The sequence below is a fragment of the Chiloscyllium plagiosum genome, unplaced genomic scaffold (genome assembly GCF_037043375.1).
Source record: "Chiloscyllium plagiosum isolate Xiang-an unplaced genomic scaffold, Cpla_swu_hap1 HiC_scaffold_39, whole genome shotgun sequence".
NCBI classification, from domain to species: domain Eukaryota; kingdom Metazoa; phylum Chordata; class Chondrichthyes; order Orectolobiformes; family Hemiscylliidae; genus Chiloscyllium; species Chiloscyllium plagiosum.
Genome location: NW_028270177.1, coordinates 11,353,713 through 11,425,801, shown reverse-complemented (window position 1 = coordinate 11,425,801; position 72,089 = coordinate 11,353,713). Strand labels below are relative to the sequence as shown.

Below are 72,089 nucleotides of genomic sequence, written 5' to 3'. Positions count from 1 at the left end.
GGAGCAGGAAAATCGACGTTTCGGGCAGGGTACCATGCTTAGCCAAGTCCAACCTATTTCTCACACTTCTCTTCCCTCACACCTTCCCTTCCTTCCCACAGCAACAATACAGTATTCCTGATCCTTACTTTCCACCCGATCAGCTTCCACATCCAAAGGGTTATTATCTGATACTTCCACCACCTTCAGAGGGGATTCCAGCACCAGAAACATATTCCCCTCCTTTCCATTGTCTGTATTCCACAGGGACTATTCCCTCAGGTCCATACTGGTCCATTCCTCCTCTATTCCCAATACCTCCCCACACCCACAGAGCACCTTCCCGTGAAATCGTAAAAGGTGCAATACTTGCCCACTTACCTCTTCCCTCTTCACTCAGGCCCTTTTCACAACTTCTAGATGAGGCAGTGGTGTACCTGCACTTCACTTAATCAAGTTTACTGTATTCCCTGCTTACAGTGTGGTCATCTATACACTGCGGAGACAAAACGCAGACTAGGAGGCCACTTTGCAGAATGTCTCTGCTCTGTCTGCGAAAATGACCCTGAGCTTCCAGCTGCCTGCCACTTCAATACACCACTGAGTTCCAATGCCAACATTTCTGTCTCAGGCCTGCTGCAGTGATCCAGTGAAGCACAAGGTGAACTAAAGGAACAGCACACATTATCTTCCACCCAGATGCCTTACAGTGTTCAGCATTCAACATTGAATTTAACAATTTCAGAATGTGAACACCTTCCTCTATGTTTCTAACTTACCCCCGCACCCTAGGTCCTGTTTCGTGTGGATTGCTATCAGCACAGCCAACCCATTTTCTACCATTTACTCTTCCCTACTCACCAGTTTCCCCGACTCAACTTATCATCAGCAATCCTTTGGTTGTTTCTGTCTCTCTCTCTCTCTCTCTCTCTCTCTCACGGGACCATCTCCATGTGCACTATTCACTCTTTCCCCTGCAAACCCCACTCTCTCCATCCATCATCAGTATAAATACCAGTTCTGACAAAGGATTTCTGTACTCAAAAGTTAAATCTGCTTTTCTTTTGTTTCCAGATGCTGCTAGACCTACTGAGTTTCTCCAGTACTATCTGTTTTTGTTCCAGATTTCCAGCATCTGCTGTTTTTTTTTATTTTAGTTGCTTGAAAGCTTGATTTACTGAGGCAGCTTCTCAAAACCACAGGTGTACTTGCCATGGTAGAAAGCCACGTGGAGCACATAAAATAACTCTGTATTTGTCCTTCCGGCCAACAAGTATCATCTGAACTCAGAGTGTGCAATATTGAAGATACCACACTTGACTGCACAAGTCTAATAGTGGCTGAGTCATTGGCTGGTGTAAGTTGGTCATACCTCTGTCCTCTGGTGCTCTACAGTCCTAAGATCTGTACAGAAGTGAAGAGAAACCATGAACAATTTTCCATGCATCTCATTTCCTTCCCACACAAGTCCTTATAGCAATATCTGAAGCTGGATAGAACAGGTTGTTGACACCACCCTTCTTGTATACCCCACCCTTATCCACTTGTCTTAATAACACAAGCCCGAAGCAAATTTCTATCCCATGATCTGTCATTTGCATAGTGGAGCGAGGAAGAGCCAATTACACTGAAGTTAGTTTTAAAGCTGAGGTACCCATTGGCTTTGAGTGTGATTAATGTATTTATTTTCCGAAGGTGCTATAACTTCTGCTACTTCTTGGGGTGCCTGCACTCATTAGAGTTTGCTTAAGTGATTATTTTTTAAAATATCAATAGCCGATATCAGTTTTCAGTTAGTAGGACACTTAGAAGTAAAGTCTTGCCCTCTTCTAGTCTTAACACACAACTCATTCAACTCAACATTCTGCCAGGTAATGTGGAGAGCCTTTGAGGTGATCTTTCTTTCCACCTTCATTCTGGGCATTAAGGTTTATGGACCCTTGAGCTCTGCTTTGAACTTGACCAACCATCTCAGCGCAAGTTAGAATTTTGTCCTTCCTTGAACCTTCTAGACCCAAATAGGGAAGTTGCAATCATGACCGTGAATGTAATCACCAAGTCACACAGCAGAAAGGAATGTGGAAATTCAAGGCAACTCTTTTCTACAGTATTTGCAATGTCACAATCAAAATAATTCCACAGAAGTCAGTATCCCATCACCAAGTCACCTTTTATTTGCATGTGGAAATTCTTTGACACTGATCCAGCTCCCACAGAGCCAGCTCTCAGAGTGTTTATATCTGTCAACCAGGGCTGCTGATTGCACCAGACTAACAGCCCAAATCAGGAAACAAACTCTTGCAGTCTTCTTTGATATTACTAGTTTGCTTACCCTTATATTTCATCTTCTCCCCTCCTTATTGCTTTTTTAGTTATCCTCTACTGGTTTTGAAAGGCTTCTCAATCCTCTGGCTTCCTACTAAGCTTCCCCACACTGTATGTTTTCTCTTTTACTTTTATCCTGTCCCTGACTTGCCTTGTCAGTCATGGTTACCTCATCCTCCCCTTAGAATGCTCCTTCTTCCTTGGGATGAGTTTCTCCTGTACCTCCCAAATTATCTCCAGAAACTCCTGAAATTGCTGATCCACCATTTTCCCTGCTAAGCTTCCCCTCCAATCAATTCTGGTCATGTCCTCCCTCATGTCATTCTAGTGACCTTTATCAATTATAATACCATTATATCTGATTCTACCTTCTCCCTCTCAAACTGCAGGGTGAATTCAATCATATTATGGTTAATCGCCCCTTTGGGTTCCATCATCTTAAGCTCCCTAATCAAGTCTGCCTCATTACACATCAAATCCACATAGCATAAAAATTAGTTTTAAAAATTTCAGAACTAATGTCTTGCTTCATTTTACTCAATACATCACTGTTTTCTAGCTTTCTTTCTGTTTATATCTGAAAATGCTTACATTCCTGAAGCCACACTAAAAGAATGAGAATGCCTGATGGGTTAATAAATTTCACAAACCATTAAATTAGTAATAATTATCAGCATCTTTTTTGATGAGTAAGTCAATATCGCTCTTGTAATCAGATGATGATGGTGAGCCAGAGATTCTCTGCACTGGTATCCCCCTGGAGACCAGGATTTGAAACACAGAAGCAGGAGGTACATCTGAAGGTTGCAGTAAACTTTTCCCTTCCCCCGCTCCTTCCTCCCCTCAAGAGAACACAACACAGCTAAAGGACGATACTCCAGGTCAGATCAATAGATGGGCGGCAATCATATATTAATTATTAGCAGATTAACCTCCTTGAGAGGTGACAGCTAGCAATAATGGCTTAACCTTTGTTACAGAACAGCTTCACCACATACAGGAAAACTGGGCTTCTGAAAACTGCTAGTCCCTGTCGTATTTAATGAAGACTTTATTGTACAGCTAGTAAACATTTTGGATAAAAAGAGTTGGGAAAAGAATGGCTAATAGGGATATCTAGTACCGATATGAACTTTAATGTAACGTAGGTGCAGTATTAGATGTCAATAAAGATTCGCTGGTGCCAATTAATCTTAGATAATACATTATAAGTATGGTCATTTATTTTGGTGTCTGGTTGAGTTGAAGGATGTTGGCAGTGGGTAATTGAAGGTGTTCCCACAAGATCAAGTCTAGTATGGTATTAGAGAAACGAAAGGAAATTAAAATGAAATTAAATTAAATCCAATAAAAGAACTGAATATATTCTTGCTAAGGAAATATTGGGAAGGTTTGTAGGGAAGAACGGATTAGTGGGACTAATTGATAGCCAGCACAGGGCATGATCCCCCTGTGATGTGTGATTCCATGACTCTATAAATTTATTGCAATTACTGACTATAGCCTCATGGTTTATCAACTGGTACCTGGGAGATTTCCACCATCAGTGGCACTCTTGCTTATATATTAGATTTTGTGAAACCTATTTCCCAGTTATACAGTCCCTTGTTAAAAATAAATGTTTGGACGAGTGTACTGGGCAGCTTGCTATTATTATGTGACCTTTACTGGTACTATACGTGCTTTAATTGCTATTTGTGGCAGTCATTAGCACATTTACTGGAAACATGGCATCAGAATTGCAAAGCTAAGATTGAGTGAATTTTCAAAGGTGTAGGCATACAGTAAAAAATAAGCAAACAAGAACTAAAACCATCTCTGAGGTGGTGGGTCAGGTATCAGGTAGCTCTGAATTTATCATTCCCCAATGCTATGGAAATGAAAGGAAGCATGAGACAATTTGGGGCAGCACGGTGGCTCAGTGGTTAGACTGCAGCCTCAAAGCACCAGGGACCCGGGTTCGATTCCAGCCTTGGGCGACTGTCTGTGTGGAGTTTGCACGTTCTCCCCGTGTCTGAGTGGGTTTCTTCCGTGTGCTCTGGTTTCGTCCCACAGTCCAAAGATGTGCAGGCCAGGTGGATTGACCTTGCTTTAAATTACCCATAGTGTGAGGTGTATTAGTCAGAGGGAAATGAATCTAGGTGGGTTACACCTGGAAGGGTCAGTGTGGACTTGTTGAGTTGATGGGCCTGTTTCCACACTGTATGGAATCAAATCTAATCTAAAAGTGGTTACTCTCAGTGACAGAACTATGAAATAGCTGCAGAATTAAATAAAATTTTAAGCATATAAAAGCAGCAACTCTGTTGTTTGTGCTGGGGATAGAGTGCTAGCAACTGTACTATACCCTAGATCTCACTGGGGAGTTGCAAACTCAGAGATTTCAAAGGCATAAAGACATTGAATCCCAACATCAGGGTTCCAGGGGAGTGCAATACTATTAATTTTTTCTACTCATGGTCAAAAGTGGTATATTGCAGTGTTTACTTATTGGTTACACAAGGTCTGTAGAGTAACTTGTGAACAAGTTAGATTTGATAGTTTTGGAAGACATGCAGGCACCAGGTGCCTTTGGATTGAAAAGCTGCCTTCAAACAGACTTTGGAATTTACATTGCAGTTTGAGTCAGGACAGAGAGAATAGTTGTACTTAGGCTTCCAAAAAGCCTGCAAGTGAACAAGCTCTACCTCTTTCAACCTCTGTCAGTAACAAAATAAAACAGAGGTACACAAAAACTCTGAAAAGAAGCAATTGTAATTCAAGTAAAGACCTAGATCCAACTGACTGGCTATTGAATTGAGGTTCTCCAAGATAATAACAATGTGACCTCACGGCATTGGTTGGATTCTTGATCCACAGAATCTTTCTTTTTGCCTATGATTTTCCCTCATGATATTTCAATAGAACTCCCTGTCTGGTCTGTCCTTTTTGTGAATAAATGTGTGTGGGTTGGTATTTAAAGGGGATTTGGTTAAAATTGTATGTCAGAAGTTAATCATTCATTTTGCTGCTTGCTAATTGCTAAGTTTATTATAATAAATACTGTTTTGTATTCTCATTCATTGATGAAACCTGGGGTGCGATTCTTTTACCTTAGGTGGTAGTCACAGTCTATCAACCATCTTAGTAACTTGAATGGTGATTTGTATGATTATGATGGCTTGCAGAATATCAGGGCTTGACAACTAGTCCTATCAAAGTCTTGCCGTAGAACACATTGTTAATGAATTACAGTTGATAAATAATTTTTTTTGTCATGTGTATTGGGTAACTTTAACAACTTGCAATTGTTAATGATGGTATGGAGACTTTTTGATGTTTCTTTGTGAAAAGGGAGATGTTTGGGGAAATGCATTTTTATATAGTGTGCTGGCTAGCTTGGTGCAAACATGTGACCTTTAGCTCTGCTATAGGAGCTTCAGTTTTGTTTGTAGCAGGCTTTAAGTATATTACTTGAAACAATAGCCACAGTTGTGAGTTTTCACATACCAACTTCCCTACATGTGCCCAATTTATCTTGGAACAAAGATGTGAGATGTGTCGAGAATATTGTGATATTCCTCATTCTCATCCTCCTCCCTCCAATTCCTTTTTCTGGTATGGGTAAAGCATATCTTTCTGAGGTTGCAACTGAGGCATGCTGCTGTGGCAAAATAGCTTTACTCTGTATCAAACCTTTTACTGTAGGGCATTCCACAGTTAGGACTGGATCTCCAAATGGTTCTTGAGCTGAGATTTTGGTGTCCATAGCTTTGAGACATCAATGGCTGCCATGGAGCACTTACCAAGTTATAAGAGCTGTCCTCACATTCCAGTAGGGACCCAGTTTCCCTACCAAACCCGCTCTCTCAGTTCTTACTCAGGAGTCATGACGATTGTCAAACACTGAAATAGAATGCCAGTTGGAAAATTTTTGGGAAGCACAGTTTTTAAACCTTACTTCATTTGAGAAAGTTTGTTGCTGTCACTGGACAGTGAGCATGAGAAAATATCACACTCTCCAGCAATAACCCCTTCTTGACAATTGTTAAAAGAATCAGAATGATGACTGCCTATTGAGTAATGACTGTCACAGCAAAAACAGAAGACTTTCCAAATTGCAACATATTTCAGTGTATTTAACAGAGGAGAACTTCCATAAAAGTATCCAGTGAAAAATCTTCAGTATAGCCGAAGCCCACCTCTGCTTTGCTCTTACTACACCACAGTGGCCATCATTTATTCTGTGATGTTGCCATGGGAGACAATAGCAATAACAATCATTGTTTCTAGGGTTACCAGTGTGAGGTGCATACAGAACACCCAATCTGCTGGTGTTGCCAGTTGCTGAATATTGATACCCGACCAATACTGCATTGGATTCAATGCTGGCTCTACCTCCCTAAGGTTTGTGTCAATGTGTTTGCGAAATAAGGAGTGGCACTTTGCAGAAGTGAGGCAGCATTTGTCATGAGATGGTTTTCTAGAAAGAACAAGTTTCGAATGCTCTTTGTGCAAAATCCTTAAACTGGGGAGGCTCAATAAGCTTAAAGAGACAGGTGGATGTTTCATTGAGAGGAACAGATGGAAAGCTGTTCAAAGAAGTAGGCATCATTAATTCACCGTAAGGTTGCACTGAAATACCCTACTGGGGACTGTGGTTGTGCAATTGACCTTCACCTCTGGGACCTGGGTTCACACCAAGCCCAGGTGGATGGGTTAGACGAGTCTTCAAGGGTAATGTGCAAAGTAGTTTTGAACAGGTTCAGTTAAGTATCCAGTACTGCAGAGCAAAATTGCCCCAAATTCCAAATTACTTGACAGCTCTAGCACTGAGACCACAGAATGGGAACTGAAGATTGCTGCAGGGCAAAAAGGGTTTCTTTCCCAATATCAGGCTGTACTGTATCTCTCCTTGGAGCACACAACAGGGCAGCACACCCTCATACAAAAGCATCTTCCCGATGATGACTTACAGGTGTTTTGACATGGCAAATGCAATTTCTATTTTCTTAATTCATTGAAACTTGTATTTCAACATTGAAACTTGTCTTTCCTTGTATTTCAACTGAGAGGCCAGGCAAACTCTTTGAGTACAATATACAATTGTGGGTGGGCTAATATTGGGAAAGCTAAGATAAGTGAAGGACTCACCAGGAAAAGCAGCTGATTCTCAGTGGAGTATTGGTATTGATAGGCATTCATTCTCAAGGTCACCAATCTGAATCATAGAATCCCAACAGCATGGAATCAGGCCATTCAGTCCACACCAATTCTCCGAAAACCATCCCACCCAGATCCACCTCCTACCGTCTCCCTAAAATCCTGCATTTCTCATGCCTAATCCACCTTGCCTGCACATCCATGGACGCTATGGGCAATTTAACATGTCCATACACCTAACCTTCACATCTTTGGACTGTGGGAGGAAACTTTAGCACGAGAGGATACCCACACAGACACAGGGAGAATGTGCAAACAACACACAGACAGTAGCCTAAGGGTGGAACCAAACCCAGGTCCCTGACACTGTGAGGCAGTAGTGCTAACCATTGAGCTATTGTGCTGCCCATATGACCATATGAAAGGGTCATTCTACCTAAGCTGATAGGACAATTATAAAGACTGATTTCTGTCAAATTGGTGTGTCTTGTTTAGGTTCTAGGAGAGGAAAACAATGATGAATGTAGTCAGAAGTTTGACCTTCAGTAAATTAACTAAAGTAAGACCATTATAGGCCCTGACAAGCATCTGCCTAACTGAATAACACCTTAAAACAGCTCCAAGTGACACAGTGAATCATCTTGCTTGGTCACAAATAATCTTCTCTCCAGAGAAAGGATTTGTTTTGCTAAAGTAGATATGTAAAAAGGTCACCTATTTTACACCCAAGTTGGAATGTCTTAGAAAAGGTAAGAATGCTATAAGAAAATTCGTATGAGCTTTGGATAGAAGGTTAAGATAGCTGAAGCTTTTCAATTTAACACCTATGAATTGCATCATTATCGGTAACAACTCAAATCTCTTGAGTGCACATGGGAACCGCTATGACCCCATATCAATTGGCAGACGTCTGGGGTTAGCCAAACTCAGGCTTGGAGATGACTAAAGAAAACAATGACTGGCAGAAAATAGCTAACGTGGACAAGCAAGAGGCTGGAAGAACCCAGCAAGCCAGGCAGCATCAGGAGATAGAGAAATTGAAGTTTTGGGTGTAACCCTTCTTCAGGACTGACCAGATTCATTCTTCCCATTGACCAACCAGGTTGTACTGTCTACCTGTCATCACCTCTCCTCACTTCACTACCCTGTCCCTGCCACCCCCTTTATCTGCAGCTCCCCCTACACCCAACTCCCAGTCCTGAAGAAGGTTACACCTGAAACATTGACTTCTCTACCTCCTGATACTGCCTGGATTGCTGTGTTATTCCAACTTCTTGCCTGTCTACCTTGGATTCCAGCACCTGCCGTTTTTTAAATCTCTAATCAAGTTTGTTCCACCTCGAAGTCTCTTCAAAGGATGACCACTTTGAGGGAGTTCTCTGCCTCCCTCAGACATGCACTCAGTGAGTCCCTTTCTCACTGCCTCAATGCCGTGACCTACTCAGCCCTCCTCCAGCTCTTTGGCCACATGATGAAACAAACTCGCAGCTACAGCCACGTGACATTCCTCAGCTGCTGCCTTCGCAATCATCTCATCCATCAAGACCTAAAGGTACATTACAAATCCTCCAAATTTGGACTCACCTTTGATGCTTCATACTGACAATAACTAATCACACACAACCTCAGAAGTGAAGCTGAGGACACCAGCTGAAGTTACATATGGAATGCCAATCTACTTAACAAATAAGGTTGTGTGTCGGCATGTAGAACACAGAGAACAGCCTGAATGACCCCAGGTGCAAGCTTATTAATGATACATTGAATAACTATCTACACATGGAACCTTGCTAAGCAATTATAACATTGAACCTGTAATCAGGGAGATTCTAGCTTCTGCTTTAATACAGCAGGAGGTTTAAACTGATTTGCCTGCAATGTAGACTATCAATTAATCATATTTACCCAAGTATTTTATGAATGTGTAACATTCTAACTATGTTAATTGTGTTATTATGAATGTGTCAAATAAAACTGTTAGGTAATGCACCTCTCCCCGCCACTTTGTCTTTGCCTAAAAATGAACAGATAATTACTTCATTCAATGTTGCAGTACATCCTTACTGTAATAGTCCAGGACAAGGGGATGCTGCATTGCTGTACGTGCAATACTATTCTTCAACCAACATGGTAAAGCAAATTTCTCTCCACTTGTTTAAGTGTCTTCATAGAATCCTCACCATTATGTGAAGATGTGCAAAGAACTCCTTCAGGGTTTAGGCCAATATTTAACTCTCAAACATAACATAAAACCAGGCTGTATCATACACCAATGAACTGCTACCTCAGCTTAGATAACCTCAGTGATGTTCTGTGAACAACTCTGAGGAGCCCAAAAGAATGGAAGGGCACTTTGTAAATGTAAAATATTTTTTGCTGCCTTAACACTTGCAGGCCAGTCCTCCTAAATCCCCCACATAATCTTTTCCAGACTCAATTGTTCATTTCTATCATCGTAGCTATATTCCCTCTTCCAATACAGTGCTCCTACCCGGGTCATGGTTTCAGCCATTGTTGTCATGAAAAAAATGAAATAAACAGACAATTGAGATGCTTGGTGGCTGCCAACATGCATGTGGTTGATTTGACTGCTGTCAATTTCAGTGCTGGGAAATGAATGCATTTATATCTTTTGGGTCATTTGTCAAACTAAATACATGCTTGTCCTCCAGTGCATGGCAAAGAAAGAACTCCTCACCTTGTCTTCCCAATACCATGTTGAATAATCCATTCCAAACAGCTGAGCAAAAACTCATTGCAAAACTAAAAACAAGGTAGGTTTGGGAAGGTGGTGCTTTCAGAGAAGAGACTTGCCCAAGATGTCAATGAAAGTTGAAATTTGTGCTGTACCACAATGGCTTAATAGTCCATTGATAGAATCAGTGGCTGGTACAATTATTGCATTTAAAAGGCATCTTGATGGGTACATGAATAGGAAGGGTTTAGAGGGATATGGGCCAAATGCTGGCAAATGGGACTAGATTAATTTAGGATATCTGGTCAGCATGGACAAGTTGGGCTGAAGGGTCTGTTTCCGTGCAGTACATCTCTATGACTCTATGACTCTATGTTGTAGCCTGACCCTCAGCAAGAATCAGGGTTACAATCTTTGCAGCCCATTTTGAAAATGAAGAATCAGTTATACTCCAAAGGTCTGGTGAACATTGGAGTTATAGTGTTATAGTCCCAGTTACTAACAGTGGTAGAGTCTCTGGTTTGTAATTTTAGCTTCAATCCTGATAAACAGGGATCAGGTACTATAGCCATAAATTCTGACAGAATTCTGAGTCAGTTCCTCTTGTGAGATAATCTCAAGTCAAGTGTGTGTGGTAGTTACAGAGCAGGGATTTCCCTTGCGACTTGCTAAATTATGATTGAACCAGTTTCATTTTCTGGTGTGTGCAATGTACAAAGTGAGCAACACATGATAGTGAGGTACACATGATAGTGACCAACACATGATAGTGAGGTACACATGATAGTGAGCAACACATGATAGTGAGCAACACAAGATAGTGACCAACACATGATAGTGAGGTACACATGATAGTGAGCAACACATGATAGTGAGCAACACAAGATAGTGACCAACACATGATAGTGACCAACACAAGATAGTGAGCAACACATGATAGTGAGCAACACATGCTAGTGAGGAACACATGATAATGACCAACACAAGATAGTGAGCAACACATGATGTGACTAACACATGATAGTGAGCAACATATGCTAGTGAGGAACACATGAGAGTGACCAACACAAGAATGTGAGGAACACATGATAGTGAGGAACACATGATAATGACCAACACAAGATAGTGAGCAACACATGATAGCGACCAACACATGATAGTGAGGAACACATGATAGTAAGGAACACATGATATGGACCAACACAAGATAGTGAGCAACACATGATGCGACCACCACATGATAGTGAGCAACACATGATAGTGAGGAACACATGATAGTGACCAACACAAGATTGTAAGGAACACATGATAGTGAGGAACACATGATAGTGAGCAACACAAGATAGTGAGGTACACATGATAGTGACCAACACAAGATAGTGAGCAACACATGATGCGACCACCACATAATAGTGAGCAACACATGATAGTGACCAACACAAGATAGTGAGCAACACAAGATTGTAAGGAACACATGATAGTGAGCAACACATGATAGTGAGCAACACATGATAGCGACAAACACAAGATAGTGACAAAACACATGATAGTGACCAACACAAGATAGTGAGCAACACATGATAGTGAGGTACACATGATAGTGACCAATACATGATAGTGAGCAACACATGATAGTGAGGTACACATGATAGTGAGCAACACATGATAGTGAGCAACACAAGATAGTGACCAACACATGATAGTGGCCAACACAAGATAGTGGCCAACACAAGATAGTGAGCAACACATGATAGTGAGTAATACATGTTAGTGAGGAACACAGGATAGTGAGGAACACATGATAGTGAGGAACACATGATAGTGAGCAACACAAGATAGTGAGGAACACATGATAGTGAGGAACACATGATAGTGAGCAACACATGATAGTGAGGAACACAACATAGTGAGCAACACATGATAGTGAGTAACACAAGATAATGACCAACACATGTTCGTGAGCAACACAAGATCGTGAGCAACACAAGATAGTGAGCAACACATGAAAGCGACCAACACATGATAGCAACCAACACATGATAGTGAGCAACACATGATAGCGACCAGCACAAGATAGTGAGCAACACGTGATGCATCCAACACATGACAATGACCAACACAAGATAGTGAGCAACACATGAGAGTGACCAACACAAGATTGTGAGGAACACATGATAGTGAGGAACACATGATAATGACCAACACAAGATAGTGAGCAACACATGATGCGACCAACACATGATAGTGAGCAACACATGATAGTGAGCAACACATGATAGCGACCAGCACAAGATAGTGAGCAACACATGATGCATCCAACACATGATAATGACCAACACAAGATAGTGAGCAACACATGATAGTGAGCAACACATGCTAGTGAGGAACACATAATAATGACCAACACAAGATAGTGAGCAACACATGATGCAACCAACACATGATAGTAAGCAACACATGCTAGTGAGGAACACATGATAGTGACAAACAAAAGATAGTGAGGAACACAAGATAGTGAGGAACACATGATAGTGACCAACACATGATAGTGAGGAACACATGATAGTGAGCAACACATGATAATGAGGTACACATGATAGTGACCAACACGTGATAGTGAGCAACACATGATAGTGAGGTACACATGATAGTGAGGAACACAAGATAGTGACCAACACAAGCTGGTGAGCAACACATGATAGTGAGGAACACATGATAGTGAGGAACACATGATAGTGAGCAGCACAAGATAGTGAGGTACACATGATAGTGACCAACACATGATAGTGAGCAACACATGATAGTGAGGTACACATGATAGTGAGGTACACATGATAGTGACCAACACAAGATAGTGAGCAACACATGATAGTGAGGTACACATGATAGTGACCAACACATGATAGTGAGCAACACATGATAGTGAGGTACACATGATAGTGACCAACACATGATAGTGAGCAACACATGATAGTGAGGTACACATGATAGTGACCAACACAAGATAGTGACCAACACATGATAGTGAGCAACACAAGATAGTGAGCAACACATGATAGTGAGGAACACATGATAGTGAGCAGCACAAGATAGTGAGGTACACATGATAGTGACCAACACATGATAGTGAGCAACACATGATAGTGAGGTACACATGATAGTGACCAACACATGATAGTGAGCAACACATGATAGTGAGCAACACATGATAGTGAGGTACACATGATAGTGACCAACACAAGATAGTGAGCAACACATGATAGTGACCAACACATGATAGTGAGCAACACATGATAGTGAGGAACACATGATAGTGAGCAACACATGATAGCGACCAACACATGATAGTGAGGAACACATGATAGTAAGGAACACATGATATGGACCAACACAAGATAGTGAGCAACACATGATGCGACCACCACATGATAGTGAGCAACACATGATAGTGAGGAACACATGATAGTGACCAACACAAGATTGTAAGGAACACATGATAGTGAGGAACACATGATAGTGAGCAACACAAGATAGTGAGGTACACATGATAGTGACCAACACAAGATAGTGAGCAACACATGATGCGACCACCACATAATAGTGAGCAACACATGATAGTGACCAACACAAGATAGTGAGCAACACAAGATTGTAAGGAACACATGATAGTGAGCAACACATGATAGTGAGCAACACATGATAGCGACAAACACAAGATAGTGACAAAACACATGATAGTGACCGACACAAGATAGTGAGCAACACATGATAGTGAGGTACACATGATAGTGACCAATACATGATAGTGAGCAACACATGATAGCGAGGTACACATGATAGTGAGCAACACATGATAGTGAGCAACACAAGATAGTGACCAACACATGATAGTGGCCAACACAAGATAGTGGCCAACACAAGATAGTGAGCAACACATGATAGTGAGTAACACATGTTAGTGAGGAACACAAGATAGTGAGGAACACATGATAGTGAGGAACACATGATAGTGAGCAACACAAGATAGTGAGGAACACATGATAGTGAGGAACACATGATAGTGAGCAACACATGATAGTGAGGAACACAACATAGTGAGCAACACATGATAGTGAGTAACACAAGATAATGACCAACACATGTTCGTGAGCAACACAAGATCGTGAGCAACACAAGATAGTGAGCAACACATGAAAGCGACCAACACATGATAGCGACCAACACATGATAGTGAGCAACACATGATAGCGACCAGCACAAGATAGTGAGCAACACGTGATGCATCCAACACATGATAATGACCAACACAAGATAGTGAGCAACACATGATAGTGAGCAACACATGCTAGTGAGGAACACATGATAATGACCAACACAAGATAGTGAGCAACACATGATGCAACCAACACATGATAGTAAGCAACACATGCTAGTGAGGAACACATGAGAGTGACCAACACAAGATTGTGAGGAACACATGATAGTGAGGAACACATGATAATGACCAACACAAGATAGTGAGCAACACAGGATAGTGACCAACACATGATAGTGAGGAACACATGATAATGACCAACACAAGATAGTGAGCAACACATGATGTGACCAACACATGATAGTGAGCAACACATGATAGTGAGCAACACATGATAGCGACCAGCACAAGATAGTGAGCAACACATGATGCATCCAACACATGATAATGACCAACACAAGATAGTGAGCAACACATGATAGTGAGCAACACATGCTAGTGAGGAACACATAATAATGACTAACACAAGATAGTGAGCAACACATGATGCAACCAACACATGATAGTAAGCAACACATGCTAGTGAGGAACACATGAGAGTGACCAACACAAGATTGTGAGGAACACATGATAGTGAGGAACACATGATAATGACCAACACAAGATAGTGAGCAACACAGGATAGTGACCAACACATGATAGTGAGGAACACATGATAATGACCAACACAAGATAGTGAGCAACACATGATGCGACCAACAAATGATAGTGAGCAACACATGATAGTGAGCAACACATGATAGCGACCAACACAAGATAGTGAGCAACACATGATAGTGACCAACACATGATAGTGAGCAACACATGATAATGACCAACACAAGATAGTGAGCAACACATGATGCGACCACCACATGATAACGACAAACACAAGATAGTGAGCAACACATGATAGTGACCAACAAAAGATAGTGAGGAACACAAGATAGTGAGGAACACATGATAGTGACCAACACATGATAGTGAGCAACACATGATAGTGAGCAACACATGATAATGAGGTACACATGATAGTGACCAACACATGATAGTGAACAACACATGATAGTGAGGTACACATGATAGTGAGGAACACAAGATAGTGACCAACACATGATAGTGAGCAACACATGATAGTGAGCAACACATGATAATGAGGTACACATGATAGTGACCAACACAAGATAGTGAGCAACACATGATAGTGAGGAACACATGATAGTGAGGAACACATGATAGTGAGCAGCACAAGATAGTGAGGTACACATGATAGTGACCAACACATGATAGTGAGCAACACATGATAGTGAGGTACACATGATAGTGAGGTACACATGATAGTGACCAACACATGATAGTGAGCAACACATGATAGTGAGGTACACATGATAGTGACCAACACATGATAGTGACCAACACATGATAGTGAGCAACACAAGATAGTGAGCAACACATGATAGTGAGGAACACATGATAGTGAGCAACACATGATAGTGACCAACACATGATAGTGACCAACACAAGATAGTGAGCAACACATGATAGTGAGCAACACATGATAATGAGGTACACATGATAGTGACCAACACAAGATAGTGACCAACACATGATAGTGAGCAACACATGATAGTGAGCAACACATGATAGTGAGGTACACATGATAGTGACCAACACAAGATAGTGACCAACACATGATAGTGAGCAACACAAGATAGTGAGCAACACATGATAGTGAGGAACACATGATAGTGAGCAGCACAAGATAGTGAGGTACACATGATAGTGACCAACACATGATAGTGAGCAACACATGATAGTGAGGTACACATGATAGTGACCAACACATGATAGTGAGCAACACATGATAGTGAGCAACACATGATAGTGAGGTACACATGATAGTGACCAACACAAGATAGTGACCAACACATGATAGTGACCAACACATGATAGTGAGCAACACATGATAGTGAGGAACACATGATAGTGAGCAACACATGATAGTGACCAACACATGATAGTGACCAACACAAGATAGTGAGCAACACATGATAGTGAGTAACACATGTTAGTGAGGAACACAAGATAGTGAGGAACACATGATAGTGAGCAACACAAGATAGTGAGGAACACATGATAGTGACCAACACAAGATAGTGAGCAACACAAGATAGTGAGGAACACATGATAGTGAGTAACACAAGATAATGACCAACACATGATCGTGAGCAACACAAGATCGTGAGCAACACATGATAATGAGCAACACATGATAGTGAGGTACACATGATAGTGACCAACACAAGATAGTGACCAACACAAGATAGTGAGCAACACATGATAGTGAGGAACACATGATAGTGAGGAACACATGATAGTGAGCAGCACAAGATAGTGAGGTACACATGATAGTGACCAACACATGATAGTGAGCAACACATGATAGTGAGGTACACATGATAGTGACCAACACATGATAGTGAGCAACACATGATAGTGAGGTACACATGATAGTGAGCAACACATGATAGTGAGCAACACATGATAGTGAGGTACACATGATAGTGACCAACACATGATTGTGAGCAACACATGATAGTGAGCAACACAAGATAGTGAGCAACACATGATAGTGACCAACACATGATAGTGACCAACACAAGATAGTGAGGAACACATGATAGTGACCAACACATGGTGGTGTCCAACACAAGATTGTGAGCAACACAAGATAGTGACCAACACATGATAGTGACAAACACATGATAGTGACCAACACATGATAGTGAGCAACACAAGATAGTGAGCAGCGCAAGATAGTGAGTAACACATGATAGTGACCAACACAAGATAGTGACCAACACATGATAGTGACCAACACATGATAGTGACCAACACAAGATAGTGAGCAGCACAAGAGAGTGAGTAACACATGATAGTGAGCAACACATGTTAGCAAACTAACATGAAATAGTGGCCTCCTCAGAAACAGACCTTTTGGTCCAACTTGTCCAAGCCAACCAAATGAGATAGTGACTAACACGCGATAATAATCAAATACAAAACTGAGACACAACATGAGATAATGATCCAGTACAAAGTAGTGAGCAACGTGTGATAGTAATCTACATGAGACAGTGATCTAACACAAAATGGTGACAGAGTTTAATAAATATCAGGATGAGCCTCTGAGGTAAGCTATAATGTCATCAATACTTTCGTGGTTCCTGTGTTAGTGTTGCACTAAGAGGTTGAATACTGTACAGTATGAAACATGTAGCTCAGTAGCAATGCCAATGTACAGTGTATTAATAAACATACACTTCAAAAATGCTTTGCCTGTGAAGTACTTTAATTGGGGCTAGCTGAGGTTGTGAAATCTGCTATATAAAGGCAAGACTTTTCTTGTAGAGTGAATGTTTCCCTCTGTGAAATGGGACATGTTCCAGAGGTTGATTTTATTTTTAAAAATAATTTATGGCACATCAGCACCATTGGCTGGGCCATCTCCGATTTGATCTGGAGAAGGTGACAGCGAGCTGCCTTCTTGAACCACTGCAGTCATTGGGGGGGTAGAAGGGACACCCATAAGGGAGATCCAGGATTTTGATCCAGTACTTCAGAAGTCAGGATCATGTGTGACTTGCAGGGCTGTACTCTAATACCTATATTCCTGACATGCCAACAGACACATTCAAAATAAAATGTATGATATTAAGAAATGTCACAATTCTGGACTAACCGGCTCAGCAGACACCAACACCCAGTCGCCAGAATTAACTATCTCATTTGCAAAATTCATTAATTGATAATGTGATTTGTTAATCAAGGAACTGATATCAATATGTAGATGTTTCTTTCATAATAACTCATTTATTAACTTCCTCAAAAGCAGCTCCTTCAAAAAAAAGTTTTCCCCTTTAATAAAGATTTGATGCTATTGTCAAATTTAACAAGAGGTGGAAAATCGGCTACATCAACGCGGGAATTTTGTCAATGCCACTAGATGTCTGCGTTCGAATCCCATCTGAGTGAATAGAAATTATAATTCCCCTCTGCTGTGTGTTGTCAGGCTGTTCTTTATAATTATTTCCTATCTCCCTCTCGCCCGTTCGTGTTTCTCTCTCTCTCTCACACACACACTGTTCATGGATCAAGTGAATTACTCTCCCAGTATGTGTTGTAGCTGTCTCCACTCTCACTCTCTCTCCCACTTTGCATTTTAACAAAGCTCTTAACACGTGGATACCGATGAAAGTCTCCCTCCATCGCCCTCTCCTTCATCTCACTGCCGCTTCTGTATCACAGGTTGTGTGCAAACCATCCCTCTCCTCCCTCCCCTTCCCACAGCCAGGATCCGATGGGGTCAACATTGGCCAGAAAAGGGATGATCTTGGAGCTGGAAGCATTTTAGCACAGACGCATACTCACACACACACACACACACACACACATGAAAAGGACGCAATCAACAAAAATCTCACACAAGCCAAGTTTCCCTTTCCTGCAGCTCAGGGGTTTTGAGTGAAGTGGAGGAAGAACTGGGAGCTGTCATCATATCAGCCGGACAAGTTACATGCAGCGGCCGAGGTAAGCGAAGGAGCAGCGGGGTTGCAAGTTCACTCTCACCCGGAGTAAGGAAATAACACGAGGGGCTCGCAGCTTGGGTTTTAATTTCTGTAAATACAGCAGACTGGCATTACTGATAACTCAACCGGTCTGACTGCTGTCCAGGATAACATAGATTTCGGTATCTTCCCGTGAATTTTAACGCAATCTCTCAGTCTCTGTGTGTGTGTGTGTGTCATTATATATAATTATCTCCAGGCTTTTTAAAGATCGCGGTTTCCAGTTTAATCTACTGTGTGCATGCATTTGGCAGTGTCCATTTCTCCCTTTTTTTTGTTCCTTCCCCGCTGTATTAATTTCTTGCAGCTTTTCCCCCCACCGCCGTCAAGTCCCCACCCCGGTTTGCAAACGATTTTCTTTTCAATTAATCGGAACGTGGCCTTGTCGGAAATCATTGGAACGGGAGATATGTCAGTCTTTGCAGCGCGTTCAGTGAAACTGATGCAAATGTTGCATTTTTTTTTGCAACTTGTTGGAACGAGGGAGGGTGTGCAATGTGCTGGCGCGTTTTCAATTTGTAGCAAGGCCTCTAAAGGTTACATTTCACATATTTTTCTTTCCTTATTTGCAAAACTAAACGTTAAAGCACCAATTGCCCCCCCCCCCCCTATTAAGAGTGAGACACATCAAACTTTGAATCTGATGTGGACTGGCTGAAATGATATTCGTAAATCAGCCCGCGGTTGCATGGTTATCAACATCAGAATATGCCTTTAGTGTTGTGTTGTGTTGGGAGGAATATTAGTGGTTTGCTGGTTATGTATTAAAGGGGTGGTGATATTTTGATTGCCTCCTGTGTGTTATAATTGCTGGAGTGATCTGATTTAAATTGCTCTGCGTACAGTTCCTGCTCTCTTTTTTTCTCTCTGTGTGTTTCTCTCTCTCTCTCTCTCTCTCCTCCACTTGTTTCTCATTTCTAAGGACAGAAATGTAACCAGCAGATTGACAATTTTCAGTGGAAACTGTATCCAAACCAGACGTCCCTCCCAGTGTTGAACAGCGACACCTTACGGGATGGACAAGAATGGCGAGACGGGGCCCGGGGCATATCGCTCTCTCCCCTCAGAAGGAGCACCCCAAATCATTTTCAGCCGCTTTATCTGGACAGTTTCTTTCTGTCACAGCAAGACTTCGAAACAATAGAGACTCGTTGCTATTTATGATAGGATTAAATGCAGTAGGCACTTTCCCTTTTGGTGGGCTAATTGGGAGGTAGGGGTGTTTGAGAGGCATTAATGTGTAAAGAATTTAAATCCCAGATCATTCAAAGTTCTTTGCAGTTCCATCCTGGATGTCTTTAATTTCAGCTGGCTATCACTCTTGGACTACTGTAGGGTACTTACAGTGCACCCAAGTCTTCACTGTTAATCAAGATCTTTGAGCGATCAATCAACCATTTGGAGATTAATCAAACATTTTCGAAAGGGAGAGGAGTCAACAAAATTGAAACAGCTGAGTCTGGGGAATCAACACAATGGCTGGAGCTTTCCTGGGCAGTCTTTAGACCTTAATTAAAGCAAAGAATTGCAGATGCTGGAAATCTGAAACAAAAGTAGAAATTGCTGGAGAAACTCAGCAGGTCTGGAAGCATCCCTGAGGAGAAGTGTTGTTGGACTCAAAACTTTAACTCTGTTTTCTCTCCGCAGATGCTGCTAGACCTGCTGAATTTCTTTGGCAATTTCTGTCTTAATTCTGTCTTTAGACCTTGTTAGATGGATTATTTTGTCCTGTTAAAATATTTTTATACATTAGTTCGTGTGTTGAACAAATTCTCCAAACAGAAATATACACTCATAGGAAAAAAAACATTAGAATTTGATATAAAAATCAGATTAATCCTTCTTCAAATAACAAGTCTCTTATTTAACTTATACCACATCAGATTATGATTTATTTTAACATGTAGGAAGACTTTGATGAAGAAACTACAGGTACCAAAATTGCTATTGCATTCCAGTGTTTTTTGGGACATTATTTTTGAGTTTAGGATTTGGTCCTCATTGACTGATGAAATAGATCCAACTAACGTGTGAACCATTGAGGGAAAAATATTTACATTGATCAAAATTTTCCTTATTCAAACTAAGCATTATGAGTGTATGACTGTAACTAACTGATACAGTAAGGAATTTAGAAGAAACGTCTTTATCCAGAGGGTAATTAGATTGTAGAATGTCTGACCACACGGAGTAATGGGGGTGAAAAGCTATGATCCAGGGGACACCAGGTTAGTATGTGAGGGTGTGTGAAATATTTCAAAGGATTAGATAGGGAGGGAGCAAAGAGAAAGTTTATAAGGAACGTCAACAGGGACCTGTTTCTGTGCTGGAAATTCTATGTGAACGTCCACTACATGTCTTTGTGCAGTGGCTACGCTGAAAAAAAATCCTCAATGGCTATAATATGCTTTGGCATAACATAAAATTGTGAAAAGTGTTATATAAATGCAAGTCCCAAACTGCTCTAGAAAGTGAAGTGACAGCACACATTTCTCCAGCTCATTAATCTCATGCCATAAATTATGACATTTTCCAGTCGGCAAAATTTAGTGCCCATGTCGCAGTAATGTTGTGATGCAGTTGTAACATTGCGTGGGACTGGTTACAATGTCAGCACATTGACAGCTGGGTGGACAGAGTTAGGATACAAATTAACTGTGACTTCTTTGAATACCAGAGCAGGCTCATACTCTAGATTTCTTTTCACATTCACTTTAAATCATTTTAATTTGTGAACTCCAGCTTGCAATATAATTTTGAGTGTCCTCATGACCCTTCACGTTTCAGGTAAACTCTCGGTAGTGGAAGGATAATAAACAGAATAAATCCACGAATGGTTTTCGATAGTGTAATTACCCGAGGTCTTCACACGATTTATCTGCTTTCCTCAATAAACTGTTGATGCAATTTTAGGTTAAAGTTATTAAATACATTGTTTTAACAAAAATTGAACCAGCAACTGCTTAACAGTAATGCTATACATTCCATCTACCTTCTTGAAAAGCATAAACTCAGTGTTAACTATTCTTTATAGATTATTTTTATACAAGTAACTTTTTTCTCTTGTATTTCATCCCACTGAAAAGTTAAGATAAAGGCTAAAACCTCCTATAAGTTCCAAGCTGATTTAATAACTACATCTCCTTAAATATTCCCAAAGACTCACTAAATTTGAGTATCTGTCAACCACACTGAAAAACAACAACTATACAAACGACACAGTCAGTTCGCATTCGAAGCTAGCTTGTCTCTCCGTCACAGTTTGCAGACTGTTTATGAAATCTTTCAACATCAGTGTTCAGTTGAACCAGATGCAAAATTCAGATTACCAGAGCTTTACTTTCCAAATTCCAAATGTTCCAAATTCAAATTTTCCAAAAATGAAAGAAGATGGATTTGTTTTAATTTACTTTGTCAAATTTCAGGCAGTGAAAGCATGATCCTGCCATTAATGATTGTGGCTGATGCCCACACAATGGTTACAACCAGTTCGCTGTATAAGACTAGAAGCCTCTGGTCTACTGGGCTTCTAAATGAGGCGTGGGTGGAGGTAACAGTTTAAAGTGACTTGTGACTTCTGAACCAACCTGCATCAAGGCCCGTTCACCTATCACTTCTGCGTTATCTGAACAACATTGGTTCCCGGACCGGCAATGCCTCGATTGTAAAACTACCATCCTTGTTTTCAAAGTTCCTTTGTGATTAATATCCTCTCCACCACTGTACCTTCCTTCAACCCTACACCACTTCAAGACCCCTGTACTCTTACAATTCTGTCCTCTTGCACATCCTCAATTTTTGTAACTTCACAACTAGAATCAATGCTTTCAGTCGGCCAAACACTGAAATTTCCTCCTTAACTTTTTAGCCTCTTCTTTCTTCATCATGCTCCTTAAAACAAACCTCTTGATCAAGTTTTTGCCTTGTCCTAATATCTCCTTATGTAGTTCAGTGTCAACTTTTTGATTTGGAGCATGTTTTGTTATTTTAAAGGCACTGTCTAAATACAGGTTGTTGTTGTTGTTGGGAGTATTTCCCAGTCTTTGTATCTATATGTACTTGAACATTGGCAAGAATAAATTCTGTTCAGTTTTCAGAAAATGGCCCATCCTTATCCAACAATGATACACTGCTAACAACAAGCAGATATCTCTTGTTTGGATGCTCCAAGCCTGAGTTTTTAGATAACAAATATAGACCAGTTCTCTAATTCTCATGTTAATTCCCCAACATCTGGAATAAATGCCCAAGGCAGGAAGTGAACACCATGACTGTAACCTTTGGATAACTGATCGTATGCTATTTTTCTTGATGCAGCTTTAATGTAACATTATTCAATCCCAGATTTAATAAGGCCAAATTCAGATAATCGACACCTTTAACCATTTTAAGGAACTGTTTCCAACTTTAGCACATGATAACCGACATGCCCCAACTACTCTGCATAGTGCCTTGATCACAGGAGCCAGTTCTATAAGAAAATGTAGAAGGAATGTGTGCTAAACGCATCAATCAAAAACTATAAACTTATTAACAAAGCTCTTTTAAAATTTGTTCGTGGGCTTCAAGCTTTACTGGCATTTGTGGTCCACCCGTAGTTGTCTTTGAAAAGGTGATGGTAAGCTGTGTTTGTGAACTGTTGCACTCTTGGAATGTAGGTTGTTGTTCAGAACATAGATAAATGATTTGGATAGTGACAGAAACAAAAGGTCTCCGAGCTTGCAGGTGATAAAACAGTGGATCTGGATAGACCATGGAGTTGGGCTGAATAACGTCAAATGCTATTGAATATAGACAAGTATGCAGTCAGTGCGAATGCTGTCTAGGCCCCAGCTTTCTGAAGCTAGTAGATATGTACTTAAGGATCACACAAAAAAAAATCTGAAGTGCTTGCCATATTTCACATCTGGAGAGTCCAGCCCCAGACTTACTTCCTCTTAAAAAAAAATTGTTTGTGTAAAAGGCATTCAGTGGAACATCCTGGGAAATGGAGGAACTTCCAGAAATGCGCAGTGATGTTGGATTGAGCTATTGAACAAAAAAAACTCATAAAGATCAGGCTGCTGCACATAGTTTGTGTTTCTCCAAAGTTCTCCTGTTTTGCAATAGTGATTTCACTTCAAAAGCGCTTTATTGGCTGCAATATGTTGTAGGATGTCCAGACCTCTTCCTTAACACATTAGGTTTAGGGCTGATATTTTGTCATTTTTCACAATTTCCCCCTTTACCTGGAATGGAATTGAATCTTCTAAAGCTGCTATCTTTAGCTTGAGATTAAAAACTGAGGTAGTGTAGAAGAAACTTTACTCTCTCTGTTTTGTTGTACCTGCTCTGGGAATGTGCCATGTGGTGAAAGCTTTACATTATTCATACGAATAGTGTCACACTGAAGTAGCAACAGAAAGTAGAAGATTCATTGGGTTTGCTGAGTGTTTAGCCGACTCATCATCAATTAAATCACCAATTAGCCAACACCCTGCTGTTCTCTGGAGGAAATTTGTTTATTCCAGGTGCGATTCCTATCGTTGACACTCCAACTCATTTCTCCTCTGATGGTGCTGTTCTATTCCTGGTGTGAAGGTTGCCAGCTGGACATCCAAGTGGTTGATCTTATGTGCTAACTGAGATAGTGGCAGCCTGAGTGGTGGCAGAAGGTAGGGAGATGAGCCTGATCCTCACATCATCTGAAATGCCACACTGGAACAAGAGGAGGCCATTCAGCCTCTCGAGCATGTTCTGCCATTCAGTGAGATCGTGGCTTGTCTGTAGCCGAACTAAAAGCATTGAATTCTCTCTGTGCCTTGGTCAACATTCCTCCTACAGTCAGCACCAGCTTGAACAAGCTCTTTGGCCTTTCATTCAACTGACCCTAGGTATGATCTTTCTGTGTTCAAATTGGAAACAGCATTTACTTACACAGGTGAATGCATTCCAAGAAGAGGTTGTGATGTTACAAGATGTTCTGAGACTGTTATTGGCACTTCACAAGTGAAGGTTGTCTTCTTTGGGGAAGCCTTACTTGCAATATCATATTTCAGAGAGCAAGAAGAAACAAGAATAGCAAAGTAAATTGGATTGTCCCAGCATTTATAGAGACAGGACCGGATCATGTATAGTTATCACAGACAGATTTCATTGTATTTGTGAATTCAGATGTAGCCCAGGCTTCAAACCTCCCTGGTGTTCTGCACGAAAAGAAAACACTTGAAAATCCCATAGCCAGGCAAGCTATAATTTGAATTTAAAAAACCCAGAATATATTGCCTTCCTTCGGGCATCCACAACAATTAGTGAGATGATATGGTTTGACACTTTGAACAATGAGGTATGATTCCTGAGGGAACAGTCTCACCGCTGGAAATCTCATCCAGTTTTTGACAGCCCTACAACACTCCAAGATTTCTGTGCTCTGCAAACCCTGACATCGCTGGCTTTCTCCGTTGTGCTGTTAGTGACCATACCCTCAGCTGCCTGTGCTCTAAGCTGTCCCTTTCTAAATCTCTCCACCCTCTCTGCTTCATTTGAGAAATTCTTTTTTTAAAAAGAGATCTTTGACCAATTTGCTGGTCTCTGTTATTACAGCCTCGTGTCCGTCAGCGCCACAGTTTGTCAGCACTCAAGTGAAAGACCTTGCGTTGTTCTACTCTGTGAATGGCATTGTTTAAACACAAGTTGTTCTGTACGTTTGTGGGCATCGTATAGAAAGCGCAGGATTTCTGGTATCTGGATCACAGGACTGGAATCACAGCATTTTCTGGCTATGACACATTGCTATAATAACATAACAAATTGACTACCATGCAACTAAGAAGGAGGAGGAGGGACCATCTAGCCCACCCACTCCTGTATTAGTATCATAGCAAAACAAAGGCAAATCCAGTTTGCTGAGTAGGTGCGCTGATAGAATTCTGATACCAGTATTGGCACAGTCTGAGCGGGTGTCTGGTCTGCTGCCAGCGTCAGCCGTTTGATCTACCCTTGATCTTGTGCCACCTTTATTTGTGCTCCACACTTTCACAGTTGGGTTTAACAAATTCCTGGACTGCAATGATGTTGGTCCTGTAATCTTAAACCAGCCCATCATGGAAGCTAGCCAGAGTCACACAAAGTAACCCTCTTTTGTTTCTCCAGCCAGGTGTCTGCCCTACATTATGGCTAGGGGAACTGGTGTTGGACTGGGGTGGACAAGGTTAAAAATCACACAACATCAGATTACAGTCCAACAAGTTTATTTGGAAGCACTAGCTTTCTGAGTGCTGCTCCTTCATCAGGTGGTTGTGCACCGCTGCCTGATGGAGGAGCGGCGCTCTGAAAGCTAGTGCTGCCAAATAAACCTGTTGGACTATAACCTGGTGATCTGTGATTTTAACTATATTTATTGGCCAGAATGGGTGTGATAACTTGCACTTTATTTGGTTTAAACTGCCTTGTACAGCTACACTCCTTTTACATCTCAATGTCAGTTCTTGAGTAGAAAGGTTGCCGGTTCAAATCTTGCTCCGGTGACTTGGGAACAGAGTGAAAAGCTGAAACTCCAGGACAGTACTGAATAAACGCTGCATTGCTGGAGGTGCTCCTTTAAAAGGGGCTTCAAACTGAGGTCCCATCTATCCTCTTGGTGCTGTCAAACATCCCATGGCCCTATTCAAAGAAAAGAATGAATATTCTCCCTCTTGCCCTGGTCAACATTTATCCTTCAACAACAATGGAGGATCTGGTCACTCTCACAGTGCTGTTTGGAGGAGCTTGCGAGAATCATAGAGTCATAGAGCATGGAAACAGACCCTTTGTCCAGTTGATCCACGACAACCAGATTTCCGAAGCTAAACCTATCCCATTTGCCTGCATTTGACCCATAAACCTTACTATTCATGTACCTGGCCAAATGTCTTTTTAATATAATTGTACCTGCATCTTCCGCTTTCCCTGTTGTGCGCAATTAGGTCGGTACTTCTGCTAGTTCACACTTGTAAAATTAACTTGATCTTGTTTAAAGTGCTTTGGGATGTTACTATATAAAAGCAATGTTCCTGTTTAGCTAAAACTGCTTGGTGACAAGAACTGTCTGCATGTGTCTTTACTCCCTTTTCCATTTTCTCCCTTGTATCCTTGAATCTATCCATTCATTATGAGAGTTGATCAGGGGGTATGTGTGAACACTGCTGCCTGATAGCAGCTGGAGCTGTCAAATTGGCCTGAGTATCCCTGGGAATATAAGTACAAAAGTCAAGCTAGACTCTCCCCAGTGACTGGATCTCAGGAAGGATCAAGCTGTGCAGTGATGTTCCCATGATGGAAAATCCCATCAGCACAGCCCCATAGCTCATCAGGAGGCACTGGGGTTCTGAGGGTCAGTGAAACTGAGGCAGTGCCCCCGCAGCAGAGAGGAGAAGATAATGGAGAGAATGAGCTGCAAAGAATGACATTTTGGGCCCTTTAAACTCCACGTTAGCTTTCATTTAAAAAATAAACTTTCTGCAAAGAAAATAAAAACTTCATCCTCAATAAAAACTCTTATAAATCCTGAAGCTGTTAAACGACATGCCTCTATTCGCACTGCTTATGACACAGGCTGTTGTCATGCTGCATTGAAGTATTTATGCCCACACCTCCAATTTACTTTGATCTAGCTTTAAACCACATTAAATGTATTTAAAGCGTAGATAAGATTAGACTTGGTTTTATTGTCACATGAGCACGGTGAAAAGTTTGAGTCGAATCTTACAGCCCCGTCTTAGGTATAAAGGTGCCTAGAGCCAGATTCTTGAGAGCAAATTCTGAGGAAAAAAAAGTTTGAAAAATAAAGAAATATAAAGTTTGGCATTACAGACCTTCAAAAGTTTAAAATCATAGAAATAAATGAGAAAAATTAAAAGTTCAGAACAACAGTCCTTCCACAATAGTATGATTTGAAAAAGAGAAACTTTAAAACAAAAAGGATTTCAGACAAAGTCCATCTTAGTCCATTTCACGAATCTGAGCTTGAGGACCCAAACTGCACCCCCCACCTCCCCACCTACTCTGTTGGAACCCGGGCTGGACCCCCATAATGCTGACGAAAAGCCACGTGGAGTCACAAACCGATGCCGAAGCCGTCGAGGAGACGCAGATCAAGTATGTGGGATTTCTGGAAAGAAAACTTCTGATGAAACAAAAATGATCTCATGGCAATCAAATAAAGCAAACCTCAAGCCCTGTTTCATTCAGTGATCATTACAGCATTCTCCAATCTCTCCTTTCGTGGCTGGGGCTGTAGCATTGCAGTGGCTCAGTTCCGCAGGCCTCAGGTCTGGTGTGTATTGACTTTGTTGCCTTCTTCTCAGGATGTTACTCTCTCCCAAATCCCCCCGACTGAACCCTGTCCACTGATGGGTCAGAGTGCAGCCACCCTGTGTGTTGGGCTCACACACTGGAACTTCAGGGCTGTATAGGAGAGTTCTTCCTCCCTGTTGGAACCAGGGTCCACAGGAATTGCAGCTCTGAGTGTACATTCATTTTGCCCCATGAAATATAGTGTTTTTAAAAATCACATGGCTAAACTAGACAAAACCACTTTTTAAAAAGACAGTTTGAGGGAGTGAAATAAATTCTCCAGTCCTAAGTAATGCTTCAATCAGTGATTTCTAAACCTGATGCTCTTGCCTCGTCAGGACTTTTAATTTCACTACAATTTCACTACAATACAATTAATTTCACTTTCCAAATATCTTTAATTTTTTGTTTGCCCAGCTTTTCCTTGCATTCTCTCTTTCCTCAGTACTTTGTATCCCTCTCTGGCTCCTGTCTAAGGGCTGGTTTCCCTTTTGTATTTCTGGATTTCTAGCTTCCTCACCGTTTTTGTCCTTTGTTTCTATCCTTTTACCTTAGTCTCTGTTCTTCACAGCTTTTTAAAACTTTAGGCAATTCCTTTTATTACTGACAATTCCACTATTTTGTTCTCAAGCTCTCTCTTCTCCCTCCTATTACTCCCCCTGAACCTCTCTTCTGTATCAGGCTAGTTTTCTCCCTTCTCTCTTCTCTGCCTCTCAGACTAGCTCTCCCCCCTCTCTTTTGGACTAACTCCCTTTTCCTTTTGTTGACCTCTTCCCTCCCCTCTCTCTTACGCTCAGTCTTTGCTCTCCCCTCCCAGGCTAGCTCCCTCCTACATTTCTATCTCTCCCCTCTCTGGAAAGATCTCTGCTCTCTTGTCCTCTCTCTCTCAGGATAGCTCTCTCTTTGTCTGTCTGTCTCTCTCTCTCTCACACACACACACACATTCCCCTCTCCCATTCGGGCTCTTTCTCTGTCCTGTCTCCCTCAGGCTAGCTCTCCCTCTCTGACACCCCGTTTCCTCCCTTTCTTCATACAACTCATACCCCGCTTCTCTCTCTCCTTCCCTCTCCTCTCTCCCCTTTCTCTCTGTCCTCTGTCTCTCAAGCTAGCTCTCTCTTTCTCTGTGACACCCCCTTTCCTTCTTTCTCCATTCCCACCATCTCCTCCCGTCCCTTCTCCCTTCTCCTCTCTCCCTGTCCTGCTCCCTCCTCCCCTTTCTCCTCGTCCTCTGTCCCTTCTCTCAGGCTAGCTTTCTTTTTATCTGACCCCCTCCCTCTCTCTTCCCCCCCCCCGTCCCTCTGTGTCACCTCACTCTGTTCCCTCTCTTTGTCCCCTCTTTTCTCTCTAATCTCTCTCTCTGTCCCATCTCTGTCCCCCACTTTCTCTCCCCATCTCTTCGTCCCTCTGTACCTCCATCATTCTGTCCTTCCTCACCCCTCATTCCGATTCCCAGTCCGCTTCCCCTTCTCACCCCCCGTCTCTCTCCCCTCATCCTTCTCTCCATCCCCCCATATCTCCCTCCCTCACCCCATCCCTCACTTCCTCTCCCCTTACCTCCTCTCTCTCCCTCTCCCATCCCCCACCTCCCTCTCCTTCTTCCGCAGCCCCTCCCTCTCTTGCCCTCCCTCACTTTCTTCACCCTCCCTCTCCCCGCTTTCTCTCCCTCGCCTCCCCCTTCCCCACTTCCCTTCCCTCTCCTCCTTCTCATCCCTCTGCTCCCTGTCCTCCCCTCCCCGTCTCCTAATTCTACCCCCTTCCCACCACTCCCTTCCCTCCTCTCACCCCGTTCCCTCCCCTCCATCTTCCCCCAACCTTCCCACTTCCCTAATCTTCCCTTCCTACCCCCTTTCTTCCCACCATACCTTCCTTCCCCCTTTCCCTTCACTCCTCCCGCCGTCCTTCCCCCCTCCCTCCACCTTCCCCAACCCCTTCCTTCCCTCTCCCCCACCTTACGCCTTCCCCTCCCCCACCCCTTCCATCCCCCCCATATTTCCCCTTCCCCATATTTCCCCTCCCCTCCCCCACATTCTCCACCTTCCCCCACATCTCCCCCCTCCCCTCCTCCACATCTCTTCCTCCCCTCCCCCACATCTCTTCCCTCCCCTCCCCTCCCCCACATCTCCTCCCTCCCCTCCCCCCTCCCCTCCCCACATATTCCCCCTCCCCCACATCTCTCATCTCCCCTTTCCCCAACATTTTCCCCGATCTTCCCCCACATCCTCTCCCCCCCGGTCTCCCACCCCCACATCTTCTCCCCCTCCCACCTCCCCACATCTTCTCCCTCTCCCCTGGCCACATCTTCCCCCATCTTCCCGCCCACCCCTCCACATCTTCCCCCCACCCCTCCACATCTTCCTCCCACCCCTCCACATCTTCCTCCCACCCCTCCACATCTTCTCCCCCACCCCTCCACATCTTCTCCCCCACCCCTCCACATCTTCTCCCTCTTCACCCATCTTCTCCCCTTCCCCCTCCACGTCTTCTCCCCTCCACATCCTCTCCCCCTCCCCTCCACATCCTCTCTCCCTCCCCCTCCACATCTTCTCCCCCCTCCACATCTTCTCCCCCTCCCCCCATCTTCCCCCCCACCCCTCCACATCTTCCCCCACCCCTCCACATCTTCCCCCACCCCTCCACATCTTCCCCCCACCCTTCCACATCTTCTCCCCCACCCCTCCACATCTTCTCCCCCTTCCCCCATCTTCTCCCCCTCCCCCCTCCACGTCTTCTCCCCCTTCCCCTCCACGTCTTCTCCCCCTTCCCCCATCTTCTCCCCTCCCCCTCCACGTCTTCTCCCCTTCCACATCCTCTCCCCCTACCCTCCACATCCTCTCTCCCTCCCCCTCCGCACCTTCTCCCCTCCCCCCACATCTTCTCCCCACTCCACATCTTCTCCCCCTCCCCCCCACATCTTCTCCCCCTCCCCCCCACATCTTCTCCCCCTCCCCCCCACATCTTCTCCCCCTTCCCCTCCACATCTTCTCCCCCTCCCCCCACATCGTCTCCCCCTCCCTCCACATCGTCTCCCCCTCCCCATCTTCTCCCCCTCCCCATCTTCTCCCCCTTCCCCCTCCACATCTTCTCCCTCTCCCCCCCACATCTTCTCCCTCTCCCCCCCACATCTTCTCCCCCTCCCCCCCAACATCTTCTCCCCCTCCCCCCCACATCTTCTCCCCCCCACATCTTCTCCCCCTCCCCCCCACCTTCTCCCCCTCCCCCCCACATCTTCTCCCCCTCCCCTCCCACATCTTCTCCCCCTCCCCTCCCACATCTTCTCCCCCTCCCCTCCCACATCCTCTCTCCCTCCCCTCCACATCCTCTCTCCCTCCCCCCTCCACATCTTCTCCCCTTCCCCCACATCTTCTCCCCCCTCCACATCTTCTCCCCCTCCCCATCTTCCCCCCACCCCTCCACATCTTCCCCCCACCCTTCCACATCTTCTCCCCCACCCCTCCACATCTTCTCCCCCTTCCCCCATCTTCTCCCCCTCCCCCCTCCACGTCTTCTCCCCCTTCCCCCATCTTCTCCCTCTCCCCCCTCCACGTCTTCTCCCCCTTCCCCTCCACGTCTTCTCCCCCTTCCCCCATCTTCTCCCCCTCCCCCTCCCCTCCACATCTTCTCCCCCTCCCCTCCACATCCTCTCTCCTCCCCCTCCGCACCTTCTCCCCTCCCCCCACATCTTCTCCCCCCTTCCACATCTTCTCCCCACTCCACATCTTCTCCCCCTCCCCCCCACATCTTCTCCCCCTCCCCCCCACATCTTCTCACCCTGCCCCCCACATCTTCTCCCCCTCCCCCCCACATCTTCTCACCCTGCCCCCCACATCTTCTCCCCCTCCCCCCCACATCTTCTCCCCCTCCCCCCATATCTTCTCCCCCTCCCCCCCACATCTTCTTCCCCTCACCCCACATCTTCTCCCCCTCCCCCCACATCTTCTCCCCCTCCCCATCTTCTCCCCCTTCACCCTCCACATCTTCTCCCTCTCCCCCCCACATCTTCTCCCCCTCCCCCCCAACATCTTCTCCCCTCCCCCCCACATCTCTCCCCCTCCCCCCACATCTTCCCCCCCACATCTTCTCCCCCTCCCCCCACCTTCTCCCCCTCCCCCCCACCTTCTCCCCCTCCCCCCCCACATCTTCTCCCCCTCCACTCCCACATCTTCCCCCCTCCCCCCCACATCTTCTCCCCCTCCCCTCCCACATCTTCTCCCCCTCCCCTCCCCCATCATCTCGCCCTCCCTCCCCTCCCCATCTTCTCCCCCTCCCCTCCCCTCCCCCATCTTCTCCCCCTCCCCCATCTTCTCCCCCTCCCCTCCCCATCTTCTCCCCTCCCCTCCCCATCTTCTCCCCTCCCCTCTTCTCCCCCTCCCCTCCCCTCCCCATCTTCTCCCCCTCCCCCATCTTCTCCCCCTCCCCCTCCATCTTCTCCCCCTCTCCCTCCATCTTCTCCCCCTCTCCCTCCATCTTCCTCCCCTCCGCCCCATCTTCTCCCCCTCCCCTCCCCTCCCCCATCTTCTCTCCCTCCCCTCCCCATCTTCTCCCCTCCCCTCCCCATCTTCTCCCCTCCCCTCTTCTCCCCTCCCCTCCCCTCCCCATCTTCTCCCCCTCCCCCATCTTCTCCCCCTCCCCCTCCATCTTCTCCCCCTCTCCCTCCATCTTCTCCCCCTCTCCCTCCATCTTCTCCCCCTCCGCCCCATCTTCTCCCCCTCCCCCCATCTTCTCCCCATCCCCCCATCTTCTCCCCCCCATCTTCACCCCCTCCCCCCATCTTCTCCCCCTCCCCCCATCTTCTCCCCCTCCCCATCTTCTCCCCCTCCCCCCTCCATCTTCTCCCCCTCCCCCCATCTTCTCCCCCACTCCCCCATCTTCTCCCCCACTCCCCCATCTTCTCCCCCATCCCCCCATCTTCTCCCCCTCTCCCCCATCTTCTCCCCCTCTCCCCCCATCTTCTCCCCCTCCCCATCTTCTCCCCCTTCATCCTCCACATCTTCTCCCTCTCCCCCCCACATCTTCTCCCCCTCCCCCCCAACATCTTCTCCCCCTCCCCCCCAACATCTTCTCCCCCCCCACATCTTCTCCCCCTCCCCCCCACCTTCTCCCCCTCCCCCCACCTTCTCCCCCTCCCCCCCATCTTCCCCCCCTCCCCCCCACATCTTCTCCCCCTCCCCTCCCACATCTTCTCCCCCTCCCCTCCCACATCTTCTCCCCCTCCCCTCCCACATCATCTCCCCCTCCCCTCCCCTCCCCCATCTTCTCCCCCTCCCCTCCCCCATCTTCTCCCCCTCCCCTCCCCTCCCCATCTTCTCTCCCTGCCCTCCCCTCCCCATCTTCTCCCCCTCCCCTCCCCATCTTCTCCCCTCCCCTCTTCTCCCCCTCCCCTCCCCTCCCCATCTTCTCCCCCTCCCCTCCCCATCTTCTCCCCCTCCCCATCTTCTCCCCTTCCCCCTCCATCTTCTCCCCTCCCCCTCCATCTTCTCCCCCTCCCCCTTCTCCCCCTCCCCCTCCATTTTCTCCCCCTCCCCCCCATCTTCTCCCCCCCCATCTTCTCCCCCTCCCCCCATCTTCTCCCCCTCCCCCTCACCCCACATTCTCCCCATCCCCCCATCTTCTCCCCCTCCCCCCATCTTCTCCCCCTCCCCATCTTCTCCCCCTCCACCCCATCTTCTCCCCCTCCCCCCCATCTTCTCCCCCTCCCCCCATCTTCTCCCCCTCCCCCATCGTCTCCCCCTCCCCCTATCTTCTCCCCCTCCCCCTCCCCCCATCTTCTCCCCCTCGCCCTCCCCCCATCTTCTCCCCCTCGCCCTCCCCCATCTTCTCCCCCTCCCCCTCCCCCCATCTTCTCCCCATCCCCCCATCTTCTCCCCCTCCCCCATCTTCTCCCCCTCCCCCATCTTCTCCCCCTCCCCCTCCCCCCATCTTCTCCCCATCCCCCCATCTTCTCCCCATCCCCCCATCTTGTCCCCACCATCTTCTCCCCCTCCTCCCCCCCCATCTTCTCCCCCCCCATCTTCTCCCCCTCCTCCCCCCCATCTTCTCCCCCTCCTCCCCCCCATCTTCTCCCCCTCCTCCCCCCCCATCTTCTCCCCCTCCTTCCCCCCCATCTTCTCCCCCTCCCATCTTCTCCCCCTCCTCCCCCCCATCTTCTCCCCCTCCTCCCCCCCATCTTCTCCCCCTCCTCCCCCCCCATCTTCTCCCCCTCCTCCCCCCCATCTTCTCCCCCTCCTCCCCCATCTTCTCCCCAATCTTCTCCCCCCCATCTTCTCCCCCTCTCCCCCCCAATCTTCTCCCCCCCCATCTTCTCCCCCTCCCCCCCATCTTCTCCCCCTCCCCCCCCATCTTCTCCCCCTCCCCCCCATCTTCTCCCCCTCCCCCCCCATCTTCTCCCCCTCCCCCCCATCTTCTCCCCCTCCCCCCCCATCTTCTCCCCCTCCCCCCCATCTTCTCCCCCTCCCCCCCCATCTTCTCCCCCTCCCCCCCCATCTTCTCCCCCTCCCCCCCCATCTTCTCCCCCTCCCCCCCCCCATCTTCTCCCCCTCCCCCCCCCCATCTTCTCCCCCTCCCCCCCCATCTTCTCCCCCTCCCCCCCCCCATCTTCTCCCCCTCCCCCCCCCCCATCTTCTCCCCCTCCCCCCCCCCATCTTCTCCCCCTCCCCCCCCATCTTCTCCCCCTCCATCTTCTCCCCCTCCCCCCCTATCTTCTCCCCCCCCCCCCATCTTCTCCCCCCCCCCCCCCATCTTCTCCCCCCCCCCCCCCATCTTCTCCCCCCCCCCCCCCCATCTTCTCCCCCCCCCCCCCCCCATCTTCTCCCCCCCCCCCCCATCTTCTCCCCCCCCCATCTTCTCCCCCCCCCCCCCCCCATCTTCTCCCCCCCCCATCTTCTCCCCCCCCCCCCCCCCCATCTTCTCCCCCCCCCCCCCCCCATCTTCTCCCCCTCCCCAGGCTGATTCCCTGCTTGTTGCCCTGCAGCCTGCTCTAGGCGGGGTTAGCCTGCCTGCTTCCGCGCTCTCTGTGTTTGGGGGAGGTTCAGCCTGGGCACTGATTGATGGGTTAGCGCAGCTCTCCCTCTCCTTGGCGTGTGCGCGCTCTGATTTCTTGTATTTTCTCCCCCCCCCCCCCCGTCTCACCCAGGGCGAGCAGAGTTGGAGAGTTGGAGTTCTGCGGGATCCCAGTGTGGGCTGGATGGATGGGAATGGGGAGAAGGGACGCCCCATTCGGCTACCGGCTGCTCGGAATGCTCACCCTGGCTCTCTGGCTCCCAGCAGGTAAAGCAAAGACAGTCTTCGCCACAAAGATTGGCAGACGGAGGCTTTTCCCTCTCTGTGTGTCTGTTTTTAAAGTTTGACTCTTGCGTGGGCTGACCTTAAAATGTCCAAGATTTCAAATGCAGAAAGTTTTGTTCAGACAGTTCATGATGAAAGTCCCCTCCAAAAAAAGTCTTAGAGTTGCATTTGTTGCGGAGGGAGGGGGGTGGGGAAGGGGAGAGGGACAATCAGAATCTCAGTATTCAAGGAAAAGGATCAGAGGGAAGTTTTGTTTTTACAAAGTTGTTTCAAGTTGTTAACCATCTGCAAGAAAGGTTTGGAGATGGTGGGCAGAGAAAGAGTTTAAACTTTTCATTTCTTGGTCAGTGTGAGTGAAATCAAATCCTTTTTTTTGGCGTCAGAAAAAGAGCAATGTGTTTACAGAAATCCCTCTTCCTCCGAGCTGGAGGTTTGGATTTTAATACAATCTATCCCACCGAGAAGCAGATCTCAAATGTGTGTTTTTAAAATTGTTTTGCTCAGGGTGGAAGGGTCTCACAAAGACCCTTCACTGCAAACTCTGTTTTGTTGGGGGATGGTAGCGTGGGCAACTTAAAAAAAAGACTTTCAGAAACTTTCTACTGTTTTATAAAATCCCCGTGTGGACAGACCCTAGCTGCTAGCCCTTTTGTTTTGTCAACGCATTTCTATAATTTTGAGTTCATTTCTGCAACACACTAGCAAATATCTCCAGACAATTTTGTTACCACCTTAATTTGAAGATCCACCACCAAACTTAAATAATTTAAGGCGGTGGAAGTGACTGATAAACGCGTCAGAAGTATATTGATCAGCCGCCCAACGAGTTGGAATTGTCACCAATAAGTGATAAATATTATTACCGCCTTCCCTTGCACGTTGTCTGTCAGAATATTTCTTTTAAGGATTGTGAGAACGTAGTGTGAACTATAGGAACCTGCCTCCCACGCGGGAGTTCATAAAATAGTTTAAAAGCAGCTTCCAGACGCAGTATAAACTCTGCACTGTGTAAAATAATCTCAGTCTGCACTTGTTACTGTGCAGATTTTTCTACAGTGTTTACATTTCTGAAGTCTAAAGGATTTTTTGTTCTAAATAAAATTACGGTATAAAGTATTTCACATATTTCAGTATGACTCCTGTTAACAGTCAGGGAAATTGTAAATTTTGACAAAAACAGTCTGATTCTTCCCAGTCAAAAGAGGCCTGACCCAGGAAGTGTCTGGGTAATATCAGTGATTAGGTTTGGAGATCAATGATTTTGTGTTTGTGTGTCTGTGCATATCTTACTGTGTATTGTGCCTTTTCAGTGCCTCAGTGCACCTTTCAAATTCATGAATTCATTCCCTTTTCTGATCTTCTCCACTTTCTATATAAAAAATCTTCTCTCAGGGTTCCTTTGTGGGAAAATCTGACTGCCTTCACAGAAGGCTTTGTAGTGTTAATTAAATGTGCCACAGAATCCAAATTGCCCATTCTTTCATTGTCAGGGGAAAGTAACAATTGATTTGCATTTTTCTATAAATATTTATTTTTAAAAGAGCAATGGTATATTGTAGTCACTGATAGTGAGATTAGCCATTTATTTAAAGTTACAGATCTTTTTTATAGGTAAAATGTGAGAATTTTATTCAATCCATGGTAATATGTTCCTTTTTATTTGCTTGAAGTTGCTAAGGGAGAGTGCGTTTGACTGCAGTTGTTCGTTCAGGAAGAACTGATTGCTGTTTTGAAAACGTTTTCATTTGTTGTTTTTAATGCAGAGTAGAGTGTTATAATTTGTGGGGAAATATATGTGTGTTACGTGAGTGCTGTTTACATATCCTGATTACCATCAAAATAACACATTTGTGTCCTCACTCTATCACTGTTCAGAATGTGGTTTTCTTGACTCCAGAGAAGAGTAGCCAGAGTTAGCAGAGGGAGCTACAATTGGTCTCAGTATCTCTGTGTCTCAATCAAGGGGTGGGGGGGGGGGGGGAGTGTTGAGTGGAAATTGGCCGGGGTTCCTGCTCCACACTGCAATCCACAATTCCCGCAGCCAAGTGCAGGCATTCAGGTGCAGGGATTGACATGGTAGTGAAGCCCCTATTGTTGAATAGCCTGGTAAGATCTTGGCTCATGTACATGAAGAACACCCACTTCAGTAAAACACCAGAGAGAAGTTGACTTTTCTGGAACCGAGCCTTGGCGAGCATCTGTGCCAAGGGGAGGAGGAAGTAGTCAACAAAGAATTCTTAAAATAAATTAACGCCAGTTATCTATTTCTGAAATATGACTTTCTTTCGAATCTCAACCCTAAAGGTTGCTGTACTGGGATCAAAATGATTAACCTTAAAAAGCAGCCCTTTACAAGGAAGGTAAATTTATAATTTACTAATTTCAGAATTGTGCCCTTCCTCAGATTTGTTTCATATAAACAATAATTAGCATTAAAAAAGGAGTTATTTCAATATTGTGGCGAATGGATTTAATTTAAAGAATTAAATATGTCATTATCTCTCTCTTTCAATAAGTCAGAGACAAGGGATTATTATATGTTAAGAGGTTGGAGCATCAATGTCTTACTTTTGATTGGAAGATTGAGCAAGCATAGTTCTTGCCCGCAGTTAATGAAATTTGTTAATGTTTGAGTAGATGTTGAGCTATGTTCAGAGCCGTGCTTTAGGAATAGGTTCACCCACCTGCTGTGGTGCAGAACAGACTAGAACCCAGTTCAGTTTCTTCACTGTGCAAGCTCAGCTTGTTTCATATTTGGTGGTGAGTGGCTTTAACCGGGGAGAAGGCCAATGTCAATCATTCAGGGTTTGTTGTCCACCTTTTTACACCCAGACCCACAGTGGGAATTGCCTGTGCATTTGGCCATGAGGTGAGAGCAGGTTAGGCTCGACTGTAATCCATTCATGGTCAAATATGGATTGACCACTCACTACTTCAGCAGCCCTTTGGATTAGGTGTTGCAAAGGTCCCGACACCTTTTAAAGCCCCAACTAGTGAGAATCCTCATGTTTAAGGGAGGAGTGAGACAAAATAGAGGTGGAGATGCCTTTATAAGAGCATTTTAAAATAAGTGTTCTTTACATTCCTCATTTGGAATCTCATTTTAGTATCGTTTTGCGACAGGCACCATTCGCTGGCCCAGCCATTTCTCTCAGTTGACTTTTCCAATCAGCTCCTGTCGCTGAACAAAAACAGCTGGATAGACTCCAGGCGTTTTTGTTTTAAAATGCTGAAAGTTGCCACTTACAAACCAGCGTTAGGAACTGTGTGTGAGACTTGTTACCGAGCAGCAGACGGGCTCCCTCAGTACCTGTCTGAAATCACTGCCCTCAGAATAATCAGGATTCCCGGACCATGAGGCTGAGGATCCTGTGCAGATTGCAACATCAGGACGTTCCAGCTGCAAGAGAAACATTTGTGAAAAGAACCCCCCCCCCCCCCCCCCGCACCAGTGCACTTGCCCGATTATAATGACATGGTGCCCCCCCACCCAGATATTTGAGGGCACCCTAACTGCGCAGTGAACGTTGGCTGAACATTTCACTGAGGACCAGATTGAGACCCCTGTTGCCAGCTGACTTACTCATTTGCCAGCGGCAACAACAGTGATGGGGTTGACATGCTCCATCTTGCCTCTACACCCCAAATTTCCAGCCCAGTTTTCTGTTGGAGGGTGGATAGATGGAGGTGCCGAAGGCAACTTTGGAATCTCTTTGAAAACGGAAAGTAAGGTTTAGTCCAGGGTGCTCACTGGAGAGTTTGGGCAGCTCCACGTGAATGGCTCATTAGAAGTACTGCTAAGGGAACCGAAAGACCTTAATGGCTGAGCAATACAATTTCCTTCCATACAAAACCTTGTAGAGCTTTCCCAAATTGTTGACATAAAGCTATTATATGCCATAACACAGATTGTCAGCTGCAGATCAGTTCTTGATAAATCCACTTTAATCGCTTCCTAGCCGTGAACCATGCAGTGCACATACCAACTGAGGACGCCATCTCCGGATTCGGCTGACATTTATAAGTCACATACGCCTTCTGCTGTGATTTGTGATGTCGTCTGACTCCCTTGAATTAGATTTGTGTCCTAATCACCCCCAGGTATCTCTTTATTTGAAACATAGCTTTCAAATCAAGAGACAGAGTGGGAAGGTCACAATGGGAAAGAATCATAGGCATGATAGAGCAGAGATTGAGATCGTTCAGCCCATCCTCCCTGTGCCAGCTTTTTGACTGAGCTGCTCAATTGGTGCCACTCCCCCACTCTTTTCCTGCAACTCTGTTAAATGTCTATATCCAATCTCCTTGAATATTGCTATTGAGTCTATTTCCACCACCCTCTCAGGATATCTGTTTCTTATCGCTGTAACTGGCTGCATACTCTTCCAATTTCCTCACCTCGCCATTGTTTTTGTGCCAATTATCCTTGGTCTGTCAGTTGCCCGCCTTCCTACTAATGGAACCTTGTCTTCTGATATACTCTACTCAAACCCTCCAGGATTTTAAACATTTTTTTGATGTAAGTTCAGGAAAATGGAGGAGTTGATGTTAGATGACAATGAGTTTTAAATTCCTTTAAAAGATCAGAAAGGAAAGGGTACACAGGAGGAGGTGTAAGGCATGCCGCAGTCTGGACATCCCCCAAGAAAATGTATTTTACAGTCAGAGGGAAGAACAGTTAATATCAAGTCAGGAGCAGGAAGTGCATGTAGGTCAGAAACACGGAGTCAGTAAACACAAGATGAAGAGGGGCTCGGGTGCCAAAAAATTGGAAAAATGATTCTCAGGACCTTGAGTTTAGGACATAATTTGTCTGTTTCAAAAGGAGCTGTGAGTTACAGTGGAAGCCAGTGTTTCCCTGTCCTGTTGTTGCCTGTCCAAATCTCATTTTCGCTATATAGCATGTACAGTAGTTATATTTTTTAGATTAGATTAGATTCCCTACGGTGTGGAAACAGGCCCTTCCTGAAGAAGGGCCTGTGCCCGAAACGTCGAATCTCCTGTTCCCTGGATGCTGCCTGACCTGCTGTGCTGTTCCAGCAATAAAGTTTCAACAGGCCCTTCAGCCCAACAAGTCCATACCGACCCTCTGAAGAGCAACCCACCAGACCCATTCCCCTACATTCACCCCTGACTAATGCACCTAACACCATGGGCAATTTAGCCTGGCCAATTCACCGAACCTGCACACCTTTGGACTGTGGGAGGAAACTGAAGCACCCGGAGGAAACCCACGCAGATGCGGGGAGAAGGTGTAAACTCCACACAGACAGTTGCCTGAGGCAGGAATTGAACCCGGGACTCTGGCACTGTGAGGCAGCAGTGCTAACCACTGAGTCATAGTAACCAACATTGGTAACCAACATTCAATAGGCTTTCCTTTCCTACTACCACTGGGAACTGCAGCCAATCAGTGACTTGTTCCTTGTATTTGGTAAGGTTAACCAGACTCCAATGAGGGTGAATTAGGGATGGGTACCAGATGATTGCCTTGGCAGAGACACCTAACATCCCATGAAAGAACAAAGAAGTAAAAAGGAAAGACCGAACTTTGGCCTTGACACTTTAAGACTGGCTCTGTCCATTACTTGTGCAATGTTCATAATACTTCCCTTCAGGCTCTTGGGTGAAATGTTCTCTCCACACACCCAGCATCACGCCCTCCGCCATCCCCACACAACCCCTCCCACAAACATAAGCCCCGTACTCCATGCTATCCAATCAATACAAAAGTTGGTGGAGTTGAGGATAGCAAGGAAGGTTGTCAAAGGATACAACAGGCTATGGATCAGTTGAAGTGTTGGGCAGAGAAATATCAGATGGAGTTTACTCTGTAGAAGTGTGAGTTGATGCATCTTGGGAGGTCGAATGCAAGAGGAGAGTATGCAGAAGGAGCATTGATATCCAGAGGGATCTTGGGGTACAAGTCCACAGCTCCTTGAAAGTGGCATCACAAGCGGATCAGGTGGTAGAGAAGGCACGCGGCCAACTTGGCTTCATTGGTCAGTGCATGGAGTACAGGTAGTTCTCAGATACGTGCATTCCAGCAGCGCGATTTGCTTATAACATCGCTGAGAAATTAAGGAACGAGAGTTTCGAGAACGCTTCCCTCTGTTCCCAATAGTGCGATTCCATCGGTGTTCGTTTGCGCGCTTTGTGTGAAGTCAGCTGGCAACAGAGCGGGCTCTGGGGAGAGGGTTTCTAGAGGGAGGCGCCGGGCAGAGAACGGGCTCCAGGGGGAGGGCGCCGGGTGGAGAGTAGGTTTCTGAGGGGAGGGCGCCGGACGGAGAGCGGGTTTCTGAGGGGAGGACAGCGGGCGGAGAGCGGGTTTCTGAGGGGAGGCGCCGGGCAGAGAACAGGCTCCAGGGGGAGGGCGCCGGGTGGAGAGCAGGTTTCTGAGGGGAGGGCGCCGGACGGAGAGCGGGTTTCTGAGGGGAGGGCACCGGACGGAGAGCGGGTTTCTGAGGGGAGGCGCCGGGCAGAGAACGGGCTCCAGGGGGAGGGCGCCGGGTGGAGAGCAGGTTTCTGAGGGGAGGGTGCCGGACGGAGAGCGGGTTTCTGAGGGGAGGGCGCCGGGTGGGGAGCAGGTTTCTGATGGAGGGCGCCGGGCGGAGAGCGGGTTTCTGGGGGAGGGCGCCGGGCGGAGAGCGGGTTTCTGATGGGAGGGCGCCGGGCAGGTTTCTGAGGGAGGGTGCTGGGCGAGAGCGGGTTTAGGAGGGGAGGGCGCTGGGCGAGAGCGGGTCTCTGAGGGGAGGGCACTGGGCGGGTTTCTGAGGGGAGGGTGCTGGGCGAGAGCGGGTTTAGGAGGGGAGGGCGCTGGGCGAGAGCGGGTCTCTGAGGGGAGGGCACTGGGCGGAGAGCAGGTTTCTGGGGTAGGCGCCAGGTGGAGAACGGGCTCTGGGGAGAGGGCGCTGGGCGGAGAGTGGGTTTCTAGGGTGTGGTGCCGGACGGAGAGCGGGTTTCTGAGTGAGACGCCAGATGGAGAACGGGCTCCAAGGGAGGTGCCGGGTGGCGAGTGGGTTTCTGGGGCAGGTGCCGAGCGGAGAGCAGGTTTCTGGGGGAGGTGCCGGGCGGAGAGCGGGTTTCTGGGAGAGGTGCCGGGCGGAGAGCGGGTTTCTGGGAGAGGTGCCGGGTGGAGAGCGGGTTTCTGGGGCAGGTGCCGAGCAGAGAGCAGGTTTCTGGGGGAGGTGCCGGGCGGAGAGCGGGTTTCTGGGAGAGGTGCCGGGCAGAGAGCGGGTTTCTGGGGCAGGTGCCGAGCGGAGAGCAGGTTTCTGGGGGAGGTGCCGGGCGGAGAGCGGGTTTCTGGGAGAGGTGCCGGGCAGAGAGCGGGTTTCTGGGGCAGGTGCCGAGCGGAGAGCAGGTTTCTGGGGCAGTGCCGAGCGGAGAGCAGGTTTCTGGGGCAGATGCCAGGCGGAGAGCGGGCTCTGGGGGAGGTGCCGTGCGGAGAGCAGGTTTCTGGGGGAGGTGCCGGGCGGAGAGCGGGTTTCTGGGAGAGATGCCGGGCAGAGAGCGGGTTTCTGGGGCAGGTGCCGAGCGGAGAGCAGGTTTCTGGGGCAGTGCCGAGCGGAGAGCAGGTTTCTGGGGCAGGTGCCAGGCGGAGAGCGGGCTCTGGGGGAGGTGCCGAGCGGAGAGCAGGTTTCTGGGGGAGGTGTTGGGCGGAGAGCGGGTTTCTGGGGCAGGTGACGAGCGGAGAGCGGGTTTCTGGGGGAGGTGCCGGGCGGAGAGCGGGCTCTGGGGGAGGTGCCGGGCGGAGAGCGGGTTTCTGAGGGGGGCGGAGAGCGGGCTCTGGGGGAGGTGTTGGGCGGAGAGCGGGCTCTGGGGGAGGTGTTGGGCGGAGAGCGGGTTTTGTGAGCGGCGCCAGGCGGAGAGCGGGTTTCTGGGGGAGGTGCCGGGCGGAGAGCGGGCTCTGGGGGAGGTGCCGGGCGGAGAGCGGGTTTCTGAGGGGGGCGGAGAGCGGGCTCTGGGGGAGGTGTTGGGCGGAGAGCGGGCTCTGGGGGAGGTGTTGGGCGGAGAGCGGGTTTTGTGAGCGGCGCCAGGCGGAGAGCGGGTTTCTGGGGGAGGTGCCGGGCGGAGAGCGGGCTCCTGGGGGAGGTGCTGGGCAGAGAGCGGGTTTCTGGGGGAGGTGCTGGGCAGAGAGCGGGTTTCTGGGGGAGGGCGTCGGGCGGAGAGCGGGCTCCTGGGGGAGGTGCTAGGCAGAGAACGGGCTCCTGGAGGAGGACGCCGTGCGGAGAGTGGGTTTCTGAGGGAAGGGCACTTGGTGGAAAGCGGGTTTCTGAGGGGAGGGCACCGGGCGGAGAGCGGGTTTCTGAGGGAAGGGCACTTGGTGGAAAGCGGGTTTCTGAGGGGAGGGTGCCGGGCGGAGAGCGGGTTTCTGAGGGGAGGGCACCGGGCGGAGAGCGGGTTTCTGAGGGGAGGGCGCTGGGTGGAGAGTGGGTTTCTGAGGGAAGGGCACTTGGTGGAAAGCGGGTTTCTGAGGGGAGGGTGCCGGGCGGAGAGCGGGTTTCTGAGGGGAGGGCACCGGGCGGAGAGCGGGTTTCTGAGGGGAGGGCGCTGGGTGGAGAGTGGGTTTCTGAGGGGAGGGTGCCGGGCGGAGAGCGGGTTTCTGAGGGGAGGGCACTTGGTGGAAAGCGGGTTTCTGAGGGGAGGGCACCGGGCGGAGAGCGGGTTTCTGAGGGGAGGGCGCTGGGTGGAGAGCGGGTTTCTGAGGGGAGGGCGCCGGGCGGAGAACAGGTTTCTGAGGGAAGGGCGCTGGGCGGAGAGCGGGTTTCTGAGGGGAGGGCGCTGAGGGGAGGGCGGGCTCCAGGGGGAGGTGCCGGGTGGAGAGCGGGTTTCTGGGGGAGGCGCCGGGCTGAGAGCGGGTTTCTGGAGGAGGTGCTGCGCGGAGAGCGGGCTCCAGGGGGAGGCGCCGGGTGGAGAGCGGGTTTCTGAGGGAGGCTCGGGCGGAGAGCGGGTTTCTGAGGGGAGGGCGCCGGGTGGAGAGCGGGTTTCTGAGGGAGGCTCGGGCGGAGCGCGGGTTTCTGAGGGGAGGGCGCCGGGTGGAGAGCGGGTTTCTGGGGGAGGTGCCGGGCGGAGAGCGGGCGCTGGGGAGGCGCCAGGCGGAGAGCGGATTTCTGGAGGAGGTGCTGGGCGGAGAGCGGGCTCCTGGGGGAGGCGCCGGGTGGAGAGCGGGCTCCTGGGGGAGGCACCAGGCGGAGGGCGGGCTCTGGGGGAGGCGCCGTGCGGAGAGCGGGCTCTGGGGGAGGTGCTGGGCGTAGGGCGGGCTCTGGGGGAGGTGCTGGGCGGAGAGCGGGCTCTGGGGGAGGTGCTGGGCGGAGAGCGGGCTCTGGGGGAGGTGCTGGGCAGAGAGCGGGCTCTGGGGGAGGTGCCGGGCAGAGAGCGGGCTCTGGGGGAGGTGCTGGGCGGAGAGCGGGCTCTGGGGGAGGTGCTGGGCGGAGAGCAGGCTCCTGGGGGAGGCGCCGGGCGGAGAGCGGGTTTCTGAGGGAAGGGTGCCGGGCGGAGAGCGGGTTTCTGAGGGAGGCTCGGGCGGAGAGCGGGTTTCTGGTGCAGGTGCCAGGCGGAGAGCGGGCTCCTGGGGGAGGCGCCGGGTGGAGAGCGGACTCCTGGGGGAGGCACCGGGCGGAGGGCGGGCTCTGGGGGAGGCGCCGGGCGGAGAGCGGGCTCTGGGGGAGGCGCCGGGCAGAGAGCGGGCTCTGGGGGAGGCGCCGGGCAGAGAGCGGGCTCTGGGGTAGGTGCTGGGCGGAGAGCGGGCTCTGGGGGAGGTGCCGGGCAGAGAGCGGGCTCTGGGGGAGGTGCCGGGCAGAGAGCGGGCTCTGGGGTAGGCGCCGGGCAGAGAGTGGGCTCTGGGGGAGGTGCTGGGCGGAGAGCAGGCTCCTGGGGGAGGCGCCGGGCGGAGAGCGGGTTTCTGAGGGAAGGGTGCCGGGCGGAGAGCGGGCTCTGGGGGAGGTGCCGGGCAGAGAGCGGGCTCTGGGGGAGGTGCCGGGCAGAGAGCGGGCTCTGGGGGAGGTGCCGGGCAGAGAGCGGGCTCTGGGGGAGGTGCCGGGCGGAGAGCGGGCTCTGGGGGAGGCGCCGGGTGGAGAGCGGGCTCTGGGGTAGGCGCCGGGCGGAGAGTGGGCTCTGGGGGAGGTGCTGGGCGGAGAGCAGGCTCCTGGGGGAGGCGCCGGGCAGAGACCTGGCTCTGGGGGAGGTGCTGGGCGGAGAGCGGGTTTCTGAGGAAGGCGCCGGGCAGAGAGCCGGTTTCTGAGAAAGTTTCACTACTCCTTGATTATCTTTGTTTTGAAAAAATGGAGGGCCATAATGTTAGCAAGATGTGCCCTGGTGGTAAAATTGCAGGTGGTGAACGTAAAAACATGGCTATAACCCTGGAAGAGAAGCCTGATATTATGAAGTGTTTTGAAATTAAGGAGAGATTATGTGATGTAGCTCGCTTAACATGAATGAGGGAGTTTACCTTATGCACCATGGTGACCCTCTGTCCCTGCATTAATACTTATTTTTAAATGTACTGTGTTAAATTTACTTTTGTTTTGATGATAAATATGATTTATACCTTCAGTCAGGCGGTGGTATACTTTGTGTTAAATGTTTGGGTGGTTTTTGAGCGATTGTGAGTGAAATGTTTTGCTGGTTTCCGGCTCACTCCACTTTTCCCATAGGCCCCCTTATTTATATGAAGCGATTTTCCATTAACCAAGATGTAGCTGGAACACAACTACACTGTTATAGGAGAACTACCTGTATAAGAGTTGCCGAGTCATGTTGCAACTGTGTAAGACTGAATATGGAGCAATTGATGGAGTTGTGGCCGCCATGCTTTTGGAAAACCGTAGAGGCTTCAGAGAGAATGCAAACAAAGTTTACCTGGATGTTGCCTGGATTGGAAGGTATCAGCTATAAGGAGGGGGCAGACAAACTTGGATTGTTTTTGCTGGAGCATCAGAAGCTGAAGGGTGACCTGAGAGAAATTTGTAAAGTTTTGAGAGGCATGGATAGAGTGGATAATCGGAGTCTCTTTCCCAGGGTAAAACTTTCAGATATTAGGGGGCGAAGGGTTAAGGTGAGAGGGCGGAGGCTTAAGGGAGATGTACAAGGCATGCGCTTATGCAGACGGTGGTAGGTGTCTGGAAGGTGCTGCTGGGAGAGGTGGGAGAAGCAGATACAATGTTTAAGAAGCATTTTACGGATAAAGAATAGAGGGATACCAACCGTATGCAGGCAGGTGGGATTAGTTTGGAATGACATTGTTGGCACACACGTGGTGGGCTGAAGGGCCTGTTTCTGTGCTGTATTATCTGGAGGTCACAAGCAGACACTGAGAAACGTGTCTGTTATCTAGTTCTGAAGAAGAGTGATACCAGACTGAAAAGGTTAACCTGCTTCTCTCTCGGCAGTTGCTGTCAGAGCTGCTGGGTTTCTCCCTGTTTGTGTCTGTTATTTATTTCTCATCCTCCCAATATTAGGTGTGCTATTGAAATAGTTGTGTCTGATTGGGACAGAAAGCTCAGGGATCCAGTGGCAGCTCAGGGATCCAGTGGCAGTCCAGTCAGAGCCTTTAGTCATTACTGCCAGTCTAGAAGTGGGTGTTCTGTGCCATCCCAGCATCACAGTGCCACTGATCATCCAAGCTTGGCTGGTATATGTACCGGGGCAAATACTGATCTGCTCAGGGTTACCTTTATAGTGGGGTTGTGGTTTAGGGTGCTACAATTGACCTCGTTTAACCTGGGAGACCATGGTGTAGTGGTAATGCCCACTGACCTCAGAATTCAGAGGTCTAAGATCAAATCCCACCAAAGTTGAACTTAAATTCAATTAGATGTAATCTGGAATTGAAAGCTAGTGTCATAAAACTATCATTGCACGTGACTCCAGACCCACAGCGGCGTGGTTGAAACCCCTCCACAAGCCTCACGGTTTAAGACCAAGCGTGGGATGTGCTGCCAGTGATGCCTACATTCTCTGGAAGAACAAAGAAAAATGAAACTCAATCTGGAGCTTGGAGCCAGAAAAAAAAGCCCTAGTTGAGATCTGCCTCGGTGATTCCTGTCAGGTTTCACTGCTAAACTGTGCTGCTTTTGCAGCCGAATAGCAATCCCTGACTCTCCTGGAAGGTGATCGTATCTACCGAGGAAAGTCTGGTGGGGTGCAATAGGGTGCAACATTGGGAAGTCAGCGTTAGCAGTGACTGACTGATTCTGTTTTTGCTTCTGTCCACAGTCAGCTGCCAGTGCCGGATTCTGAAGTGTAATTCGGAGTACCTTTCTGCGACTTCTGGATTGCACGTGGGTACAGAAGAATCAGCAGAGTTCTGCATCGCTCTGCGAGCCTACTCCCAGTGCACGCGCAAGACTGCGCGGGCCTGCCGCGGTGACCTGGCCTACCACTCAGCCGTGCACGGCATCGAGGACCTCATGAACCAGCACAACTGCTCCAAGGTGGGGCCCACCCAGACCCCCGCCCGTGCACAGCCCACCTCCCTGGACTGCATGGTGCACTCAGACGCCCCTGAGCTCTGCAACTACGAGAAGAGCCTGCAGCGGCACGCGCCGCACCCCAACTACACACACTGCGGCCTGTTCGGGGACCCGCATCTCCGCACGTTCACTGATGACTTCCAAACCTGCAAGGTCCGCGGTGCCTGGCCGCTCATCGATAACAACTACCTTTTTGTCCAGGTGACCAATGTCGCCGTAGTCCCGGGCTCCAGCGCAACTGCCACAAGTAAGGTGAGACCACGGAGCGAGTCCATTTCCAGGACAAACCGTGTTTTGGTCACGGTCGCGCGGGAGTCAAAGCATTGCATCTCCTATTCGTCAGGGCCAGTGTAAGATTACTGACTGTCAGAGGGAACAACAATTTATAACTGTGTGGGAAAAGAGTGCTGCTTGATTGGTCACATAGACTGCACCGGGAGTCCCTGGGGTGTGCAGGTGGGGAGGGTAGTAGCTACCTCGGTGCGTTGTCTTCCTAATGCGAATGGGGAGTCACTGAGAGGTGCAGGGATCTAAATGATCACTTACTGCACTCTCTAGGTTCTCCATTAATGCCACAAGTGAGCTCTGTTTTGAGTAGAACATGGGAAGTTCACATTTCAAAGTGGTCCTCAGATCTGTCATGTGACTGCCACTGCTACATCGTCATAGAGTCATAGAGATGTACAGCATAGAAACAGACCCTAGGGTCCAACTCATCCATGCCGACCAGGTATCCTAACCTAATCTCGTCCCGTTTGCCAGCACTTGGCCCATATCCCTCTAAACCCTTCATATTCATACACCCACCCTCTAATCTACCAGATGCCTTTTAAATGTTGTCATTGTACCAGCCTCCACATGGCCATATGAACTTGCACTCTGTGTGGTAAAGACCAGTTTAATTATCCATCATTGCCAACTTGGCTGGTTGGAGGCTGAGGGCAGCATTTGAGCAGTTGCTATGGGCGCTGGGCAAGGCAAGGGGAGATCTGGGTCAAGTCTGCCCAACTTCTGACCCTGCGTAACTGCTTCCAGTAAAGAAAACATTTGGTTCAGATGAGAATTGTAAAAGAAAGGAGAGAAGATAGGCCTGTATTTATATGGCACCTTTCATAAGAACGTAAGAAATAGGAGGAGAAATAGGCTATTTGGCCCTTTAAACTTATTCAACAAGATCCTGACAGATCTTCCACCTGAATAGCACCATCACTAAATTCCCCTTGTCCCAAAACTGGTGATTTCCATCTTAAATAAATCGAGAGATCCCTCATAGCACTTTGGATGTAGTAACTCTGCAGATTTTCATCCCTCACCATTGCTACAATCGGCCAAGTACAGTTTTTAATGGATTGCTATAATATAGGGAGCTGTTTGTGCACAGGAAGCTCCCAGTCCCTGCTGTGCACCAGTAACCTGATCTCCAGTTTTAAGGCTGGAAGAAGGCGAGGTATTGGCCAGGACACCAAGAAGAGCACCTTTGCTTTGTGCTCACAAGATTGGTCCCCAGTGGGTGATGTTTCCCACAGCACTGCCACTGCCAGCACTGAGGCAAGTACTGACAAATGCTCATTGTTGGACCATTTTACCAATAAGCCCAAGTTATGGCTGCGTTCAGTATGTTCAGGGGAAGAGTGGGAGGTTGGTATTGAAGGTCTGTTTAGTGTTAGGTTTGGATTTGCAAAGCGAAGGGTTATTTTGGAGAACATGGTGTCTGTCCCATATCACTATCTCGGGGTGTCTCTGAACTGTGGCTTATCACCTTTACAAATCCACCAGCACCTTTACCTGAACGGGAATGTGACGGCCATCCAGCTGCTACACATTTACTGAGAGCAGCGAGTACTGTCTGAAATGGAATGAAAGTAAATGTAAAATGCAAACTGATGAAAAACCCAAGAGAGAGTCACATGAATTTCCTCTCTGTAGATACTCACTGTTCTCCCAGATTCATTTTAAACTTAAACTTAACTTACAGCTTTTACAGAAGTGTTTTTACGATTTGAATTTGAAATAAGGGGAAGGAGTTTCATCCATAAAGTGATAAAATACATCATTGACAAATGATGTACCAATCAGTTGTATCTTTGTATTGGCACTGAGTTGGTTTTGTTGAGGGTGTTCCACTTTCAGAAGGTCAGCTTAAATCAGGAATCCATGAGGGCAAAAAGTGGGTCCCGGTTCAGTATACCAGTGATCTCAGTCCTGCCCCATCCAATAATCTACTGGATTCCTCAATGGCATCATGAGGTTCTACTGTACATAGGCCATCTGGCATAGGAACAGAATTAGGTCATTCAGCCCATTGAATCTTTTCCGCTGTTTGATCATAGCTGATATGTTTCTCAACCTCATTCTCCTGCCTTCTCCTTGTAATCCCTGATCCCCTCAGTAATCATTAACCTACCTATCTCTGTCTTAATGACACTCGGTGACTTGACCTCCACAGCTCTCTGTGGCAATGAGTTTCACAGATTCACCAGGCTCTGGCTGAAGAACTTCTTCCTCATCTCATTTCACTCGGTCCTGGTCTCTCCCAGTAATGCAAACATCTTCTCCGCGTCCACTCTCTCCAGACCCCTCAGCATTCTGTACATTTCAATCTGATCCCCACCGCCTCGTCTTTATAATCCACCTGAGTACAGACCTTAACTGCTGCTCATATGGACAAGCCCTTCACTCCCGGCATCGTGGTCACGTTGGTATGAGCTGGGGGATATGTGTTAATGTGTCAACTCGTGCAGTCCTTAGACAGCAACTACTCTGCTGTACATGTGCCTGACATGAGGCCCTCGAAACAACTGCTTTACCCCCAACTCCATTACACCAGCAGCCTCACAGGACGACAGTAGAAATCAATAAGCAACATCACTAAGGCACCTTTAAGAGTCAAATAAACCTGTTGACTCATGGGACACCCCAGCTTGTGACCAACCAGAATATGGAAGGCTCATTCTGGAAGGGGTCAGGCACGTGGAGAGATTTGATCGGGGTGGGGGGGGGGGGGGGGGGGGCAGGTACAGGGGTGAAGTGTAGAAGGGAGTGGACACTCCTTCCCTAACACTGCCCAAATACCACCTGCTCCATAAGATGTGAGGCTGCAGGTTGGACATTGGCTGGGTCAGCATCTCCAATCCCATCGATCAGGGGCAGTGGGTGGAGGGGATTCAAGTAATCCTCAAAACTGAGGGACTGCACATAAAAGTTAGAGGGGTGTGCGTGCGAGGTCAGTGTGAGTTGGGGGTGTGCGCACGAGGTCAGTGTGAGTTGGGTGTGTGTGTGAGGTCAGTGTGAGTTGGGTCGTGTGTGCGTGTGAGGTCAGTGTGAGTTGGGTGTGTGTGTGTGCGAGGTCAGTGTGAGTTGGGTGTGTGTGAGGTCAGTGTGAGTTGGGTTGTGTGTGTGTGCATGTGAGGTCAGTGTGAGTTGGGGTGTGTATGTGTATGTGCATGTGTGCAAGGTCAGTGTGAGTTGGGTGTGTGTTTGCAAAGTCAGTGTGAGTTGGGGGGGGTGGGTGTGCGCACGAGGTCAGTGTGAGTTGGGGGTGAATGTGTGTGAGGTCAGTGTGAGTTGGGTGTGTGTATGTGTGTGTGCGCGAGGTCAGTGTGGTGTGTGACAATGCAACGAGAATGTTAATTGAGGATTGATGTGCCCGGATGGTAAGTGCCCACAGGTCCTCAAGGGGAATGTTAATTGTAACATGTGTAGACTGCAATAATGATTGATCTCAGGGATATCCTAAAGGTGCTATACCAATGCAAGTCTTTGACTGTGTAGCCTGGGGATACTGAAATTGAAATGGAATTGGTGTGCAATAAACTTTCTGATGCAAACCCATTTGAAAATTCCTGAAGCATTGGCAGATTTCCAAGGACGTGGTCAGCACCATTTTAAAACACTCCCCTTGTACTCCTGGTGATAACCTGGCTGGTTGTCCTACCTGATGTCAAGGTGAACTGCAGGCTCTGCCACATACTCTTCACCTTGACAACTGCATTTTTGACTTTGGTCCAAAACTGATGACAGTGAGGACCCAGTGACTGAACCTGTCTGTGTTTCACGCTTGATCTATGGTGAGATCTGTTTGCAAATTGACAGCGCAGAGAATGGTTGATGTTGCATTTATGCTTTTGAAAAGCTTCAACTCATTTAAAAGTCAGCAACCTGTGAATGTAATTGAATAGATGCGAATGTATGCCTTTTCCTTTGCTTGCTGGGTGTTACTAACCAGGCAACTAATTCCAGCAATTCACCCTGGCGTGATATTTATTTTCTGCTTGGCTTCCCAGCCCTGTGTCTGAATGGGTTTCTGATTTTGGAATCTGTAAAAATGGCAATTGTATAAAATGAAAATATTTTTGGCATGGAACACACTTTACTATCTCCCTGCAACCCACTGCCCTACCCCTCCCTCTCCCCCTCCCCTCAATTAGTAATATGAGCAAGGGGAGGCAATGGCGAAGAGGTATTGTCAGTGAATGTTCACCCACAGACCCAAGGAATGTTCTGGGGACCCGGCTTCAATCCCGCCACGACAGATGGTGGAATTTGAATTCAGTAACACTCTGGAATTAAGAGTTTAATCATAGATTCCCGACAGTGCAGACAGAGGCCAGTCAGACCATCGAGTCAGCACTGACTCCCTGAACACCATCCCACATGGACCCTATACCCAGAACCCCGCATTGAGCAAGGCCAGTTCATGTAACCTGCATATCTTTGGACTGTCAGCAGAAACCAGAGCAGGGTGCAAACTCCACACAGACAGTTGCGCGAGGATGGAATCGAACCCTGGTCACCGGTGCTAACCAATGAATCCATTGTCAACTGTTAGAAAACCCATCTGGTTCACTAGTGCCCTTTAGGGAAGGAAACTGTCATCCTTCCCTCTCTCTCGGTCTCTGCCTCTCCTGCTTCTCGGATGCTACTTGACCTGCTGTGCTTTTGCAGCACCACACTCTCGACTGCTATCCTTACCTGGTGTGGCCTACATGAGACTCCAGACCCACAACAATATGGTTGACTCTTCACTGTCCTCTGGACAATTGGGGATGGGTATTAATTGCTGGCCTAGCCAGTGACACTCACGTTCTCTGACTCGATGATTATAAAAATTAATGAACAGTTAGAAATGCACCCTCCTGATCCCTGTTCAGATAGCCGGCTGAGGGTCAGGAGGAAACTAACCATGAGTCTCGGTATAGTGCACCAGTAGAGAGGAGGGAGGTAGGGATGAGGTGCAAAGCCGGACAACCTGGTTTGCACTCTTTGCGATCCACATCCACAGGAATGACCATGACCTTCCCAGCTGCTTACCATTTCAAGAAGCCATCTTTGCTCCCATGCTAACATCTCCATCCTGGCCTACCACAGTGTTGCAATGAAGCTCATCGCAAACTAGAGGAACAACACCCAGATTCGATTCCAGCCTCGGGCGACTGTCTGCGTGGGTTTCCTCTGGGTGCTCCGGTTTCCTCCCACAGTCCAAAGATGTGCAGGTCAGGTGAATTGGCCACGCTAAATTGCTCATTGTGTTAGGTGCATTAGTCAGAGGGAAATGGGTTTGGCTGGGTTCCTCTTCAGAGGTCGGTGTGGACTTGCTGGGCCGAAGGGCCTGTTTCCACACTCGAGGGAATCTAATCTAAGCTAGTGTGGCATCCAGTTAGCCTCACTTTGCCTCCTTACTTCACCCATAAAAAGCGAGTCTGATTCACTCTCCCACCCTTCCACTGAGTCTGAGTGAATACTGGCAGAACGCTACTCGGTAATCATGAATTCCAACCTCAAAACACAGATCCAAACCCCAACATTGTGTCCTTTTTGTCTCTGTCAGTCTTTCTTTTGTGGAGTTACAAATTTTTCCCCATCATCTATTGTCTGTTCTGCTTTCCTGGACCCCCTCCAGATTCTAATCAAGAGACATTGCTCAATTTCCCATTTTAGCTCGAGGTATAGTTTTCAAGCTGGTGCTGTACTATTTACACCGGAGAGATTTTTCCACACAGAGGCTGATAGCAAAGCTGGAGATTCTAATTCGTTTTCTGAATCTTAACTCTGCAAACTCCTCAAGCCCTCCCTGAGCCCTGACAAACAGCAGGCTTTTACAACCCAAGCGTTTCAAGATTAAATGATTAATTTCTCAATTATCTCAATTCTGTGCATTCTCCGGTCTTGGTCAAGTGGGACCTTAAACGCGTTTTTCTCAATAACAGATAAATTGCAAAGAGAAAGCCAGTTAGGCAACACTGCCACCTAGTGCTCAAAGGCATGATTAAAAATCAAGTACTACTTTGATGTTCAACTCGTTTAAGGATCACAGTGTTTTCTCTTTCAACCTGAATTCTTAATCTTTTGAAAGAAATTTGGCAATTTAAAGTGAAGTAATATTTAATAACATTTCTGGAAAAGGTGCAGAAGGTGACAGATTTTTTTGCCTTCGACCGACTGTTAGAATTCATAACAGTTTCACACAGCTAGTACACTGGTGAGTATGCTCATCGGCAAAATCTCCATTACCTGAAATGTTCATTCAACCAACAAGTGACAACAATAGGTTTCCCCACTCTGGGAGCTGACCATTTGGTCATCTCTGTCTCTCTGGGCGTTTCGTTGTTTGTCTCTCTCATCTCTTTTCTCATGATGTGGAGGTGCTGGTGTTGGACTGGGTGGACAAAGTTAAAAATCGTACAACGCCAGATTATAGTCCAACAAGTTTATTTGGAAGCGCTAGCTTTCGGAGCACTGCTCCTTCAGGTAGCTGTGGGGCAGGGCCATAAGACACACAATCACCTGATGAAGGAGCAGCACTCTGAAAGCTAGTGTTTCCAATTAAACCTATTGGATTATAACCTGGTGTGGTGCAATTTTAGCATTTCTCTTCTTGGTCTCTCTCTCTCTTCTCTGTTGCTCCTCTCTCTCTCTCTCTCTCTCTCTTTCTCTCTCTCTCTCTGTCTCTGCCTCTGCCTCTCCCTCTCTCTCTGAGCACCTCTCTGCTTCTCTCTCTCTGTCTCCCTCTCTCTGCACGGCCTCTCTGCCTCCCTCTCATAGTTTCATCGTAATTAGAGCAGGAGTAGGCCATTTGGTCCATCGAGCCTGTTCCACCATTCTTAAAGGTCATGGCTGATCTATCCATTGTCTTAGTTCCTCCTACCTGCATTATCCCCATAAACCTTCATTCCCCTACCCTGCAAAAACCTGGGTCTTGAATAAATTTAATGAAGCTGCCTCGACTTCTTCCTGAAGCAGAGAATTCCAAAGATTCACTTTTCCATGGGAAAAGCAGTTCCTCCTGAGCTCTGTCCTAAATCTACTCCCCCTAATCTTGAGGCCATGTTCCCTTGTCCTAGTCTCATCCACCAGCAGAAACATTTGCCTGCCTCTGTCTTATCTATCCCTTTTGTAATTTCTATGCTTCTATAAGATTCTCTCTCATTCTTCTAAATTCTAGCAAGTATAGTCCAAAGCGCCTCAATCTCTCCTCACAGGGAAACCCCCTCATCTCCGGAATCAACCTGGTGACCCTCCTCTGCACCGCCTCCAGAGTCAGCGTATCCTTCCTCAAGTACGGAGTCCAGAACTGCTCACAATACTCCAGATGCCACCTCACCAACACCTTGTACAATTGCAGCAGAACCTCTCTGCTCTTAAGTTCATCTGGATACATCACATCATCCTCCGCCATTTCTGCTACATACAAACAGACCCCACCACCAGTGATAATATTTCCCTCCCCACCCCTATTTGCATTCCATAAAGACCATTCCCCTCGCGACTCCCTTGTTAGGTCCACACGCCTCCCACCAACCCACCCTCCCCTCCCGGCACCTTTCCCTGCCATCGCAAGAATGCAAAACCTGCACCCCCATACCTCTCCTGTTACCTCTGTCCGTGACCCCAAAGGAGCCTTCCAGTCAGAGATTTACCTGCACTTCCACACACCTCATTTACTGTATCCATTGCTCCCGATGTGGTTTCCTCTACATTGGGGAGACAGGATGTTGACTTGCAGAGCACTTCAGGGAACATCTCTGGGACACACTCATGAAGCAACCCCACTGCCCTGTGGCCGAACACTTTAACGGCCCCTCCCACTCCCTCAAGGTCATGCAAGTCCTGGGCCGCCTCCATCGCCAAACCCTTGCCACCCCACCTTTTGAGGAAGAATGCCTCATCTTGCAGCTCCAACCACATGAGATCAATGTGGATCTCACCAGTTTCCTCATTTCCCCTCCCCCCAACCTTATCCCAGATCCAACCTTCCAACACAGCACCGCCCTCTTGACCCGTCCATCTTCCTTCCCATCAATCCTCTCCACTCTCCTCTCCGACCTATCACCATCGCACCCCTTCCATCTACTTATCCCATTCCCGGCTACCTTCCCCCCAGTCCCACACCCCTCCCACTTATCTCTCAGCTTCCCCCCACCTCCCCTCCCCGGCCCACACGCCTCATTTCTGATGACGGGCTTATGCCTGAAATGTCGACTCTCCTGCTCTTTGGATGCTGCCTGACCTGCTGTGTTTTTCCAGCACCACATTCTTGACTCTGATCTCCAGCATTTGCAGTCCTCACTTTCTCCTCCTTAACTTCAATCCCTCTAACAATGAAAGCCAATATTCTATTTACCTTCCTGATTACCTGTAGCACCTGCAAATCAACTCTAAGCGATTCTTGGACAAGCACTCCTAAGTCCCTCTACACACCAGCACGCTGTAATCAATCTGTCTTTCTCTGTGTGTCTCGCACTGTCTCCCATTCTCTCGATCAGACCTTGCTGATGGTCTTTTAATGATCCTAGCCACAACCGGCACTTCCATGTAACCAGAAACCCTGACTCTAATTGTGTGCCAGATACTGGGCAGTTTACTGTATTTGGGATTTTATATTACTGGCCATTATACCACAGAAATTGTCTTCTAATTGAAGATAGGCTCCAGTGCAGCACCTGGTAACCTGGGTTTTGGTGGTATATTCAGACTAACCAATTGGTCAAGAATAGTTTTGAAGTGAATCCTTTACCAAGCTGGACATGTATTTATGGTGCTACCTATTATAAGTGTATGCCTTCTAAACTCAAACACTGCAACATTTCAACAAATTTCTCTTTATATCTGTTCAACCTCCATATAAGTAAACATAATTAATGGAAAATTAACCAGTTGGTCAGAAAGTGAGGTTCCAGACTCAAAGCTGGTGGCTCAGTGGTTAGCATTGCAGCCTCACAATACCAGGGACCCGGGTTCGATTCTCACCTCAGGCGACTGTCTGTGTGGAGTTTGCACATTGTCTGCATGGGTTTCCTCCGGGTGCTCCAGTTTCCTCCCATAATCCAAAGATGTGTAGGTCAGATGAATTGGCCATACTGAATTGCCCATAGTGTTAGGTGCATTAGTCAGGGATAAATATGGGGATTGGGTCTGGGTGAGTTACTGTTCGGAGGGTCGGTGTGGACATGTTGGCTGAAGGGCCTGTTTCCACACTGTAGGGAATCTAATCTAATCTAGTCAGTGTTTACACTGAGAGCTGTTTCAACCTCTTCATTGATATCTTCCTATACATTGTGGGAAAATATCATGTGGTCTCCATAGCCATTGAGTCAAAAGGAGTATTTTAATGTTGCATTGTTGAGATTTTCTAAGGAACAGTTACTATCTAAGTGCAATCACTACAAATGTGGGAGCCGGTCTCCATCCTCATGGTCACATAAACAGCAACAGAGTAGAAAGTGAGGTTTACTCTAACTATACAAGGCATTGGTGAAGCAACACCTGGACTATTGTGTGCAGTTTTGGTCTCCTTATCTGAGGAAGGATGCTCTTTTTTTTCTCTCTCTCTCAAGTGCAGCGAAGGTTTACCAGACTGAGTCCTGGGATGGCAGGACTGATGTGTGAGGGGAGATTGACTCGGTGAGGACTTTAGTCCCTGGGGTTTAGAGGAATGAGTGGGGGGAATTTCATAGAAAAGCATAAAATTCAAACAGAACGAGACAGGTTAGATGCAGGAAGGATGTTCCTGACGATGGGAGTGTCCAAAACCAAGGGTCATAGTTTAAGGATAAGAGGTAAACTTTTTTGGATTGAGATGGGAAACATCTTCACCCAGAGGAGTGAGCCGGTCAAATTCACTCCCAAGAAAGTGGTTGAGGCCAGAACACTGTGTTATCAAAGATACAGCTCCTGTGGTTAAAGGGATCAAAGGATATGGGGGGAGGGGTGTGTGTGGCAGGATTAGAGTATTGAGCTTGATGACCCCATAATACATTGAATGGCAGAACAGGCTCAAGGGGTCGAATGGCCTCCTCCCCCTATCTCCGATGTTTTTATGAGGCAGTCTGGTGATGAACAGGAGGAATATTGACCAGGACAGAATGCTATTTGAATAATTCTCCCGGACTCTGTAGCACTAACCAGAATTGAGTTTGCTCACTCAGCTGTAGGACCCTTGTTTGAGCTCTTTCAGCACTTCATGACCATAGCAGGGGGTGTGTGTGCTCCACCCCTGAGACTGTGGTGCTACTGATGCCACGTTACCAGTAGATTTTGATATACTTTCTGGGTATCGGGAAATCTGCGATTAATGGGCGGTCTGCACTGAGGTTTCCTGAAGTGGTTGGAATTTTACAATAATCCAGGAGCCTTGCAGTTATTTTAATGGGGTCAGATTTGTTGAATTAAATTTGTGACTTACTGTGAAACCGGACAGCCGTCAGTCCCTGCTGAGTTTCCCAGCAATTTCTGATTGTGAAGGGAAGGCGATGGTCTAGTGGCCTTATCACTGGACTGTTCATCCAGATAACATTCTGGGAACCTGGGTTCAAATCCTACCATGGCAGATGATGGAATTTGAATTCAATTTCATAAAAACTGGAATTAAGAGTCTAATGATGACCAATGATCCATTGTCGGTTGTGGGAAAAACCAACCTGGTTCACTAACGCCCTTTAGGGAAGGAAACTGCCATCCTTACCTGGTCTGGCCTACATGTGACTCCAGACTCCCAGCAATGTGGTTGAATCTTAACTGCCCTCTGGGCAATTAGGGATGGACAATAAATGCTGGCCTAGTCAGTAATGCCCTCATCCTGTGAATGAATTGAGAGAAAAAGAAATTTCAGCATCTGCAGATCTTTGGGGTTGCTTTGTTCTGTTTCGCGTGTCGCTATGTTGAGTCGGGATGGGACACTGATTGGTGTTTTTGTTTTCTGTTGCTTCAGCTCACGGTCATTTTCAAGAACTTCCAGGAGTGCGTTGATCAGAAGGTGTACCAAGCAGAGACCGACGACCTCCCAGCGGCCTTCGTCGATGGCTCGAGAAATGGCGGCGAGAAACATGGCGCCAACAGCCTGAGGGTGCTGGAGAAAGTGGCCGGGCAGCACATCGAGATCCACGCCAAGTACATCGGGACCACCATCGTGGTGCGGCAGCTGGGCCACTACCTGACCTTTGCCGTCCGGCTGCCCGAGGAGGTGGCCAATTCCTTTGAGGACAACCAGGGCCTGCAGCTGTGCCTGAAGGGCTGCCCCACCAACGAGCGAATGGACTGGAGGCTCCCTCAGCCACGGAAGGGAGGGTCCGCGGCCCCCCACAGCGCCTTCACCCGTGAAGCGGCCACCGCTAAGTGCAGGGAGCGGCTGCCCGTGGACGATCTGTACTTTCGATCGTGCGTGTTTGACCTCCTGACCACGGGCAACGTGAACTTCACACTTGCGGCGTACTACGCCTTCGAAGATGTGAAGAACTTGCACTCGAATAAAGACAAGCTGCACATATACCAGAGGACAGCTGACCACTCAGAGGGCAACTCTGCCCCTGGGAGACCCAGTCTCCAGACTCTTCCCATCGCCCACTTCCTGCTAATCTGCTCCCTTTGGTGTTGCCTGGCACGCCTATAGCCATGCTGATGGGTGACTTTTATCAAGCAGCTGGTTTTGATCTGAATTGTTTTCGCTTTGAACCGCCGGTGACTACCTATCTGGTACCTCGTTTTTGCGCTCGTCCGTAAATTATTTCTGGTCTTCCCCCCCCTCCCCCCCCCCCCCCCCCAGCCCCGGCACCTGTGGACACATTGATTTCTTCTCTCGCGCTGCCAGCTGTTAGGCGGAGATCACCAGTGTCATTCCCCACCCTGTCGGTGTTTGTGGTTGTGTGTTTGTGGCATTTGTAGGGGATTTGGAATAGTGCAGGCGTGCGATGTCCGTCTGAACCAGGGGCCTGGCTGCACATCTCCGTCACTACCCTGTGACCGCCCCTCCCCCGACCTTCGGCAAAAAGAGGACCACCCATCTGAATCTCAGTACAATTTCAACCCCCTTTCAAAACACCTTTCAAAATCTAACCCTAACGCCAACCTCTTGACAGGGGAAGCGTCGGCAAATGGTGAAAATTCTCACCTGGTGAGGAATATTGGATCTGGGTAAAAATTGTGGAGTTCCAGTCTCCTGGTTGCCAGGATCTGTGCTTTCACAGGGCACGTTCCTCCTGCTACTTGGGGCCTTCCACTGATTCGACCTTCCCTTTGAGGCTGGTGAGTGTTGACAGGCTATTACCACACCGGGCATCACAGTGGTTTAGCACCAGGCTCATTCCCCTTGAGCTACAGAGTGGCACTACACATTAGGGCTTCACCTTCATCGACAAAGTAAATGTGCTGTAAGCCTGAGTACAATGCACTGGCACGTTGTGGAACCCCCCCCACCCCCATCTTCCCAGCTAACCAGGAGCATAGTGTTGTTTGATTTGCCTTCTCGATGGGACAGTGACGTGAAGTTTCATGCCCATTTGTGCCTATTACACTGGCACCTGATGCCCTGTGTCCTGCTGGCTTTGGTTCAGCACAGCTGTGAGCCTTTGTGTCGAAGATTGGAACTCGCGCACTGCGGGTTATTGACCAGCTGCGCAGCTTGAGATTAAAGATGGCGGAATGGACACACTGATGGCTGGGAATCCTCACGCATTTTACCCAGCAGTCCACCACGAGCTGCCCCCTTCCTCCAGGATCAACCAGGATGGGAGACCGTCACCCGCTACACTGGATCTGACCCGGTAACCTAGACAACTGGAGTGTCCTTCCAGCTCTTCCCATGTTGGCTTGTGGGTCAAAGGCAGTGAAGGGGCTTAAATAACACACACGTGCGTGGTCCTGTCCATTCACCATCATCCATTGTCCCCACACCCTTTCAGTGAGCTGTTTTTACCTGTTGACCTTCTACTGTTCAAGCATGTCCCTTTGCCATGGTGTAAAAGGAGATGTATGTGACAGGAAGAGAAAGCTTGCATAGTACTGACGAGGCAGCTCTCCTGAGGGCTCCAGTGATGAATGCCTTGCCAGGTGGGTTAGTGAGCTGGATAGATGCAGGTTGACTTCGCAGTCTGGCTGGAGGGAGCTGTATTGGTGGGGGTAGAGTTGATCTCCTTGGGATGAGGAAGGAGGTGATCAAGCCAAAGTTGCTGCGTTAGCCCCATTCTGTGGAGAAATGTCTGTCTGAGTGAATACAGCAGCATAACAGGGTGGAGGCTGCTATCAGACCCGGCTGATGGGCCTGTGATTAGATTAATTTTCCAACCCAGAGGGATGTGACACTGGGTGAGCTGACCCTTAAAGACACATGTCTGAGGCAATCAGAACAGTTTAAGATAGAAAGTAAATTTTATAGCTATGTATAATAGTAAATTACACAGTTTATGTAAAACATTCACTTTATTATTTATATTGAGGATTACATTCTGGGGCACTGTAACAGTAACAATAAAAAAAAGTCATGGGGGTGGGGCAAACAAGGGAGGGAGCTGAATCAGAACAGAGTCCGCGGAAGAGAAGGCACACTCCCAACACCAGCAGTGCCCACCTCCATCTCTTAAAAATCTCAAGGGTGCTGGTAGACACCGGATGTTCCCTCTTCTAAGGTTACCTGGGCACAAATGTAGCTGTGGAAGAAGGGCAGGCAGTCAGGAACTACCCCATACCTCATCCCTTTCATGGGCCACTCCCTGAACCCTATTGGTGGTCATTTCAGGCGAGTCAATGATGAGGTCCTCCCCCCCCCCCCCCCCCCCACACACACACAGACACCCACACACAGACACCCACACACAGACACACACACACACAGACACCCACACACAGACACCCACACACAGACACACACACAGACACCCACACACACACACAGACACCCACACACACACAGACACCCACACACAGACACAGACTACAGTCTCTAGCTATTTGATTGAAGGTTTAAAAAAACACTTCTTGAACACCTTCCTCCATCCACTGGTTTATAAGATCCAGTTTCCAGCGGGTATATATTGCCACGATCTTGCTGCAGCTGTTGTTTCCGCTGAATGAGAACTTGGTGGCTTCTCTGTGTCTTTCTCACCAACCCCCCCCCCCCCCCTTTTGCCTCAGAAGTGGGAGAGGCTGAAGGGATTCTTCCTACAGCAACTGAATAGCATTGGAGCCAAAACCAGGGGGAAGAAATAGTGTTTGGAAACGAGATTGTTAGCCACAGGCTTGGACTCAGTAGCAGTATTGCCCCTCTCTTAAATTGCTGAAGAGTTTTGTCCTGGCCTTGCACACTTATGCTTTCTTGAGTCAAGATCCCTGCCCTTTCCCGTTTGCCATTTTAACTTGGTCGCTTGTCTTGTGCGACCTTCACCCTGTGGGTCTGGAGATCTCCGAAGAGCCCATGCAGTTTCCTTGCCAGCGTTGATTCCCCTTCTAAGCTGAGGATGGACTCTTGAGTGTAAGCAGGTTACTTTTCTTGCATCTCAATCGTGTGCCCACTTGCCCTCCCTCCCTGACTCCCAGCAGCACAGCCTGAGCACAGAGCAGCGGGTGATGAGCAGGAGCAGGAATCCTGCCTGTACCATTTCATCTGCCACTCTCAGACCAGTGTTGCAACCCCTTGTTTCCACTTCAGGAGAGAGGAGAGCTAATTGCATCTGCTTTATTGATGTGTACATTTACAGGTCAGTTCAGAAAGAGAGATATTTATATATAAAAATGAGACACAGAACAAAACAACATTTGCAAGTTCAAAGAACAGCAGGTTCCAAGATGCAGTGACGACGATTCAACACAGTAATTACCCAGATATTGATGACAATGATCCCTGCCCCATGGCCTGAAGGCACTTTATCTCAATGACAGCCATCTGTACTGTGTGACTGTGGAGCTCATTGCATGGCATGGTGTTGCTGTGACAGTGTAAATACAGTGTTGTATATTGTTGGGTGTAATTTATCTTTGTTGAGATAATATATAGAGACCCATGGTGAACATTTGTGACTGTACATATGGAGTAATGTAATATTTCGTTTAATATTAATGTCTGAAGTTTTAACCCCTGCAGCTATGTTTACTTGTTAATGTGCTTTGGTTGTGTTAGGTTGACAGAAAAAGGAGGACTTGTGAAAGCAGACCCTTTAAGATTTCTTTTGAATGGAAGGGGCCTTGTTGGCATCATTCTCACGTTGGTGTGCAGCGGTCCCAACGTCACCAAGCACTGTTCTTGTTTCCAGAGTTGAACATGACCCAGGAGCTTTCTCTACACACCCCAATAACGCACCTCATCCTTTCTCCCTCGCTTGTCCTGTCTGCCGACGGAGCCCCTTTCAAGAGATTTTTAGGAATGGCACTTTATCTCGGTTACAATGTGACGTGGTTCTGCTTTGTTTGATTGCCTCCTGTCCTACCGTTTCAACCATCGCTGTCCCCGGGGAGCAGGAGGCACAACAGTGCGGTGTTTCCACAGTCAAATAGCTTTTATTGGGAAAATGAAAAGAATGACTCTATTCTTTCCATATATAGAAATTTTCAGCAAGATCTCTCCTTGTGTACATAATGTAAATTATTTATTATTGAAAAAACTTTGAGTAAAATTTTTGAGTAACAATTTCAACAATTCAGCATTTGGTTGTGTGGTTTTTGTGCTCATCCGGTCCAGCAATCTTGGTGCAGAGTGGTTGAATGCTTTTTACATTCTTTCAATATCACACCTACTCAGCTCAGGTACTAGGTAGTTCAAATGTAGCATCAAGCCCTCTATACAATGCTCCATCAAACACTACGAGGAGAAAGTGAGGTCTGCAGATGCTGGAGATCAAAGTTGAAACTTTATTGCTGGAACAGCACAGCAGGTCAGGCAGCATCCAGGGAACAGGGGATTCGACGTTTCGGGCACAGGCCCTTCTTCAGGAAAGGGGAGAAAGTGAGGTCTGCAGATGCTGGAGATCAAAGTTGAAACTTTCAGTTTTCCTGAAGAAGGGCCTGTGCCCGAAACGTCGAATCCCCTGTTCCCTGGATGCTGCCTGACCTGCTGTGCTGTTCCAGCAATAAAGTTTCAACCTCCATCAAACACTACCCATTGGAATACAGACCAGTTTAGCTTCAGAGTAAATCCCATCAGCCTTGATTTTATCAAATGACAAGAGTAGGCTTGAGGAACCAATTAGGCCTATTCCTGCTTTCAATTTTTACATGGAGTAGCAAAGCTCCCTCAGCACAGTGCAAGTTCACGCTACTGTACTCCGATAACATTTCTCAGATCTCACAGCAGCTCGACTTTCCAATGGCCGCACTGAAGGATTACAAATTGGGGGTAGTTTTGTTTAGTGTTGTCCCAGTAACTGGTTGGGTAGAGTCCAGTCTAGCTGAGCAATTTTTGTTCTCAAACTACCTGCAAGCATGGGGGCGAGAGCTGGCATCTCCAGTCCCCAACACTGGCTCCTCCACCTCCCACATGCGATGCAGCTGCCTGACAGAGAGCCAGGTTGGTTTTAATGAAGTAATGAGGATGAAGGCCATTCAGTCCATCAAGCCTATTCCACCATCCAATGAGATCATGGCTGTTCCAACTGCACAGACCCACCTTTGACCTATGTCCCTTAATAACTTTGCTGAACAAAAAATGGATGGATCTCAGATTTAAAATGAACAACTGATCCAGCATTCACTGTCATTTAGGGAAGAAATCTTCCAACCCCTATTACCCTTGGTGTGTAGAAGTGCTTCCTAACTTCTCACCTGAACAGTCAGATCCTAATTCTCAGACTATGCCTTCTCGTTCTAGAGTCCCCAGGCAATGGAAAGAATTTATCTACCCGGTCTTTCAATGTTAGTATGTTTAAGAATGCTAACTTCACTCCCAGGATGACAGCATTGCCATAAGTCTACACTGGCCATTTCTAGCTAGCCTGGACAAGATGGTGGGCTACCTCATTAACCTGCTCCAGTGCGAGCAGTGAAGGGAGATTCTCTGGTAGGAAGGTAGGAGCTCCAGGATGTGGACACAGTGATAACGAAGCAGGAAGAAGTCTGACTTAGATGGTAGTTGGACTACCATAGACTTGTCGTAGGCGTAGACATTTCCAGCATGGAAACAGGCTCTTCACATCCATGCTGGCCAACAAACACCTCTCTCTTCTCGTCCCATTTCTGACATCGGTCCTTAACCTTGTCTGCCATGATGCTTCAAGTGATCATCGAAATAACAGTATTTCCTAAGTGGTGAGGCGGTTCTTGCCTTGACCATGCTATTGCGCATTGAGTTCCACATATTCACCAGCTTCCAGAGGCAGGCCCCTTGAAGCTTCCTGCCCTTAGCTGTAAATCCATGGCCCCTGACTTCTGTTCCCTCTGCTAAGGGAAGGTCTTTTTTCCTCTTCCGCACTCCTCACAACTTTGTACATCTCAAACAAGTCCCTTCTCTGCCCCAAGGGAAACAATCCCAGCCCCTCTTTACAGCTGAATCACTGCAATCCTGGCAACTTCCTGGTGTGGGTAAAAAAAATGAACTCCAGATGCTGGAAATCAAACAAAAACAGGAATTGCTGGAAAAACTGGCATCACGTGTGGAGAGAAGGCAAAGTTAACGTTTCAGCTCCAGCATCCCTTTATCAAAACTGTTCCAAGGAAGAGTCTCTGATCCTGGAGTGTTGGCTCTGCTTTCTCTCCACAGATGTTGCCAGTCTTGCTGAGTTTTTCCAGCAATTTGCATTTTTGTTTCTGACTTCCTGGTGAATCTCCTATGCAACCTCTCCAGTGCATTGCATCCTTCGTACAGAGTGGTGACCAGAACTGCACACAGTACTCCAGCTGTGTCCATGTGGTAACCAGCACCCTTAACTCATCTGCCGTCCTCGTTTCTCTGCATTAAAACAAATGTCATCCAACCTTGTCAAATTTGCATGAGTCTGATCTTGATGATATACATTCTGCTTGCCAAAGGGGCCTGGAATTTCTTCTACATGTGACTGTGTGTTACTCAATTGTACCTGCACTCCATGTCCCACTCCCTTGACAAATTAATTTGCAGCACACGAACAGCTCTCACTAACATTCCTGCAAGGACATGGATCTTCTTACAGTTTTAGGAGCAATCCTCAGACTTGCTCAGGTTCCACCTTCCCCAAAAATAGACCCAGTGAGTCAGAAATGTAATGCCTACCCTCCTGCACCAACTCTTCAGTCACATAATAACCCACTCAATCTGCTGTTAATAGATTGGTTTCTAATTAACCTGTTCAGTGAGTGCTTTGAGTATAGCAGTTGGGAGGTCATGTTGCGACTGTACAGGACATTGGTTGGGCAACGTTTGGAATACTGGGTGCAATTCTGGTCTCCCTGCCATAGGATGGATGTTGTGAAACTTGATGGGGTTCAGAAAAGATTGACAAGGGCGTTGCCAGGGTTGGAGAGTTTGAGCTATAGGGAGAGGCTGAATAGGCTGGGGCTTGTTTTCCTTGTCAAAAAGTATGGCGCTGGAAAAGCACAGTTGGTCAGGCAGCATCCGAGGAGCAGGAGAGTCTATGTTTCAAGCATAAACCCTTCATCAGGAATGTGGGGAGGCCAAGGGGGCTGTGAGATAAATGGGAGAGAGAGTGGGGCTGGCAGGGGAGGAAGGGAGCTAGGAATGCGATAAATGAAGGTGGGGGTGAAGGTGTTAGGTGAGCGAGGAAGGTGGAGCAAATAGGTGGGAAGGAAGATGGACAGAACAGTTCAAGAGGGCGGTTCAGAGTTGGAATTTTGGATCTGGGATAAGGTGGGGGGTGGGGAGATGAGGAAACTGGTGAAATCGACCATGCGGTTGGAGGGGCCCAAGGTAGAAGGTGAAGTGTTCTTCCTCCACGCATCGGGTGGCTAGAATTTGGGGGTGGAGGTGGCCCAGGATTTGCATGCCCTTGGCAGAGTGGGAAGGGGAGTTAAAGTGTTCAGCCACAGGGCGATGGGGTTGTTTAGTGCATCTCCCAGAGATGATCTCTGAAATATTCTGCAAGCTGGGATCCTGTCTCCCCAATGTCAAGGAGACCACATCGAAACCAACAGCCACAGTAGATAATGTGTGTGGAGGTGCAGAACATACAATAGAGGTTGGTTTAACTACAACATTTAAAAGGCATCTGGATAGGGTATATGAGTAGAGGGCTATGAGCCAAATGCTGGCAAACAGGACTAGATTTAAGATAGCTGGTTGACATGGATGATTTGGACTGAAGGGTTTTTCCATGCTGTACATCTCTATAACTCTGTGATATTATGATAAACCTCTGGAGCAGGTGGGACTTGAACTCAAACATTCCAGTTCAGAGATTAGGATACATTACACACTTTTGAAGCAGGTGGGATTTGAACCCTGGCCTTCTGGTTCAGTGGTAGAGACACTACCACTACCATAAAAACCCTTCTCTGTTGGTCATATCCATTAAAGACAGATGAAGAATACATTTTTCTCACAGAGGACTGTGTGTGTTTGGAATTCCCTTCTTCAAAAGAAACTGGGAAGCTCATGAGGGCAATGTCCTGACTCCTACATGTAACTGCATCCGCGCACACTGGCAAATACTGGGCAACCAGCTCCATAATAACCACGAGTGCTTTTAGGATTCATCATCAACATTTACTGGCACAAAACCCTGTTCATTATAAAGCAGTGATAGAGCACGGGGTGGGGAGAAAAATAAATAATCCATCACACCAATACAGAAGAACCTCGATTATCCGAATTTCAGATTATCCGAACAAGATCACAAGGTCCCGATGTTTGGGTAAGCTGTTATCTGCCATTCGATTATCCAAACAAAATACTCCACACCTTTGTCATTTGGATAATCAAAGGTCCCCTGTATTTTCACTCCTATCTTAACATCTAATCACCCCTAATACGTATGCAGAAAAAGACCTATACAAGGGCCACATTTAAAAGCAATCACATTCTTGTCCTATACCTAGTGAGGTCCTGGTTATTTTAAGTAATCCTCTTGGAAATAATAAGCAAACATATGGTCCATTCGTAATGATGATATGCATCCAAGCCTGAAGTGAACCTTTTAATGAGGAAAGGACACTTACTATCTTGACCCAGTCTAATGCACATTAAGTTCATAAGAAAAAAAACAGAAAGGCAATGTAGTGGCAAATGCCTTCTCAAGCATCAATTAAGAATGGGCAATAAATACTTCCTTGCCAGAAACATTCACTTCACAAGAAAGAATTCTTTAAAAATTGGAGGACCAAAGGATGCAACTCTCGATAGGATGAAGTTGATAGGTACAGTGCATCTCCTCTCTCAATGCAGTTGGAAGAACAGAGTACAGTAAGATTAAAAAAAGATTTTCTGCTGTTGAACGTTACACCCAGCACCATGTATTTGTAGATCAATTTGATCCCTTATACTGCAGCCATCTCAGCCACTAGTGTTTGACTGATGGGCTGGTATTTATAGAACCTCTGTCTGGTCCTATGTCATTCCCAGAGATATTCTGATGAGGCCAGGAAACTGAAATGTTGACTTTTAAAACAAAAACAGGAATTGCTGGCAAAAAGCAGCAGGTCTGACAGCATCTGTGGAGAGAAAGCAGAGTTAACGTTTCAAGTTTGCAACATTTTAAGGGGAGGTGATGGCCTCGAGGTATTATTGCTGGATTACTAATCCAGAGACCCAGGTAATGTTCTGGGGACTCGGATTCAAATCCCACCATAGCAGATGGCAGTTTGAATTCAATAAAAGAAAATCTGGTATTAAGAGTGTAACGATGACCATGAATCAACTGTTGATTGTTAGAAAAACCCATATGGTTCACTAGGGAAGGAAACTGCCATCCTTACCTGGTCTGGCCTACATGTGACTCCAGACCCACAGCAATGTCATTGACTCTTAACTGCCCTGAGTAATTAGGTATGGGTAATAAATGCTGCCTAGTCAGTGACACCCTCATCCTATGAATGAACTTATAAAGTCCAGTGACTTCTTCAGAACTAACAGATTTCCTAATTGGCTGAACCAGAAACAAAAAGATCCATAAAATCACCAAGCCCTTCAACTACACAAAGCTGCACTTCGTTTTAAAGTAGTGATCGAATTCTCCCCTTGATTGTTCTGAAGAGTGAGCTACAGGTAAGTGGCTGGAGTTCCCTCCTCTCCCTCCAGCCCATCAGAATGTTGGAGGTTCAACTCTCTTTGCAAGAGACATGAGTAGACAATGCAGTCTGACACTTGAGTGCAGTGTTAAGGGATTGCTGCATTGTCAAAGTTGCCAATTTTCTATTGAAATGTTAAAAGTAATGCTCTCAAGGGTATATTAAAAAAAAACACATCCACAGAACAACAGTGGAATTATCCTCAGTCCAATATTTATCCCTCTATCACCATTAATAAAACCGATGAACTGGTCATCTTGACAATGCTCCTTTTGAGATCTTGCTTTGAACCAACTTGGTTGCTTTGACTCCTATAGCTCCGAACAAACGTAAAGCACTTTGACACATGAGGTGTGAATGGTGCTATGCAAATACAAGTCTTTTTGTTATTTAATGCAAGGTTGCCCCCCAAATCTAACAAGAGAATCCATAGGTGTGGAGCTGGAGAAGCACAGCAGGTCACACAGCATCTGAGGAGCAGGAGAGTTAACGTTTTGGGCCAAGAGCCTTCATCAGGGCTCAGATTATGGTCAAAGTACTTCGGCGCAGAGGAGATGACTATAAAGTTGCAGTGGCAGACACACCACTGAGCTCTCTTCGGAGGGAGGAAGAGACCTTCTGTAAGGTGGGCATCCTTGGAAGAGTCCCAATGGCCTGAAACACTGACTATCCTGCTCCTCAGATGCTGTCTGACCTGCTGTGTTTCTCCAGCTCCACATCTCTTGACTCTGGCTTCCAGCATCTCCAGTCCTTACTGTCCCCTACCCAGAGAATGTTGACTTACTTGACTATTGCCCCGTGGGGGTAGGTACAGCTCAGTCTGCACAGAGGTACTCAGAACTATTTCACTCAAACTTTTTTTCAGGTGCAATCCAAATCAGAATGAGGTTTTGGGAAGGTCTCTTGTGATACAGTGGCAATGTCCCTACCTCTGAGGCAGGTGGCCTGGATTCAAGTCCCACTGCACTAGAGGAGTGTCATGACAAGTCTAAACAGGTTGATTAAAATTATCTGAGGTCTTGGACACATCACAGTTTACATTCATGCTGTTTTCATCTGACATGCTGTCAGACCGACTGCCTTAGCATCTGAGGAGCAGGAGAGTTAACGTTTTGGGCCAAAAGCCTTCATCAGGGCTCAGATTATGGTCAAAGTACTTCAGCGCAGAGGAGATGACTAAGAGGTTGCAGTGGCAGACACACCACTGAGCTCTCTTCGGAGGGAGGAAGAGATCTTCTGTAAGGTGGGCATCCTTGGAAGAGTCCCAATGGCCTGAAACACTTGGGAGCAGCACACTTAGGGAGTTTGTCTCCCTCTTAAAAAAAAAACAATAACAGCTTGGGTTTACATAACCTCTAATGTAAATAAAATAATCCAAACTGTATTAGTGGGATTATCAAAAACTAGGAAAAATGAGGAGGTAGTAATTGACCATAGGCTTGAAGGAGGCAGGCAGGACTTCAGTGAGGAAAACCCCAAAGGCCTGGGTTCGGGCAACTAAGTGCACAATCACCAAAGTAATTTCAAAGGGGGATGCACAAGAGGTGAGAATTAGATCAGACACAGATCAAAAGAAAAGGTCTTAGACAGTAAGAGATGTACAGGCAACAACCAAAGGTCAATTGTATCACGTATGACAACTCTTGACTCAAGTAAAAACAGTGACTGCAGATGCTGGAAACCAGATTCTGGATTAGTGGTGCTGGAAGAGCACAGCAGTTCAGGCAGCATCCGAGGACAGGCAAAATCGACGTTTCGGGCAAAAGCCCTTCATCAGGAATAAAGGCAGAGAGCCTGAAGGGTGGAGAGGTAAGCTCGAGGAGGGTGGGGGTGGGGAGAAAGTAGCATAGAGTACAATAGGTGAGGGGGGGAGGGGATGAAGGTGATAGGTCAGGGAAGAGGGTGGAGTGGATAGGTGGAAAAGAAGATAGGCAGGTAGGACAAGTCATGGGGACAGTGCGGAGCTGAAAGTTTGGAACTAGGGTGATGTGGGGCAAGGGGAAATGAGGAAACTGTTGAAGTCCACATTGATGCCCTGGGGTTGAAGTGTTCCGAGGCGGAAGATGAGGCGTTCTTCCTCCAGGCATCTGGTGGTGAGGGAGCGGCGGTGAAAGAGGCCCAGGACCTCCAAGTCCTCGGCAGAGTGGGAGGGGGAGTTGAAATGTTGGGCCACAGGACGGTGTGGTTGATTGGTGCGGGTGTCCCGGAGATGTTCCCTAAAGCGCTCCGCTAGGAGGCGTCCAGTCTCCCCAATGTAGAGGAGACCACATCGGGAGCAACGGATACAATAAGTGATCTTGGTGGATGTGCAGATAAAACTTTGATGGATGTGGAAGGCTCCTTTAGGGCCTTCCACATCCATCAATGTTTTATCTGCACATCCACCAATATCATTTATTGTATCCGTTGCTCCCGATGCGGTCTCCTCTACATTGGGGAGACTGGACGCCTCCTAGTGGAGTGCTTTAAAGAACATCTCCGGGACACCCGCACCAATCAACCACACCGCCCTGTGGCCCAACATTTCTACTCCCCCTCCCACTCTGCCGAGG

At 47.5% G+C, this 72,089-nt stretch overlaps 1 protein-coding gene across 1 annotated transcript; it reads left to right on the top strand.

Annotated features, from left to right (window-relative positions):
- Window positions 1-18,641: 18,641 nt before the first annotated feature.
- rgma (repulsive guidance molecule BMP co-receptor a) lies at window positions 18,642-62,135 on the top strand. Its single transcript, XM_043677230.2, has 4 exons — window positions 18,642-19,025; window positions 35,505-35,638; window positions 47,870-48,378; window positions 59,333-62,135. Exons 1-4 carry the CDS (start codon window positions 19,012-19,014, stop codon window positions 60,008-60,010), a joined length of 1,335 nt encoding a protein of 444 aa, XP_043533165.1. The 5' UTR covers window positions 18,642-19,011; the 3' UTR covers window positions 60,011-62,135.
- Window positions 62,136-72,089: the final 9,954 nt, after the last annotated feature.

Excerpts from the sequence above, each read along its gene's own strand:
- rgma (XM_043677230.2), top strand. Across the intron at positions 35,639-47,869 it reads GGCTCTCTGGCTCCCAGCAG|TCAGCTGCCAGTGCCGGATT; the intron begins GTAAAGCAAAGA and ends TTCTGTCCACAG. Across the intron at positions 48,379-59,332 it reads GCGCAACTGCCACAAGTAAG|CTCACGGTCATTTTCAAGAA; the intron begins GTGAGACCACGG and ends CTGTTGCTTCAG.